The following is a 72,089-nucleotide window of genomic DNA, read 5'->3' on the forward strand; positions in this document are numbered from 1 at the left end:
TCAAAATATGGTTTATACTTTACTTTTCTGGGCAATTGTATTTTTGTGTAATATTTATGAATTTATGGTCTAGTTTACGGCCGTAAACACCTTACGGCCATAAACTCATTTACGGCCCATTTGTTTCCGGCCCATGTTCCCTAGTATAAATAGAGGTGTTAGGGTGAGGAGTAGAGATTGATGAACCCTTGAGAGTTTACGGCCACAGAGAAACAAGAGCTTTTATGTGTGTGTGAATCTTTTGTATCCGGATCTTCATTCATATCAATACATACAAAGATTCATATTATTCTTCTTCTCTTTCTCTTCTATTTGATCTGACTTCATCCGTTTGATTGGGATTCCGCACCATCAAACGGATCTGACTGATACACGGGCAAATTAGGGACTTAGAATTGGTATCAGAGCCAAGTTGTATCAGTCAAAAGGATTTATTGTTTCATCCAAAATTGAAGATTCTGTGTTCTTGGTCCAAGCTTACGGCCGTAAACACTGAGTTCACGGCCGCAAACCAGTCAAATTCTTCAACCGTGAAGTCTAGATTCTTGGGCCGTAAACTCTATTTTGGAGCATTATTTGATCTTATTTTTGAAATATTTTTGCGTTTTTGGATAGATCTCGCAAAATTAAGGGGGGTTTGTTTCTTCGTGTTTTTCATAAAAAAAGGGTTTTTGATCGAGTTTTGGAGCTTCAAAGTCGAAAAATCGTTGTTTTTCATGTAATCGTTGAAGGGTTTTCCGCCGGAAACTGTTCACGGCCGGCGGCGGAGTTCGTGTTTGCGGCTAGGGTTTCAGAGCTTGCGGCTCGTCTTGGCAGATCGGCTTGGTGGATCTCGGCTCAGCAGCCGGCTTGCATTAGCGCTTCAGCAAAATAAAGGACGCGAAGTTGGGGGTGGCGGGGATCGAACCCACGACCTCTAGATCTTCGACACAACCGCTTAGCCAACTCGACCAACTGTGACTTTGTTACTTCCCTCCCAAATATTAAACTTAAACACTTCCAGCCACACCCTAATCTCGAAATTTTAACATTTTTAACCCTTAAAATCAATTTCTTTCATTTTTAAAGTTCTTTTTTAAACCAAAAATTTTAATTTTAATTTTTGAATTTTATTTTTGACTTTTTATTTCAAGTTTTGATTTTGACTTTCAAGTTTGACCTTTAACTTTAAACCTTGACTTTTTCATTTAATTTTTTTAGAATTTCAAATTCAACTTTTCGGTTTAACTTTCAAGTTTGATTTTTTCAAGTTTGACTTTTTCAAGGTTGACTTTTTCAAGGTTGACTTTTTCATGTTTGACTTTTGAGGTTAATTATTTTTAATTTTGACTTTTAAGTTTTATTTTAGCTTCTAGTTGTGCTTTTTAAATGATTTTAAGGTCTACGAGGGAATTTGAAAACATGAAAGAGAGTCGTCAGGATATGTTAAGACAAAATTTCAACATTTTCGATTATATCCCTGGAGAAACCCTCGAAACTCAATTGCAGATATTTACTACACTCACTACTGAGATGAATATAGCCGGGATCTTCTTGTCCAAATCAGAGATAAACAAAAAGCTGCTAAATTCACTTCCGAAATCATGGGATATGAACGTAGCTGTCATCAAGAAGACAAAAAATCTCAATCGTCTTAGTATTGCTGAAGTAATTGAAGAGCTTGACGCTTTAAAGAGTTCTGTAAACCTTCTGGTCAATGAAGTGTCATGTTCTCATTCATGTGAAGTTTCATGTTCTCAATCATGTGAAGATACGATTAAGTTTCTTCGAGAACAAATTGATGTATTTAAAAGAGAAGTTGAGGACCTGAGATATGAAGGATATCAACTCAGGAAAGGACAGAAACCCCTGAAGGCTGAGTTAGAAGCAAAAACCAAGGACTTTAGGAAACTTCAGGAAGACTACAGTAACAAATGTGAAAACTATGATTATGTAGTCAAACAAAATGCTGAGCTAGTGGCTGAAGTTGAATCTTTGAAAGGAAAGTTTGAAACCGCCAAACTTGATGTTAGAAAATATGACTTCTCAAGTGAGGTGGTTGAAAATATGATAGACCAAAGCATGCAGTTTAAAAGGAATCAAAACAAGGGTCTAGGGTATGATAGTGTACCTCCTCCTTATAATCATAACTACACATCCATCCCTATAACAAAGAAAGAAATTAACAGGGAGGCACATCTTCAATATGGAAAACGAGATGGATTTGTGTTAGGAGGTGTTATTAATATTGAAGATACTAATGTTGTTGCTTCTTATGCAGGAAAAGTAACAGAGGATGAGAACAAGGAGAGTTCTCCTAAACAAACAAGTGACCGCTTGAACTCCGAATCTGTTGCTTCTAATCAACCTGCCGTTGGTAAATACAAGCCACCATTTCAAGCTAAACAGAGTGCCTGTTGCAACTGTGCGTATGGGAAAGGCGAGAGACAAGGCAAGGATACGCCACCAGGGGCAGGAAGAAATAACTTCACAGTGAAGAAAAAGACTTGTTTTCACTGTGGAACACCTGGACACATTGCCCGAAACTGTCCAAATCATGATTACGTTCCCTACAACGCACAAGGATGGAAAAACGCACCAAGTGGGAGATACTTCAAAAGAAACCCTTCCATGTCACGTTTAGACAATGGTGACTAGAATGCGCAGAAGGCTAAGAATCAATCCCACAAGGCCAAGAATCTAGATCCCAAGGGCAAGAACGAAATGTCAGCCAAGAAGCCAAATCCAAGAGATGCTCCGATGAAACAAAGACCAGCTAAGTCAAAGTCATCTCAAAGATCGGCTTCAAGTTCCAAAGCAAGTGTCGAGCCACCCATCGGATCGAACAAGAAATGGGTTAAACCCAACTACAAATGGGTTCCAAAGGCTCACTCTCCCAAATCTCCTAATGCTTCTAACATTTTTACATCTTCTATTTGTGACAAGCAGGACATGTCATGGGAGAGAGTATCGTGCAAGGATGAAAAAGGTCGACCTAGTTTCAAAATGGACTGGGTTCCAAAGACCAACTGATCCCGCTCTGTGTCGGAGCAGCTATGGAGGCATATCATCAGACTTCGGTTTGTTGGTAGTGGTTGTTCCAGGCACATAATAGGGGACATCTCTCAAATATACAGCACTCATAACTTTGTTCGAGAGTTTGTGTCCTTTGCGGGAAATGAAAGAAGGGAAGAAAAGAAGGGATCACACGGGGTTAGTGCTTAATGACATGAAGAATTTTCGGATCTGTTATGAGATTATGCTTGCTGTTCTCAGACCTTCTGAATGCATATTCAATCGGTGAATTACGGTTTGCGTTTTCTTCTCTATACTCCTGTGTTTTTCTTAAGCTGATTCGCTTTAAAGACTAATTTTTGTTTTAGGATAGTTTAAATTTGCGCATTAACTTTCGTTTCTCTCCTATGCACAAATTTAGGGGGAGAAATAAAAAAAAAACAAAAATTAAAAAAGTTTCAAAAATCCAAAAACATTAGAAAATCAGAAAATCAAAATATGGTGTTAACGGAATGTGCTTGCAGGAGATGTTTTGGGAAGTGATATTATTAAGTGATAACATGCAACCTGAGTCTGCGTAACGTACCCAGAGTTGAAGGGTCTATGCTCTGGTTTGATGCCTCGGTAGGCACGAAAAATTTTAAATGGACTTGACTAGGGAGATTTGAACTTAGGAAATTTATAGACATGACAAATCTTGACCTAGTTAGATCCATTCAGCCTGACAATACGACGCTCGGATAGGTTGAGCAGGGAGATATATATATATGGGAATCTACTCGTCACATTAAATGAACCCGTACTTGGAAACATGGTTTAACTTTTCCTCGATGTGCGGATTCTATCATTAATTCCAGTTGGATGGGGCGACTGGTAAATTCTGATAAATTAGGTCTGTAGAATATCATTTTCTTTCTTTCCGTCTGTTAGTCATATGTTGTCTCCTTTGCATGATTTCCAATCCGACCTTGTACACAACATATGCAACTCTATTTCTCTGCAGACTATATATATATATATATATATATATATATATATATATATATATATATATATATATATGTGTGTGTGTGTGTGTGTGTGTGTGTGTGTGTGTGTGAAATACTTCTTATCTGTTAGCCATATGTTGTCTCCTTTGCGCGACTTCTAATCCGACCTGGTACACATCATATGCAACCTTCTTCTTCTCAACCCCTCTGAAGTAGTTAGCAATAGAATTCTGAATCTCTTCTCTCTCTGAATGTTTGTCTGCTCACCCGGTGTAAGGAGTACTCTGGAAGTTCTTGATGGCTGGAGCATATCAGGAAGCGGGAAACACGTTCCAGTACACTTACAATTGAACACATACATATTGTCTATAGATCTCGCTGCTCAATTTAGGTGGACAAAAATATCCCTGGTCGTCGTCAGCTGAATGGTCCTTAAGATATAGTATTGAGGAACTTAGGATCAGATATAATATCTAGGAACTTAATTTCACCTTGTCTTGTAACAAATTGTATGTCCTAAATTAGTCACAATTTTTCGTGTTTAAGTGGACAATAATACCGACGATCGACCATACAAAGATGTGAATATGGAAGGTACCGACAAGTTGATAAAGGTTGTCTAAAAACTTTGATCCCAAATTATTCTTAAAGTTAGATATCATTTTTATTTTTGTTAAATTTGTCATAGTTTCTTCTAATTTAAATATTAGGGGAGAATTAATAATTAAAAATAATAAAACAAATCAGAAAATTCAAAAATCAAAGAAAAATTAAAAAAATCCAAAAATAGTGTTATTTCTGTTTTATTTCTTATCAAAAATCCAAAAATATTTTTGTTTCTGTTTTAATTTGTGTGCTAAGTTTTCTTTTAGTTTTGTTTTGTCTTGAAAAGTGATTTCAGGTGTAGATAAGACTCATGGAGTTTGTGTTGAAGATTTATGAGCCAAGGCTTCGTCCGTGAGCATCGAAGAATTCGCATTCGAAGGAGCAAGAAATGAAGATTATTCTTTCAACATTCAATCCTTCAACCCCAGAAGCAAGGGGAAGCTGCAATTGAAGATTATGTGACAGATTGCATTGAAGCCTCCTCAATCAGTCTGCTGCTATCTTTGTACCTGCTGAAGTGATCCAGAAGATTTGTTATCTCTGAAGATTCTCAAGCTGAAAGTATCATCTTTCAAGAATCAGTATGTCAAGCCTCCTCACCCGACGTGCATTCAAAGCCAAACTCTGAAGAAAAGCCCAACTGCTCAAGATGAAGTCATTCATTGAAGATTCATATGTTCATCCTGATGCTATGAAGAAATCGAAGGTTAAAGCTGAAGGCAAGTTCTCATTGAAGATTGACAAGAAGATCCAGCTACTTTTTAGGGGGAGCTTGTTGGGTCATTAAGAAAAGAAAGCTATAAACCAAGGGGGAGATTGTTGGGTCAAAATATGGTTTATACTTTACTTTTCTGGGCAATTGTATTTTTGTGTAATATTTATGAATTTATGGTTTAGTTTACGGCTGAGTTTACAGCCGTAAACACCTTACGGCCGTAAACTCATTTACGGCCCATTTGTTTCCGGCCCATGTTCCCTAGTATAAATAGAGGTGTTAGGGTGAGGAGTAGAGATTGATGAACCCTTGAGAGTTTATGGCTAGAGAGAAACAAGAGCTTTTATGTGTGTGTGAATCTTTTGTATCCGGATCTTCATTCATATCAATACATACAAAGATTCATATTATTCTTCTTTTCCTTCTCTTCTATTTGATCTAACTTCATCCGTTTGATTGGGATTCCGCACCATCAAACGGATCTGACTGATACACAGGCATATTAGGGACTTACACAGAAGACGATCTTGCCTGAACCATTTTAGGTAGTCTGCGTGAGGAGTGGTTGTACCATCAGCAACAATTATTGGGATTGGAGCGAGATGTGTGCCATCAATAAATCGGTATAGATCTAGGTCGTGCAATAAGGCTTCGATTTGAGTTTTCCACCTGAGGTAATTTGTGGATGTCAATTTCAGAGTTGCTGGGAAATTGACGATGGTGATATCTTTCATGGTAGTGTTGACAGTGAGTGAGGATGAGGAATCATTGGTAGGCATGTTTTGTTTTGGGGAAGATGGGCAAGAACTCGTAGGTGTGGTGTGTGTAGAGCCAGTCTCTGATACCATATAAAGATTATAGGGAAAGAAGAAGATGAATAGGAATTCTATCTGTATTGTATATTTGATTGATTACAGAGGATTACAATTAGGGTATATATATTGAAAGAGGCGGCTAACTAATAGATATATCTACGGAAACAATATTTGACAAAGTAATATACATGTGGGCTAAATATATGGATCTAAATACGTGAATAGATATAACCAAGTTATATCTTAATATCTAGAACGGTCACCGTTGGCTTGGTTGTTCGATTTTAGAAAGACTATACGCCGAAATGATCTTGCCTCCTAACTGTCTAGCATGGTTGATCCGTATTTGATAGAACTCTCGGTATTCATCGGTATGAGTGAAAGATATAGGTTTCATTACCAGATCGTCATAGAGGTTAATAGGTTAAAATATTATAGGTTAATACTTGTTCGGCGCATTAGCCACCAGTTGGATCGCCAGTAGAATCGCCCAGATAGATGTCAATGGTCGGTTTAATTGTCCAGATAATTTATCTGCCTATAGTATGTATTACAATACATGTCCATGTATGTTAGGACCAAAGTTGTAAAAATCGTTTGACGGTAGCGCGACGGTCGACTGGTGTTAAGGGATTAATCGGTCTTGGCGGAGATTATCGAAGATTAATCGGCAGCCATAAATTATTAATAAAATATTAAAATTAATTAATTATTAATATATACTAAGGAAAACAAGTACTTCAAAATTAGAAAATAAGAAAAGTTGTAATTTAGAAATTTGAAATACGAAAATATGAACATTTTGGTATAATATTTGAAATTTTAAAAATTTTGGAGTAAAAAAAGGAAATGATTTTTTGAATTTTTTAAAAAAATTTAAAATTTTTTGACTTTTTTTTTTAATTTTTTGACTTTTGTTGACCGATTAATCCCGCCAAGGCCGATTAATCCCGCCAAACCCGATTAATCCTAAATTTCCGTTTAATGCCCTAATCCTCGACGGTTGGAGAACGCCAAACGATTAATCTATGATTAATCGCCGATTTCTGCAACCATGGTTAGGACAAAGAACTAATAGAGTAGAACTAATAGAGTAGAACTAATAGAACAATCTATATGTGCTCATGTGTTAACTGGTAAAGTAGAAAATATAAATATACACGTATAAGTATAAATGTATAATAGAGTAGAACTAATAGAATAATCTATATGTACTCATGTGTTAACTAAGTAGAAAGCATAAATGTACACGTATAAGTATAAATGTACATCTCCCATGCTAAGAGTTCTTTATTGTAATATTTTACTATTTCTATCTATTATTATCAGATTACTCATCTTTTTGTTCTTTACTTTAATATCATCCAAACTTCATGATTTTTATTATTCCACACTTCAGCGAGTTAATGAGTTCCAACAAAATGTTTGTTATTGAAGGTTGGTCTACTTTGTTGGAGCCGGTTTTATGTATCATCAATATTTATCTTATGTCGGTCTTTGAAATTCCTAATAAAGTGATTCGTTTCTTGGAATGTCTTGGATCTTGCTTTTTCTTAAGGGTGAAATTCAAGAGAGAAAGATCCATTGGGTTAAATGGGAAACTAATTTAGCTTATAAAGAAAAATTGAGAATTAGTATTTAGAGTTTGAACGGATTCAACTATGATTTATTACACAAGTGACAGTGTAGGTTCGTTGATGACTCTAATTCATTGTGCGTTAAAATCATTAAGGCTATTCATGGAACTCATGAAAGATTTTGTCCGAGAGAATTAAGGCAAAATCGATTGGTGTTTGGTCTAAAAGTGTCGATTCTTTTACTCAATTACTTGAAAAAATGCATTATTTTGCACTCTTTTCTAAAGAAATCTGTAGGTGATGGGTCAAATACTTTTGTTTTGGGATGATATTTGGATTGGAGACATTCATTTGAATGATCGATTCTAGAGATTTTTTTGCTAGAGATCGGTGGTTTTAACCAAGGTTGGAATTAGAATTGATGAAGGGAAGTGAAGGGGATCTAAAGAAGATCAAATTTCGGTTTCATCTCAACTTGGTGGTTCATTTGTTCCTTCGAATACAAATAAATAGGTTTAGGATCTTGATTTCTCAAAGGATTTCATTGTTACTCTACTAGACAATACACTTACGAGGTCACTTTGGAAGCTAGAATTGATTTTGCTAGATGGAATTCATGTGTTCCTAAATGATTAACATATTAGTTTGAAGAATTCTTTTAAACATGGTGCCTAACATATGTAATGTTGATAATTGAGGTGTTGACTTAGACTCGGTTTTATGTCCTTGTTGTTCGAACCATAATGAAGATGTAGACAACTTATTCCTTATGTGTGAGGTCGCGATTCTTAGTTGGTTTGCACACACCATTCATTGGTTGGGTCTTGTGATGCCAACTTCGTGATGATTTAGAACTTGTTAATGCTTTGATGTTTGGAACGATAAACTTTCACTAAGATTACATTTTTATGGTGTAGAGTTGCATTCTTATAATTGATTTGTATATAGAAATCACAAGCTCAAATTCATTTGGGTTTGGTGGTTTGGTGGTTTACAAAACCCCTTATTGGCTATTACTTTGTAATTGATTTTGGTTTTTTCCTCGATTTTTACTAGTTTTCATAATTTCAGTAGTATCTTACTTTTAATTTATATTTTTCATCCCAAATATTTTTAAACATTAATTTGATTATATTATCAAACAAAACTTCGAATCTCAATTAAATTATAGAAATAAATCTAAGCAAACAACTTATCATGTCATTGTCAAAACCAATTGTTAACAATATATTGAGGTTTTGGAGCCCATAACATCTTAGAAGCTGTAAAAAGGTGGGTAAACAATTACTCAATGATTCTGTTTTTGTCTTTTTAGATACATGATCCGTCTATAATTAGCGATAAACTATTATTTTTAATATAATCGTTGAACGTGAACTTTCCTTAAGAAGGAAACCATAATAACTTAACTAATTAATACATATCTATTTATTTATGTTATGAAAAATTATATGTTATCTATTTTTTTTCTTTCTAGTTATCTTATTCATTTAAGATTATGTTCACTTAATCTTCTTTTTGATTTTGATACTTGTTGGTCTAATGAATAACAGGTATTGATTTTTCATAAAAATATTATTATATAATATATCTAAAAGACATATATCCGTTAACGAATTATTAAATACTCCAATCTCTGTTAATTTTAGCAAGCTATATCATTTGCTATTTCTGTCATCTGTATTTATCTACATTTGTTTGGACGCAGATATGCATAAACATATAAAAATATATTTATTTTTACGACATTAGATATGCATTAAAAATATGTCCCTGTTTACTTTTATACGGTTTTTGTTATTCTATAAAGGAAGAGAAGTTGTATCGCATGCATCGATTGTTGTACATTCCGCATGCAGTTTTGGTATACAGCGTGTTTTAGACCACAATTTGCAACAACTTAAAAATGTCCGACGACTCATTATCTCATTTTCTATTGTCGGCTGCGCCGATTAAAAAAAAAAACTCGAATATTTTAATATTTTATTCGTTTTTTTAGATCCACTTTTTGTATAAATTCCCATATGATTTCAACGAATTCCTCCGTACAATCAGAGATCCCCAATATCGGTTTTCTCTTCCCACGTATTTTTTTTCCACTTGTAAATCCTCCAAAAACCCCCAAATGGGTTACCTGTTATCTCCGACATCACCCGCCGGAAAATGGATGGGCTTTGTCACCGCCGTGTGGGTTCAAGCCATATCCGGTAATAATTACACCTTCTCAAACTATTCCGACGCCCTTAAGTCTCTAATGGCACTCACTCAGCTCCAACTCAATAATCTCTCCGTCGCTAAAGACGTCGGAAAAGCGTTTGGGATCCTCGCTGGTCTCGCCTCCGACCGTATATCACCTTCCGCCCTCCTTCTCATTGGTTCAATTGAAGGTTTCATTGGTTATGGCGTCCAATGGCTCGTCGTTAGCCAGAGAATCCAACCTCTTCCTTACTGGCAGGTAATTATAAATAGTACTTTTTCAGGTCTAGCATTCCGTCGAACAGTTGGTGTGCGTTTGATTTAATTTGTATTCTTTCCAAAACCATACGTACATATCGTTGAACAGTAAAGATATAACAGTATTCAAGTCATGCATTTTGTGGAATTGTTGATTTGCGTTTGATTAAATTTGTGTTTGCAAACAGATGTGCATATTTCTGTGTATGGGAGGAAACAGCACGACATGGATGAACACTGCGATTTTAGTTACTTGCATTCGCAATTTCCGGAAGAACAGAGGTCCAGTTTCCGGAATCCTTAAAGGTTACGTCGGATTAAGCACTGCAATCTTCACTGATATCTGTACAGCTCTCTTCAACAACGATCCAGCACGTTTTCTCCTCATGCTAACCGTCGTTCCCTTCGTCGTCTGTCTCTTCGCCATCGTCTTCCTCCGTGAAATTCCACCGTCCTCCACCGCCGCGGAAGAAAAATCCGAAACTCGTTACTTCGCTATATTCAACGTGCTCGCCGTCTTCATCGCTGTTTACTTACTAATCTTCGACATCACCGGAGACCATGGCCTTTCACTCTCACGAGTATTTTGCATCGTTTTACTCATCCTTTTAGCTTCTCCTTTATCAGTTCCGGTGTACCTCGCGATTCAAAACCTAATCCGTTCAAACCACAAAACCCTAGACGTAGAAGCAACTGCAAACACAACAACCGAACCTTTGCTTGCACAACAAGAAGAACAAACCACCGAGACGGTGGCGGCGGTGGTAGATGACTCAAAGGCATCTTTAGCGGTGGTGGAAAAGATGCCGCCGGTTATCGGAGAAGAACACACGGTGTTTGAGGCGTTGCAAACCGTAGATTTTTGGATTTTGTTTGTATCGTTTCTCTGTGGGGTAGGAACAGGTCTTGCAGTTCAGAACAATATGGGTCAAATGGGCCTGGCTCTCGGGTACGCTGACGTGTCAATATTCGTTTCGTTGACAAGTATTTGGGGATTTTTCGGTCGGATCGGATCCGGGTCGATTTCGGAGTATTTCATCAAGTAAGTTTCTTGATCCACCACCCTTCTCTCACTTCCGTTTTTCAAATCATACAAATTACTTATTATTAAATCTAATTATAATTCTATTATTAAAAATATTAACTTATAAAAATAACTTAAGAGTTGAATTGATTAGTTCTCACATAAATGTACTGAAACTGATAATGCGAAAAAAAAATAATAGAAATTGTAATTCTGTAATTGTCAGATCAAAAGGTTTTTGACATTAAACTTCTTAAGTTTGACAAGTTTTATTGATTTTGTCTATATAATTATTTTTTGTTTGTTAACACCAGAATTTGCCAAAGTTTTTATATTTTTGTCCTTGTAATACTGGTTTTCTAGATTACTATTTATATCTTTTTTTTATATATTATACGTATTTCATACAACAAAAAAACATACTTATATAAGAAAAAAAGTTAGACTAAACATTGTACAAATACGCTTTCTTTTTTAAAATACTTAGGCTAAAAATGCAAAAGCTTTATAAACATGAGTTTTTTTGTAAACTTTGATTTAATCTGCTATTACAGGTAACAATGACACCCAAAAAAATTAAATTAAAAAAAATAATATTAATAAAAAAAAAATAAACCCTTAATTTTAGACATTAGCGAACAGAAAATCTTTAAAGAGTCAAAACCGATAAAACTTACTAAACTTGAGGACTTTAATGTCAAAATCCCTTTAATCAATGAGATAGTTATAAAAAAACCAATTATCCCATAGTAAACATAAACATTATGATATTTTGATATTTTTAAATCACATAGTAAACATAAGCATTATGATAGTTTGATATTTTGAAGTTGAAAACGATTCATCAAAATCATGGGGTCATCGAAAGCATTAAAGTCGAACTCTTGGTCACTTTTTATGAAAATGACGACTTTAATGCGAGAAATATCTTTTTTTTCATAAAGATTATATTCTACTTTTAATAAATTCTACAAGAAGCATGCGAGTAAACTAGTAACTATGCTTATTTTTTATTAAAAAGATTAAAACCGAATTAGCAATAGTAGGTGGAATATAATGTGCGCGCTTTTTGTATTGTTTAACGAAATAATATGATATGATAATCAAAATAAATAGCCATCTTTATATGATGTCATAGTCAAATTAGCAAATCATAACTCGCTTTTTAGCATCTTGTTAAAGATTTAAATGGTATTAAGTAGGGTATATTCTTAAGATTCAACTCTAAAATCTTTAATCATGATGACCTCACAACATTTAGTTTAACTTATTCTTTTTTAATTTATAATTAGTCTCTTTCTTTGCAATTTCCAAGAAATTTCTATAACATAAAGCCTTTAGTGTATTACTATATGTTAAAAATATTGGTGTTCCCTAGATATTTTCATATGCATGTGGTTTTTTCTTTGTTTATGGACCACTATCACTTTATGGGCGTTTGGTCTATTCCATCTTTATAACCATAAAAATGTCACCTATTTAAAATGGATGTCACAAATGTTTGATCATGACATTATTTTGTATAGCGACATAAAGATTACTTGACCCAAAGGTTTTGTTAGCCCTTAGTTAGTCCCAAACGTCACGTATCCGTTTTAATTCTCGTTGAGTGCATGGAAAATTAAATCACGTAAATTTTGTTAAACTTAGGATTTAATGCAAAAAAAAAAAAAAAAAAAAAAAAAAAAAAAAAAAAAACACTTCTTCCCTTTATGTATTAAGTAAGTACATTAATTAAATAATAAAAAACGCGTAAGAGAGGTCATCGTGGAAGTCAATCTTGTTGGGATGCTTTTTTTGGTTATGTCTTTACTTAGAAACTTTTTTGGTTTGCTTTGCAAGGCTTTTATTAGTCATGATGTTGGCCAACTCTTTTAACTCTTTGTCCCTTTCTTTCATATTATGAAAAGCTATATATGTAACGTTAAATATGTCATTTCATCTTTTAGGAACCATATATATTATTGCTACTTATCCTACGTCTTGTCTAATGTGGCACTTGTATGGTTGTGGATATTATTGGGACCACAAAAAACTATCTATGTACAAATAAAAAGTTGACATTACAATGCCTTAATAAAAAAATATTAAAAAAACGAGAGATGATGTTATAAGAAAAATATAAATGAGACTATATTGATATTTCTTGCATTCAGATAATCAGATCTATTTTTTTCGATAAAAATGTTCACATATTTTTTTTTACTAATTATAGAAAAGCCGGAACACCAAGACCTTTATGGAACGCAGCATCTCAAATTCTAATGGCGGTGGGTTATGTTCTTATGGCCATAGCCATGCCCGGCTCACTCTACATCGGTTCGATCGTGGTTGGGATCTGCTACGGGGTGCGGTTAGCCGTCACAGTCCCAACCGCCTCTGAACTGTTCGGTCTCAAATGTTACGGTTTAATTTACAACCTCCTCATTCTCAACCTCCCACTCGGTTCCTTCTTGTTCTCCGGTCTGCTCGCCGGATTCTTGTATGACGCGGAGGCTACCGCCACCACCGGTGGCGGCAACACCTGCATTGGGGCGCATTGCTACCGTCTTGTGTTTATTGTGATGGCTTTCGCGTGTGTGGTTGGGTTCACTTTGGATGTGTGGTTGGCGATTAGAACCAAAGGTTTGTATTCGAGGATTTACATGAGTAGGAAGTCGAAGAAGTCGATGGCGGCAGCTGGTGGCCGGTGATGGTGGTAGGAGGTGGAGGGTTGATGGGAAGTATTAATTCCCGGTGACACTCTTCAGCTTTATAATTAAAAAGTAGATTTGGTATGGGTTTTAAGGTGCATTCCACTTTTTTATGTTTGCAAGTGTAAAACTGGTAGTAGAATTCAATAGTTGGATACCTATGTCTATTCTTTTGAGTATGTATAAAAAAAGGTAATTTCCTTTTTTCAATTAAACAGTTCAATCGAAATGAAACTTTGTATCTATTGAACATCAAAGTGTCATTCCATTATGCATAAGAATTTAGTGGTTGAGGTGCAAATTTCTATATAGGAGGTCCAGGGTTCAAATCCTAGCACACCCGAAATTTTATCAGCGTTCCATTATTGACCTCTTACATTGATCTTGGAGGGAGTTTACTGTGCCACTTAGATGATGTTGTGTCCCTATTTTGTGTTTGAGTGTATTCAGTTAAATGTCAACCAACTAGACATTCAATCTCATTCTATTAAAGGGATAATGACATAAAAAGGTAATATATTTTTTGATTTGTACACATTTGGTCATTGAGTTTTTTCCGTCCACATTTACCCCTTATACTTGTTAAACTGTACACATTCAGTCATAAAACTGATTACTCCAGGTTAGCCGGGAACAATGATTTAATAAGGTAATATATTTCTCATTTTGTACATATTTAGTTCTTAATATTTTTGTATACATCTAGTCCTTCATATTTTTTTTGTTTCAAAATAAGACATTTTTTTCTATTCATTTAGTACTTATGAATGATTTCTTTAGGTTTTTTTCACGCCATCTTATGTGGAACAATCAATGATGAGGCGTTTAGGTTGTTGATGCTTATTTCCATTGTGTTCTCGACTGCTTGGTTGCATAGGTCGTGTGGTTTGACTTAGGTCTCGTATTCTGAACGTCGTAACTTCTTCATACGATATCATATTTTAACGATCTTTATATTCACGTGTTCGTTTTTTAAGTCTACTACAATTTTTGTTAAGATTACTCTCGTTAAAATGTAATATATTTTTAGTTACGATTTTATAAATAAACATTCACACATTCATTCATAAAAAACGTATGCATATAAAGATCGTATGTAAAAATATATTACTTTTTAACGGAAGTAATTATAAGCGAAAGTTGTAGTAGACTAAAATACGAATGCATAGATATAAAAATCATTAAAATCCGAGATCGTATGAAGAACTTATGACGTTTAGAACACATGACCTAAGCAACCAAGTAGTCGAGATCGCGATGCACATAAGCATCAAAAGTCCTAAACACCTCATTAATGATTGTCTCACGTAATATGGCATGAGAAAAATCTAAAAAAATCATTTATAAGTACTGAATGAGTATAAAAACAAATATGACCTATTTTACAACAAAAAAATAAGGACTAAATGTGTACAAAATATTAAGGACTAAATGTGTACAAAGTAACAAATATATTACCTTATTAAATCATTTTACCGGCTAACCTGAAGTAACCGGTCATAAGGACCGAATGTGTACAGTTTAACAAGTTGAAGATGTAAATATAGACGAAAAAAACTCAGTGATCAAATGTATACAAAAATAAAATATATATATATATATATATATATATATATATATATATATATATATATATATATATATATATATATATATTACCCTTTGAAGTCATTATTCCTCTATTAAACTATGAATTATGAATGTTTTTAGTTCCTTTTATTTATTATGTTTTTTTAACATCTTAATGCTTTAAATTTCCAATAAACTCAAGCCAACAAAATGCTAGAAAACAAAACATCACAAACAATTGAAAGGGTTTTGATTCAGTTTGACCAATGTATACTAAGTACTAACTTTACAATTTCAACTCATAAAACATGTATATGAAAAAGTAACTATCAAATTAAAAATACTATCTTTTTAAAGTTATTCAAAAGAAAAAAGATATAATTTTTTTGAAAAGGTTTATTAGAACATCATGTACCATTTGAAAAAAAAAAATTCTCATTCAATCTCATTTTATTAAACTATGAATTATGAATGCTTTTAGTTCCTTTTATTTATTATTTTTTTTAGCATCTTAATGCTTTAAATTTCCAATAAACTTAAGCTAGAAAAATGCTACAAAAAAGAACATTACAAACAATTGAAAGAGTTTTGAATCCAATTAGATCAATGTATATTATGGGAGGAGGGAGTCATTCCCTCCCAACCTACTCAACTCACTTCCGCATCAGTTTTCTTTTCTCTTTTTTATTCATCTTTCTCAATCCACAACATATGAAAATCTTATCTTTTTCAACCCACTCAATTAAAAAAAATACAAATAACTAAGGTACAAGTCTTCAAACACATGGTATAAGAGAAAAGGAGAGAGAGAGAAAGTAGAGAGATGACAAAGCGAGTTAGTGAAATCAATTAAACAACTCACCACTCCCAACCCTTCCAACCCACCGAAGAATGAGTGGTATCTTGGAGTGGGTTGAGTGAGTTAAAAAAGATATGATTTTCTATGTGTTGTGGGTTGTGAAAGATGAAAAAAAAAAAGAGAAAAACTGATGTGGTAATGTGTTGAGTGAGTTGGGAGGGAATGACTCCTCCCTCCCTAAGTACTAACTTTACGATTTCAACTCGTAAAACATCTATAAGAAAAAGTAACCATCGAATTAAAAATACTATCTTTTTAAAGCTATTATAAAGAAAAAAAATATAATTTTTTTTAAATGGTTTAATAGAACATCATGTACCATTTGAAAAACTTTTCCAATTTAATCTCATTTTATTAAACTATGAATTATGAATGCTTTTAGTTCCTTTTATTTATTATTTTTTTTAACATCTTAGTGCTTTAAATTTCCAATAAACTCAAGCTAGCAAAATGCTAGAACACAAAACATCACAAACAATTGAAAGGGTTTTAAATCCAATTGGACCCATGTATACTAAGTAATGACTTTACGATTTCAACTTGTAAAACATCTATATGGAAAAGTAACTATCGAATTAAAAATACTATCTTTTTAAAGTTATTCAAAAGATATATATATATATATATATATATATATATATATATATATATATATATATATATATATATATATATATGCCTAGGTTATTCTATTCAAACTAAGTATTATGTTATTCTATGCATAATTGTGGGTCAATCATTTTGGTAAATTAAGAAAGTGATTATTATGTTATTGTATGCATAAATAGGTAACATTCACTTTCCTAATTTACCAAAAAGTTACTAATTAGGAAACACAAGTTTAATTAATAAAAAGTTTCGAATTTTCAGATATATTTGATTTTCTTAATTTTGAATTTTCATTTTTTTAATTAATTTGATTATAATTCTAAGATAATTCTGTTAGAATGATATTCTATGAGAAGGTCAGATTATCTATTCTGACAAAATAAATGTTTTGAATGAATGAATATTTTGAAGACAAACAATTGTTTTGAACCATCAGTTTAAAAATAATCTTAAAAACTTCTTGGAGAAAACAAAATTCGAATTCGTGATTTCATTCTAAAAGAAAACATCAAAATGTAACAACGAGTAATACATTCTAAAAGAATAATGTGGTCGGTTCTTCAAGCATCAACTTATGTGATTCCAACAGAATTGGAATTTGTGATTCCATTCCAACATAATTGGAATTCGTATATTACCTAACCAATTGCAAATAAAATCATATTCCACAACATAAACATAAATACCATCTTCAAAAAGCACTAGAATCCCAACCTTGAAGTTGGAACACAAGAATACCCCGTTTGACTTAGGAAAAGTCAAAATTGAACCACTTTACATCGATCATGAATTCTGATTGACATCCATTAAACCCGATGTATGTTCTAAATTCAATTCCGATCGTGATTGATCCGAATTTTGAAGATATGATTTTGACTTCCATTGAAGCTTGCAATACACAACCCAAATTTGTATCCTCTGATGCTCGAACAGTGAACGATAATACTGATTTTTGCTTCTGAATGATTTTAGTTGCAACATTCAATCCCAAGTTAGTAATATTCGAAATCGTTGAAGGCTGATACGATCGATTTCTGTTTAAAATCGATTCTGGTGAGTTCGGTGGCGATGGTGGTTGATGGTGTTGGTCGGCGAACAGGCAAGCTCCAGCCACTTATCTTCTTCAATCATCGACATCAGTTAGGTTGAAAAAGTAGGGATGGATCGGTGATAATGAAGCAGTAATGGTTTCAAGGGATTTACAGGAAACCAATCCAATATTTTAGGGATTAATTAAATTTTTATTTAATTAACAAAATTAATTAATAGGTGAGACTATATATCCTTATTTAAGTTTTTGAAATGATTGGCCCACATTTATGCATACAATAACACAATAATTAGTTTAAACAAATGAACCTATATATATATATATATATATATATATATATATATATATATATATATATATATATATATATATATATATATATATATATATATATATATATGAAAATGGTTTATTAAAACATCATGTACCATTTGAAAAACCTTTTCCCATTCAATGTCATTCTATTAAACTATGAATTATGAATGCTTTTAGTTCCTTTTATTTATTATGTTTTTTTAACATCTTAATGCTTTAAATTTCCTATAAACTCAAGTCATCAAAATGCTAGAAAACAAAACATCAAATCCAATTGAAAGGGTTTTGAAATCAATTTAACCAATGTATACTAAGTACTAACTTTACAATTTCAACTCATAAAACATCTATATGGAAAAGTAACTATCGAATTAAAAATACTATTTTTTAAAGCTATTCAAAAGAAAAAAATACAATTTTTTTGAAAAGGTTTATTAGAACATCATGTACCATTTGAAAAACTTTTTCCATTCAATCTCATTCTATTAAACTATGCATTATGAATGCTTTTAGTTCCTTTTATTTATTCTTTTTTAACATCTTAATGCTTTAAATTTCCAATAAAGTTAAGCAAACAAATGCCACAAACAAAACATCACAAACAATTGAAAGGGTTTTGAATCCAGTTGTACCAATGTATACTATGAGAGGAGGCAGTCATTCCCTTCCAACCCACTCAACTCACTTCCGTATCAATTTTTTTCTCCTTTTTATTCATATTTCTCAATCCACAACACATGAAAATCCTATCTTTTTCAACTTACTCAATTAAAAAACTACAAATAACTAAGTTACAAGTCTTAAAACACATGGTATAAGAGAAAATGAGAGAGAGAGAGAGAGAGAGAGCGAGAGAGAAAGAGAGAGAGAGAGAGAGAGAGAGAGAGAGAGAGGATGAAACAGTTTAATGAAACCAATTAAACAACCCATCACTCTCAACCCTTCTAACCCACCGAAGAAGGGGTGGTATCTTGGAGATACCAGCGGTAGCTCTATTGTTAATTAAGACTTGTACCTTAGTTTTTTTGTATTTTTTAATTGAGTGGGTTGAAAAAGATAGGGTTTAGGTGTGTTGTGGGTTGTAAAAGATGAAGAAAAAAAAGAGAGAAAAACTGATGTGGTAATGTGTTGAGTGGGCTTGGAGAGAATGAATCTCCCCTCCCTAAGTACTAACTTTACGATTTCAACTCGTAAAACATCTATAAAAAAAAGTAACTATCGAATTAAAAATACTATCTTTTTAAAGCTATTATAAAGAAAAAAATACAATTTTTTTAAAAAGGTTTATTAGAATATCATGTACCATTTGAAAAACTTTTTCTCATTTAAGCTCATTCTATTAAACTGCGAATTATGAATGCTTTTAGTTCCTTTTATTTATTATTTTTTAACATCTTAATGCTTTAAATTTCCAATAAACTCAAGCTAGCAAAATGCTAGAACACAAAACATCACAAACAATTGAAAGGGTTTTGAATCCAATTGGACCAATGTATACTAAGTACTAACTTTACAATTTCAACACGTAAAACATCTATATGGAAAAGTAACTATCGAATTAAAATACTATCTTTTTAAAGCTATTCAAAAGAAAAATGTATATAATTTTTTTTTGAAAAAGGCTTATTTGAACATCATGTACCATTTGGAAAACTTTTTCCCATTCAATCTCGTTCTGTTAAACTATTAATTATGAATGCTTTTAATTCCTTTTATTTATTATTTTGTTAACATTATGGTGCTTTAAATTTCCAATAAAATCAAGCTAGCAAAATGCTAGAAAACAAAACATCACAAACAATTGAAAGGGTTTTGAATAAGTACTAACTTTACAATTTCAACTCATAAAACATCTATATGGAAACGTAACTATCGAATTAAAAATACCATCTTTTTAAAGCTATTCAAAAGAAGAAAAAAACATACAATTTTTTTGAAAAGGTTTATTAAAACATCAAAACTTTTTCTCATTCAATCTTATTCTATTAAACTATGAATTATGAATGCTTTTAGTTCCTTTTATTTATTATTTTTTTAACATCTTAATGCTTTAAATTTCCAATAAACTTAAGCAAGCAAAATGCTACAAAGCAAAACATCACAAACAATTGTAAGGGTTTTGAATCCAATTGGACCAATATATACTATGGGAGGAGGGAGTCATTTCCTTCCAACCCACTTAACTCACTTCCGCATCAGTTTTTTTCTCTTTTTTATTCATCCTTTTCAATCCACAACACATGAAAATCCTATCTTTTTCAACTCACTCAATTAAAAAAATACAAAAAACTAAGGTACAAGTCATTCCCGTCTTGTGTTTATTGTGATGGCTTTCGCGTGTATGGTTGGGTTCACTTTGGTTGTGTGGTTGGCGATTAAAACTAAAGGTTTGTATTCGAGGATTTAGATGAGTAGGAAGTCGAAGAAGTCTATGGCGGCATCTGGTGGTCGGTGATGGCGGCAAGAGGTGGAAGGTTGATGGAAAGTATTAATTCCCGATGACACTCTTCAGCTTTATAAATAAAAAGTAGATTTGGTATGGTTTTTAAGGTCCATTCCACTTTTTTTATGTTTGCAAGTATAAAACTGGTTAGTAGAATTCATTAGTTGGATACCTATGTCTATTCTTTTGATTATGTATAAAAAAAAGGTAATTTCTTTTTTCCAATTAAACGGTTCAATCGAAATGAAACTTTGTATCTATTGAACATCAAAGTGTCATTCCATTATGCATAAGAATTTAGTAGTGGAGGTGCAAATTTCTATATAGGAGGTCCAAGGTTCAAATCCTAGCATGCCCGAAATTTTATCGGTGCGTTTCATGATTGACCTCCTACATAGATATTCGAGGGAGTTTATTGTGCTCCTTAGATGATGTTGTGTCCTTTTTTTTGTGTTTGAGTGTATTCAGTTAAATGTCAACCAACTAGACATTCAATCTCATTCTATCAAACTAGAGTAAATTATAGAAATGGTTACTGTGGTTTGGTCGAATTCTCAGTTTTGGTCCTTAAGTTTAAAATTTGATAGGTTACATCCCTATGGTTTGTGAAAATTGCACTGCAAACCCTTGGTCCATTTAAATGACCCAATTACCCTTTCTTTTTTTTCTTTTTCTTTTTACAATTTATTTAATATATATATATATATATATATATATATATATATATATATATATATATATATATATATATATATATATATATATATATATATATATATATATATATATATATATATATCACAAATCGTCTTTCGTCTAGGTGCCAAAATGCACGTTCAGTTCTTATTTTTGAAATAACTCGGACCATCCATGTATTATTTTTACTTTCACTTGGGGCGTCCCTGTAGAGATAAAATGACTATTTTGCCCTTAATATATATTGTTAATTTTCTTTTATTTATTTATCATTTTTTAGATTAAAAAAATAAAAAAATAAAAAAATAAATACCCCCACCACCAACCACGCCTCACCCCACCTCTCTCATCTTCCCCTCTCCCTCCCCTTCCTCCTTCCCATTTTGCTTTTACATTCCCTAAAAACCAAAACCGTCGGAATCATCAACAACACCACACCCATCGTTGCCTTCCATCTTTCACATTCCTCTTCACCATCTTCAATAGCCATTTAATCACCATCTTCAACAGCCTTTCAATCGAGGGTAGCGGATCTGCACCATCTACAACAACCATTCAATCTAGGGCACCACCAAAACTGTCGGAATCATTCAATCGAGAGTGGTGATCAGAAAAAGTCATCTGGAAAACTATGAGATCATCTCATCAAACCCTAAATAGATTGTGTAACATTCCATTTAAAGTAGAATAATTAAATAATAAATCTGGAACCCCAAAATGTAATATTATTATTATTTTATATTATTATTGTCCAAATCAAATAATATTTAGCGGGGTGTTGGTTTCGGGAAGCCAGATGACAAGAATTGAAGTTTCGGGGGTTAAAGTGTAATTTTGGGGTTCATTTTGCAAAGGATTTTAGAAGCCAGGGGGTGCTTGGTATCGTTTGGATTTAATATGAAAGGATTTTGGATGGATAGGGTTAAAAGGGTAAATTATGTACCTAAGTTGAAAAGAATTGTCATGGAGGAGCTATATGGTAACTTTTGGGACTTGAATTGTTAGAAATCTTGGATGATAGGGACTGATTTGTAAATTATAGTCGTATAATAAAAAGGAATTGGGAAGGAGGGGCCAAAGGTGTACATTGAAGAAAATTGGAGATGATCGGGTATTAAACCTATCACCATGCATCGCCACTAAACCCTAATCCAAATCGGATTCACCAGCCGCGACTTTTCCTTATACCTCCCTTAACCTCCAGCCACCACACCCATTGCTGCTATGTCCGGCTGCGGCCCCCTTACCTGTCGAAGTCGGAACATCGATCGCCAACCACCGAGAAGCACCGGAGTATCCAGTGCCATTGTTGCTCCAAGCTGCCGATGAAGAGACACCGAGGAAACGTCCCAACCACCGTTGCAATCCCGACGGAGTCACCGCTAGGGCTGGCAGTTAGCTTGTTGTTGCTCACAGTGGCCTCTACTCGTTCCCTCCTTTCGTATCTCCGGTTGCTGCATCTCAACTCTACCTGCCGCCAATGGCCGCTGCTATTTCCTATGTTGCTGTCGTCGCTACCCACCACAAGTGGGTGTTGGGTTTATTTTTTCTAGAAAAAGTCTAAGTGTGTGTTTTAGCTGTGTGGTAATAAGGATGCTCGCTGGACAACAAAAAAAATGGAGACAAACCACCATGGCAGTCGTCCATGGTGACTGTCATCGTTAGCCGCTACTACTCCGCCACATATCACCATGAAAGGAGGTTGTGTTCATGTCTCATAATTCGGGTGTGTGGTGTACTGCTGTTGTATTGTGTTGAGTGTGTGTTGTGTAATCTGTGATCAAAGGTAAGCCACCACCACCACCGTGAGGTGGTGGCTAGCACCTCCGACCACCGCCTGCTTCCACAAAGCGATTTTGTGTGTGTGTGTTATTTATGTATGTGTGTTTATTTGAGTTTTTGGATGTAAAATGTAATGTATTGCCTGTTCTTTTTTGATTGGGGATTGGAGGTCTGAGTCATGACCCGAAGACCTGGTTGGATCAGTTAAGTCTTGTTGAGCCCGAGTGTTGTTGTTAGTTAGTGGATTGGGGGTAGCCCCAAGTGTTTTTGTTGGTTAGTTGATCGGGGGCAGGCCCGAGTGCTGTTATCGGTTAGTGGACCGGGGTTAAGCCTGAGTGTTATCAGTAGATAGCTAAGCAGTGTTATCAGATCCAAGTAGGAGTGTGGTCTAGTTTTGTGTGAGATCGTTGGGTTTCCTTATGATGATGCATTTTCATGCGGGGTTAGCATAGTGGCAGTTGGCCGAGTAGATCTAGGACTAATCAAATCTGCAAATTTCGGTTAGCATAATTGATAGAAATGGTGGTTTAGCCTTGTCTGTTGGGTTTTGTAAGGATTTCTCACTGATGCATCAGTGAGTGAGGTTGGCAGCTATGATGTGAGGTGAAGTTCCTACTTCGGATCCTGATGAGCAATACAAGCCCGGGAGACCTTGGTCGATTTAGGTTTGAAGTCTTGGGTAGCATGAGTGTTGATAAGGTGGTTTAATTTTCCAAAAGGTTGTCCACGATTTTAGGACCTGAAGGTCCTGGACTAAAAAGTGAATTCTTCTCTTTTGGATTAATGATGTTGTGGGGAATTGTTTATCATCAGGTTGTTTCCTTTTTTATAAGGTTTGCAAAGGTGTCAGAGGTAATCGATCGTTAGGAGGTGTTTCAATAGTTGTGCCTCAGATCACTAGAGTCTTTTCTAAAATTAGCTGATGAGTCTAGATTTGGATCTTGAATGTTATTGGTGCGGGTCTTGGCATTCAAGCGATCTTAGACTGTGTTAGAGGATTCTGGTTTGAAGGACCTCAAAGGGTTACTTCTTGAATAAGAGCGAGAAGTGATTTTGAGGACGAAATCGAATTTAAGTGGAGGAGAATTGTAACACCCGGTTTCCAAATTGGATCGATTTAGGGCTTCAAGGAGTCAAACGCATGGTTTTGGGGTAAAACCAAGGCTCATGATGTGACCATCTAAGGGTTACGGGATGAGGAGTGATTAAATGAATATGTTGATTTATGTTGATCTCATGACGTGAGCAATAAGAGCTCATGATGTGAGATGTGCTACAAACCAAACCCATGATCTTTTAGGGTTTCCTCTATATTTAAACCCCATAAACTTCATTTTAGGGTTCCTAAACAGCCTCCTTCGTCGCTAAGCTCAGTAAAACCCTAACCCTAGCCTCTACTTGTGATTCTTGAGTTTTTGGTGGAGTTTTGGTGGTTTGAAGAAGAAGAGATCACCATTGAAGTATAGATTCATCTTGGAAGTTCCATTTGCAACCTCTAGCTACACATATGAACCATTGTGAGTAACCAAGATCCAAACTTTATGTTTCCTTGTTGCTAGATCTAAGGTTGTATGCATGTTTAGCCATAGCTTAAGAGTTAGAGTGTTGGGACTCCATAAAGTTAGCTACTTTATGGGTCCAAGGGTCCCTTGGTTCTTATATGTTATAGATCTGAAGTTTGGATGATGTTTGAGTTCATGCTTGAGATTTGATCTCCTTTTTTTCATGAATGACCTAGTTTGAGCTCAAGTCTTGTATTAGACATACAAGACCTTAAAGCGTTGATTTTTATGATTCTTGAAGTTTTAGGAAGTCTCCTGGAAAAGATGGATTAGTGGCTTAATGGATTAAGAAGTTTTTGGATCAAATTGGCATTCAGACGGATCTCACAACGTAAGGATATGTCTGTCACACATGAGGATTGTAAGACTCGACTATTTTGTCTTGTAGTGGCTCACGACGTAAGCCATAAATGGTCAGATCGTGAGGGGTTGTTGACTGTTGACTTTTGTTGACCGTTAACTTTTTGACCAAGTTTGACTTTGGATCAAACTTGAGGATTTTGGGCTATCGATTGAGATTCTATCTGGTTCTGGTGTTAGTGGATTTGTAGGACCAATTAGTGCTGAAAAGGGATCGTATTGCAGTGTTTCAGAGTTCTTCGATTCAGGTGAGTTTTGCCTCATTTTACCCGTGGGTTGAAGGCACCTATGTCGACCTATTAGTTTTGGTTATCGTTAATAGAGGGATGCCATATGGAATGTATATAGTCATGTGTAACACTTCAATGCATGTATTCCATTATTCCCCTTCAAGTAATTCAATTTTTTCAGAAAATGGTCCTTTCCATACACTGGGTGTACATCTGTGTACGCTTAACGTACGTGTGTGAGGGCATCGGGTGGCTGGCGCTCGTACGCTGGGCGTACGAGCATGAACGCAGGGTGTACATGGCGGATGTCTAAAACCCTAAAGCTTTGTCTTGCACCGTATTTAAGTAACCTTATATCATTTGGACCAAACCCTAATCAGCCTCCATAGCCTCATTTTGTCCCTTAACCCCAAATTTTCTTGTGATCTTGATTCTTGAGCTTAAAGAGTGTTTTGGTGGCCATTTTAGAGAGCATTCAAGAAGGAGAAGGTGGTGATCACGTCTTGGGTGTCATTGAGCTTCTAGATCCTGCATCTAGTTCATCTTGAGGAACTCCTGGCGGTATAAATTCATAACCTTGTCATCTCTTTTGTTAGTTCGAGCTAGGGTTTTTTTTTATGAAGTCCGTTTTTGGCTCTTGGACCCTTCCTTGTGAGTTGAACAACTCTAGAGACTAGGATAGTTATATCTAAGCTTTTTGAGCATGCTTGATGCATAAAGGTGCCATCTTGAAGCTTGTTTTGATGTCATGCATGAGTTTGAGGTCTTAATAGGAAGAATGAAGTATTGGGGACCCTTATGGCATGAAAGGGCATAAAGTTGCCAACTTTATTCCCTAGGAAATCTTAATGGACTCAGATATGAAGTTTAACATTGAAATCCCTAGTATTATGCACTTAATGGTTATGGTGCATAGTCTGCTTGTATGCTGGGCGTAATATTGTGTATGTTGCGCGTACAACCAATGGGCTTAGTGCGCTAAGCGTACTGGAGTGGTAAGTTGGGCATACACACCCTAGATGGGTTTGGGCTTCATGTGGGCTTGTAAGCTTTTGGGCTTGGTTCCATTTTAGGTTAGTGGTCTGATTATTCTGTTTTGGGCCATAGTTGTTTTGGTTGAGCCTTATTGGGCCATGTGGCCCATTAATAACTTTTATCTTGGATCTTAGGCCCATTAGTCAAGGAAGGACTTTTGGGCCACCATGTAAGGACTTAGGTTTAGGTTTTGGACTCTTTGACTAGATTGAGCTATAATCCTAATTTAGGGTTATTTGTACTATTCTTTAGTGTGAGGTTTCGAGCGGTTAGGCGAGCATTTATTGTGTTCAGCAGACTGAGGTGAGTTTTCTTATCATAACCATGGGTCAAAGGCACCAATGTCGGCCCATTATCTAATATGTAATAATTAGTTGATATGTAATTGTATGCTTTGTGGTATGGATTGTTTTATGTGAAGACCAGGGGGGAGCCCATGGCACTTGGTTATCAGACCATGGGGGAGCCCATGATATTCCAGGTAAAGACCATGGGGGGAGCCCGTGACACTTGGTTATCAGACCATGGGGCAGCCCATTTCATTCCAAGTAAAGACCACAAAGGGAGTCCATGGCAATTCATATATGCCTTTCTATTGCATGGTTTTTATGTGACTGTATGTGTTGTGTATTTTGGGAAACTCACTATGCGTTTGCTTACAGATTATTGGGCGTTTCAAGTACTTCTGGATCTAAGGGCAAGGGCCTGACTTGATGACGCAATGTTCACTCCCCAGTATTCCGCACTAGTTTGTGACAACCCACAATTTCCATTCTGAACAAACCATATCAAGCCAATAGAAGTTAGAACAGTTACAGAGAAATTCCAGACTTTGGGTATAAGTTTGAGTATTTCAGGTTTAACACTTAAGGAGATATCAGGAGAGTCGTTGCACTAGGGTTTTGTGCAACACTGTTATTCCAATACTCTATGATATTAGAGTTCATTCCGGGAATAAAATATTTTCTGCCAAAAATCTCAAGACTTTATATAGAAATCTGAGCCATATTCATTCATTAGTTACATTTCCAACTAGAGAAAAGTCATTTTCTCTCTCATGGATCTTCGGGTTTTTATCCCAAATCGTGAGTACCCCTCTCTAGTTGTTTTATATAGCTTAGATTGTGCTTATAACTGTTGGAATAGTGTCTAAGGCTGCAACTATATTAGGCAAGTATTTGACCCGATTGTGCATGGTCCTTTTGGGTTGCCTTCACCATAGCAACTTGATAGGATGATTTATTATGAGAGAATAAATATTATTAATATATTATGAGAATAATATAAGGAATAATAATATTTTAATTTGATTAATATAAGTCATAAATTAATTAGTATTAATTTGGTGACTTAAAGAGATTAATTAAATAAGGTATAAACTGTCAATTGTTTGATAGTTACACTTTAGACTGTAAATCCTTAAGAGATAAGGGATGGACGGATTCTAGGGATTAGGATAGCTCAAAATCGTCCAAGGCTTATCTAAGGTAAGGATTTGGATTGCTTTAAGGAAAGATTATCCAACTAGGGTTTAAAGGTGAAACCCTAAGGAGTCTACAAGTATAAACAGATCCCTTGAGCAAGGGAAATCATCATCACTTAAAAAAGAAGAGAACCCCTGGCCGATTTCTTCCTAACCTCTCTCTCAAATCATCCTCTTTGCTAGTTGGTGTTTGTAAGCCATTAGAGGAGTGACAATTGTGACTCTAGAGCTCCAAGATAACAAGATCAAAACAAGATATTCAAAGGTAAACTTCTAGATCTGATTTTGTATTGTTCTTATACCTAATTAGTCATTAGAAGTCTTGGATCCAAAGCATGTTTAATTAGAGAAACCTAGATCCAAGCATTAGGGTTTTGCATGCGCACATAGGAAAATTCTTATGCTAAAACCCATCAGTGGTATCAGAGCCTAGATTGGTTTCTATTAAATTGTTGCTTGTTTGTTTGAATCTTGTTTGCAAAATTCGAATTTTATGTTTCTGTGTCATGAACTCGACGAGTCCCATGGTGGACTCGACGAGTTGGCCCGACTCGACGAGTCCAGTTGGGAACTCGACGAGTTCGAGCGTCAGGAAGGGTCAGATTCGGGATTTTTTCATATTTATCTTATGGAAACTTGCTTTTATCATATTAGATCAACCTTAATCCGATTTTCTGATATATATGACTATAATCTTGATCTAATTAAAGATATTTATCAACTAATAAAATATTTAATTTCCTTATATGATAATTAATTAATTATTTTAATTAAATTGGTAATTATCTTACAAAAAAATCTTGAATAAATCAAATATGGATAATTATGGAATTAATTGTTAATTAAAATTATTTATTATTTGATCCTCCATGTTTTAAATGTTTAAAACTTGTCCTCAAGTTTTGAAATTTATGTTTTGTGATTAAAAGTTTTAATTTAGACAACTTAAATTTCAAACCCTAGATTTTTTAAAAGTTTAAAATACAACCCTATACTAATATAATATTACAAGATTAATATATATATATATATATATATATATATATATATATATATATGTATAACTAAAATGCTAGTCTTACCGTTAGTAGGCCTCATTCACGAAGCCGATCTATAAGGTGGGTATAAGGTTGCGGCCTATAAAATGGCGCTTAATGGGTGTACACTCACACCCACCGCTTTCTTGATCGATGGAGGGTCGTTAGGCAAACGGGTAGGATAGGGCAACCTCATCCTCTCATTAAAAGTATAATATGAAATACAAAGTAACTACACATTTTTTAAAATTTCTCAATCTTAGTTACTTTCGGAAAAGTGAATTGGTGCAATCCCATGAAATTACACTTTGCACCCTTGCTAAGAAGTTAGTGGAGCGCGTGTGGTTTACCGGCACACTAATTGGTTCTAAGCAAAGGTGGCAAAGGGTGATTCATTTTTTATCATAGTTCGATGGAGCGTGTGTGGTTTACCGGCACATCGAATAGGTGATCGTTACAATGAAGGCACCATGTGAATTTGCATGGTAATTCACACCCGCTTTGTGATCCTCGGTATCCTAGTCACAAACAAGAGGGGCATATCGAGATTTAAACATGCCATTGAATAGTTTCAATGAATCTCATCCGAACCTAGGAATTCTCAATACATTTAGGACTTAAAGTTATGTTTTTATGGTGGAGAATTAGTGAATCGTCATTCACTTACCTTCATATTATTTGCATGTTAGATTACGGCATCCCTTTTCTAATATGTAAATATTGTTGTTGGATCCTAGCCCTAATTTTCTTATTGGGTTATAATTAGGGATTCATATTCTAATCTATCTTTGTCCTTTCTATTTGTAGATGTCGAACGCAAACAACGCTGCTGCTAGTTCTTTCACATTGATGAGCCTTTGTCAAAAGGTCACTTTCGATGGGACGAACTTTTGCGAATGGATAAGATACATTCACACCATTGCTCTCTATGAGGATAAGGAGTATGTCCTCGATGAGAAGCTCGAGAAAATCAACCCTGAAATCGCTACTCCGGATGAAATGACCGCTTTTGAAACTCATGAGCGCGATGCAACGAAGGTACATTGCATCATGATAGCCACCATTAACTCCTAATTCCAAAAGTCCTATGAGGACATGTACCCGTACGAGATGCATCAAGACTTATTGGAGAGATACCACCAAAACGCGAGACAAGAGCGTTATGAGATTTTCACTAACATGATTCCCGCTAAGATGGGTCATGGAGAGTCTCTTACCATGCACCTGCAAAAGATGCAAAGGTATGTCGACCGCCTTCGCAAGTTGAATGTTGACTTTAGGGAAGACTTGGTGATCGACATGGTGCTTCACTTTTTGCCTCCGAGCTATAATCAATTTAGGATGACCTACCACATGAACAAAGAGGAGGTCACCCTAAGCAAACTCCAAGGTCTCTTGAGGGTCGCTGAGAGCAACTTCAAGGACAAGTCTGTTGCACCAACTCCCAATCCGCCCGCTACTCCTGTCTTGGCTATTGGACAAGGAAAAAAAGAGGAAGGCTTCGTCTAAGAACTATCGTAAGGTTAAATCCCGAGATGGTGCCTCTTCTAATGGGACCAAAGTTGATCCTGCTAAACCCTGCCCTAACCCGAAGGAGGCAGAGTGCCACCACTGCCACAAGATAGGACATTGGAAGAGAAGCTGCCCAGAGTACCTGCAAGCCATCAAGGAAGGAAAGATCAAGCCGTCTTTCGTAGGTATATACACAATCAAATCCAACGATTCATCTCATGCTATTTCTTGGGTTCTTGATACCGGTTGTGGTTACCACATTTGTTCTAATGTGCAGGGACTAAGAAGAAATAGGGATGTGGAGGCTGGAAGAATAAATCTAATCATGGGGAACAGAAGATCATCGCCTGTGACCAAGATTGGAGTGTATTCTTTAGTGCTTAGGAATGGTTTAAGTTTAGATTTGAACAATTGTTGCTATTCGCCAGAAATGGCTAGAAACATCATTTCATTTCATGGTTTGTTTAGACAAAGTTTTAGATTTTCTTTTAATAATGAGAATGGTTCTATTTTAGCTTATCTAAATGGTGTTTTTTATTTTGAAGCTATACCATGTAATGGAATATATGAAACTGTTATGATTGTTGATAACTTAGGAAATGATGTTTTGAACATGGATTCTTCCAATAGTATGGATAGAGCATCCTTGTGGCATTGTCTTCTTGGACATGTCAACAAGAAACGCATAGCCCAGCTCCAAAAGGATGGAGTGTTGGAGTCATTCGACCTTAGGGAAGACGACACATGTGAATCTTGTTTACTTGGAAAGATGACTAAGTCACCCTTCACGAGTACGTGTGAAAGGGGTGAGGGTCTATTGGACCTAATACATACCGATGTATGTGGACCGTTTAGATCAATCACGAAGGATGGGAACCGCTTCTACGTGACTTTTACCGATGACTATAGTAGATATGGGTATATCTATTTGATCAAGCAAAAGTCAGAAAATTTTGAAAAGTTCAAAGAGTTCAAGAATGAAGTGGAGAATCAATTGGGCAGGAAAATCAAGATGCTTTGATCCGATCGAGGAGGAGAGTACCTAAGTCTTGAATTCCACGATTATCTCAAGGAGTGTGGAATAGTTTCACAATTGACGCCACCTAGGACACCACAATTGAATGGTGTGGCAGAAAGGCGTAATCGAACCTTATTGGATATGGTTCGCTCTATGATGAGTCGTGCTTCACTACCTATCTCTTTTTGAGGGTATGCCTTAGAGACTGCCGCCCATATCCTTAACCGAGTCCCTACTAAGAAGGTTTCCAAAACACCTCACGAGATGTGGACAGGGAAAGCTCCCTCGTTGGCACATATCAAGATTTGGGGTTGTGAGGCTTTCGTAAGACGAGATAATCATGACAAGCTCGAACCTCGTAGTGAGCGATGTATTTTCATCGGCTACCCGCAGAAATCCTTTGGATATCTCTTCTATAGACCGAAGGACAATGTTGTCTTTGTTGCAAGGAGAGGGGTTTTCCGAGAGCGAGAACTCATAGGCCAAGGAGACAGTGGGAGGCAAATCAAACTTGAAGAGATTCAAGAGTCGATAGATGAAGGAACCTCTACCGCTGGCACTCAACCCGAGGAGGAAACTCCGGTTGAACCGATTGACGAGTCCTTACCTCTTAGATGTTCCGATAGAGTTAGAGTTCAACCCCAGTTTTATGGTTTTCATATTACTACCGAAGGGGATACGTATATTAGTGATGGTACACTAATAAATCTTGATGAACCTAATAGCTATAAGGAATCCATGGCAGGCCCGGAGTCTGTGAAATGGAAAGAGGCAATGGATAGCGAGATCCAATCCATGTATGATAACCAAGTTTGGAATTTGGTTGATTATGTGCCCGGACGTAAGACCGTTGGGTGCAAATGGATCTTCAAGAAGAAGACCGACGTGGATGGAAACGTACACACATATAAAGCGCGATTGGTCGCGAAGGGCTTTACTCAAACTCCCGGAGTTGACTATGATGAGACCTTCTCACCAGTTGCGAAGATAAAATCTATTAGAGTGATGCTAGCGATTGCCGCATTTCATGATTATGAGATTTGGCAAATGGATGTCAAGACCGCTTTCCTTAATGGGAAGTTGGCTGAGGATGTTTACATGGCTCAACCAGAGGGGTTTGTGGATCCGAAGCATCCGAATAGAGTGTGTAAGCTTGAGAAGTCCATTTATGGACTTAAGCAAGCATCTCGCAGATGGAATCTTTGCTTCAATGAGAAAGTCAAAGAGTTTGGATTTGTACGAAGCGAAGATGAATCATGTGTATATGTCAAAGCCAGTGGGAGTATAGTAAGTTTCCTCATTCTATATGTCGATGACATATTACTCATAGGAAACGACATCCCGACTCTACAGGAAGTTAAGTCCTGGCTTGGGAAGTGCTTCGCTATGAAGGACCTCGGAGAGGCTTCCTATATTTTGGGAATAAGGATAGTAAGGGAGAGAAGTAAGAGACTAATAGGACTTAGTCAAAACAATTACTTAGAGAAGGTACTAAAACGTTTTAGTATGGAAAACTCGAAGAAGGGAGAATTACCGATACAAAGTAATGCCAAGTTGAGTAAGACTCAAAGTCCGAGTACCGAAGCAGAAATAGCAGAAATGAGCCGAGTACCATACGCTTCCGCAGTTAGCTCAATCATGTACGCTATGACTTGTACTCGCCCTGATGTAGCCTTTGATTTGAGCATGGTTAGCAGATATCAAGGGAATCCTGGCAGAACTCATTGGGTTGCAGTTAAGAATATCCTTAAGTACCTTCGGAGGACGAAAGAATGGTTCTTAGTCCTCGGAGGGAGTGATGACTTGAAGGTGCGAGGGTATAGTGACGCCAGTTTTCAGACCAACAGGGACAACTACCGTTTGCAGTCGGGCTGGGTCTTTACCCTGAATGGAGGAGCAGTGACTTGGAAAAGTTCCAAGCAGGAAACTGTAGCTGATTCAACGTGCGAATCAGAATACATTGCAGCGAGCGAAGGGTCGAAGGAGGCAATATGGATGAAGAACTTCATCGGTGATCTTGGAGTTGTACCTGCCATAAAGGAGCCCATGGAGATTTTCTGTGATAATGAAGGAGCGGTTGCCTTGACCAAGGAACCGAGGGATCATGGTAGATCTAGACATATCGACAGAAAATATCACTTTATTAGACATCGTGTAGAAGAAGGACAACTCGTAGTGAAGAGGATATCATCAGAAGATAACCCAGCAGATCCGCTTACGAAGGGACTAAGTAGGGTTAAGCACTTGCAGCATGCTAGGAGTATTGGGCTGAAGGATGATATTAGCATAGATTAGATAGTGTTAGAAACGTGTAATAGATAAATGTAATTAACATTTGATGATTAAATAAAGGAGTTTTATTTATGAGTAATGTTACTGTCTTATGTTAATTGTTTAACTATTGTTTCACTTTGCATGTTTTGACTTCCAGAATAATTGAATTTATTAAGAATAATCGAATTATTCAAATTGTCCACAATCGTTCATATGTTGGAAGTAGATATGAATGAAGATTGTCATGAATTGGTGCGTAGATTGTCTAAATGGTATTAGACATAGCAAAGGGTTGCTGCGACGTTCATGAGTGCTTATGAACTGGTTTTGGGCATTGGAACAAACCCGTGCTTGCTGGAATCACCTTATGGAATATGATATAAAAGGGTGATCGCAAGACGATAATATCATATAGTCTTAAAACCTAGATATATGGTTTGTTATTTGTTAATTGATTGTATATTGATAATGCGAAAACGCATCAGTAACTCGGTGTTATAAAACGCATTGTTGTGTATAGTTGATTAATGAATAAGTAAATGCATATAAGTCGAAGTTTATCTGTAACTTTTATCCTAAGAGGGAAAAAGCGATATCTCGGCCGCTCGATGATTTGATTTGACTTATGTGTCGAGCCCGGTCAGAAATGAATTGATGTGTTCGATTAAGTTCTATGTCAAATAAATCGGAGATCGAGAAACCTAAATGCTTGACTAATCATTCCATAGAATTGTCAGCATGATATCTAACAGAGGACTGTACGATCCATTATCTAAAGGACAAGATTGATTAGATCAGAGTTTGACAGCGTCTTTGAGAGCTACGATTGCGAATCGGATTGTACTTGTGCATATAGTTACTAGACTTATCCAAGTGGGAGACTGTTGGAATAGTGTCTAAGGCTGCAACTATATTAGGCAAGTATTTGACCCGATTGTGCATGGTTCTTTTAGGTTGCCTTCACCATAGCAACTTGATAGGATGATTTATTATGAGAGAATAAATATTATTAATATATTATGAGAATAATATAAGGAATAATAATATTGTTATTTGATTAATATAAGTCATAAATTAATTAGTATTAATTTGGTGACTTAAAGAGATTAATTAAATAAGAGGGTATAAACTGCCAATTGTTTGATAGTTACACTTTAGACTATAAATCCTTAAGGGATAAGGGATGGACGGATTCTAAGGCTTAGGATAGCTCAAAATCGTCCAAGGCTTATCTAAGGTAAGGATTTGGATTGCTTTAAGGAAAGATTATCCAACTAGGGTTTAAAGGTGAAACCCTAAGGAGTCTACAAGTATAAATAGATCCCTTGAGCAAGGGAAATCATCATCACTTAAAAAAGAAGAGAACCCCTGGCCGATTTCTTCCTAACCTCTCTCTCAAATCATCCTCTTTGCTAGTTGGTGTTTGTAAGCCATTAGAGGAGTGACAATTGTGACTCTAGAGCTCCAAGACAACAAGATCAAAACAAGAGATTCAAAGGTAAACTTCTAGATCTGATTTTGTATTGTTCTTATACCTAATTAGTCATTAGAAGTCTTGGATCCAAAGCATGTTTAATTAGAGAAACCTAGATCCAAGCATTAGGGTTTTGCATGCGCACATAGGAAAGTTTTTATGGCTAAAACCCATCAATAACATCAAAATCGGATCAAAATCCCAAGATTTGGGAGTTTACCGCCCAAGAACACTTGGAGAGTAAACTCCTTTATAAGGGCCAAAGTGTGCCCAATGTCCCTCAAAGCCTTGGAAATGGACCTAGAAGCTACCATTACATGTTTAGACCACAAAATCATAACAAAACAACAAGATTTGAGAGTTTACCGCCCAAGAACACCTTGGGGAGTAAACTCCTTTTTAAGGGCCAAATGGTGCCTAGTCCTTCCTTAAGCCATGACACTAGTTTGGACTTGTACACTAATGAGTTTAGGGATAGAAAACAACCTCAAAACACCAAGGAAATGGTGTTCACGGCCAAGGAAGTTCTTGGGCCGTGAACTCATATTAGGGTGCCAAAATGCCCTAAAGACCTTCATTAAGCCAAGAGACAAACATAGCACCTTACCTTGATGTGTCTAGGACCCAAAACAATAAAATATCAACACCCATAAGTGTTTACGGCCGCAAACACATGACCAAATGGTCCATGGGCCGTGAACTCAAGTTAAGGGTGTTTTGATGCCACAAACACTTCCAAAGGCTTAGGCTTGAAACTAGAATACTTCCTTATGACCTTTAGGACCCTCATAAATATAAATGGCCATGAGTTTACGGTAGTAAACTCATTTGGGCCGTGAACTCCTTAGAACTTCAAAGAAAGCGGGTTTTCTTCATCCTAGGTTAGAGCTAATGTCCCTAAATCATTCCCTAGCCTTCAAACTTGCATTCCCACATGAGTAGCCATGAGTTTACGGCCGTAAACTCCCTTGGGCCGTGAACTCATGGTAGTAAACTCATGTGAGTGCCTTTATACCTTCCTATGTTGAATCACATGTGATTCCAACACTTGATCAAGGTGTTACCTAGTCCCGGAAGGTGTTTCCTTTCATATAGATGTTATAAACACTATATTCATGTCAATATGTGTCCTTATATGTCATTTAGGACTTATTGTGTCTCGGGACTTCATTCGTGGAACTTCTCATCCATACACGCGTACCCGCTAGAACCACTCACAACAGATGAGTTCATACCCCTTAATCAATGTTTTAAATGATTTTAAATGCTTTAATGGGGGGGGGGGGGAATACAAGTAGAAAACAACATGTTATTAAATCATTCATATGTATTTTATAACTGTGTTTTCATTCAGCAGATTTCACATACTTCAAAATGTGATACATGAAATGGTTTTCTATCTTAAAATACCTTGATAACAAAAGTATTAGTTTTGAAATGTTTATTAAAATGACATCAAGTCACTCTTAATTATTGTTCAAAACTCTTATATATCTTACAAAACCACCATTTTTACCTTCTTGAACAAAACTATACTTATACACTTATGTTCATATAAATGTTTTGAGACTATAGTTTTCATCCTTCATCCAGTTTCCCACACTCTTGTGTAGCAAGGGTGTATAAACTTACTTGAACAACCAATTACCTTTCAGTTAACTATCATAGGGATAGTTAGAAGATACAAAACATTATTCCTATTATAAGGAATCACACAAGAGTCAGTTCATTCATGAGTCTATACCAGTACATTACATGATACATGAGTACACTTACATATGCTTACATGATACATGAGCACATTTACCTAGGCTTACATGATACATGAGTACGTTTACATAGATACATTTACCTGAATACGCTTACATGAATACCATACATGAGTTACAAGGAAGATTTATTAGTACCTTATGTGTAAATTTTCCTGCCTATCCCAGTTCAACGGGATATCTAGGCGGGACTAACCATTCCGAATCCCAGCTGATTAGCACCGGTGGTCGATGAACATCTATGGATGCCTAAGGTTAATACTTATACTAGGAACATCGATTACGGGACTAACCCTTCCTTCCACATGCTGTTGCTACAGAGGATAATTGGACAATCTTCGGATGTTCATTAGGTTATACATTTCGCTTACCGCGATGTAGTGTTAGTCCTGGTACCAAGGGATAACACTTATAGCATATCTTTTTCCTATTTTACTTTAGTTTTTGACACATTCACATAAACGAAGAGTTAGACTAATTACTGTTTGTAATAGTCAAAAAGGAGGAAAAACTATCATTTTTATAACAAAACATTCAGGTCTTGGTAGAAGACTATCATATTCTTTTGTAGTGTTAGTCCTAGTACCAAAGGATAACACTTATATCTTATCATTTTCCTATTTTACTTTATTTTGTGATACATTCACATAAACGATGAGTTAGACTAAGTACTGTTTGTAATAGTCAAAAAGGAGGAAAAACTATCATTTTTACTTACAGAAACATTCGGGTCTTGGTAGAAGACTACATTTCATACTTATATCAACTGTTCCATTTAAAGATTTACATGACATTCATAACAGCATTCCAAAACTAGATAATAACACTTAAATACTTATGAATTCACCAGCTTTAGGCTGATACTCGCTTTCAAAATAACTTGTATTCTCAGGTCATCAGTTAGACAGGTACGATGGCCAGGTTTTGAGAAGACGGAGCACAGCCAAGACTCAGCTTATTTTGATTATTCATTTTATTGTTGTACATTATGAAAGAACACACATGTATTAAAACTTTACTTTTAATACAATGGATGATGTTGTTGCTTGTTTACTACTTTACACTGTTATGATACTTCACATGACGTCCTCCACCCCGGAACGTTTCCGCCGTTCTTGGTTTTGGGGTGTGACATAGTTGTTTTGAATAGTCTGATCTTTTGAACAATGTACTATGCAATGGAATTTGTGGAAAATAATTATGGATATTATTTCTAGTTATTAAATGAAAAAAATTACCTAAGTATTTGAGTTATTACATCATGTAGGATAGACTGAGGACTCTTAATCTAGGCTTTCTTGCATGTTTCTTGTTTGGTTGTGGCTCTAGAGTAGGATTTCCTGTCCGGGTTTCTATCTCACCTCTAAGTATAGACGGTTATCTATTACTTGGATTGTTGGTATTTAGTATGTTGATATGATGTAGTGATCTGTTAGATCTGTATCCTGGTATATAGGATGTTGTTATGTTGTAATGATCTGTTAGATATGTATCCTGGTATATAGGATGTCGTTATGTGGTAGTGCTCTGTAGATCTGTATGTCTAAATGTACTTGTTGGTTATCTTCTAGTAGAGTGCCTTAGGGATTATATGTAGTCATGTAGGATGGCCTAAGAACTCTTGATCTAGGCTTTCTTGCCTGTTGCTTTTTTGGTTGTGGTTCTAGAGTAGGATCATCTATTCAGGTGACTATCTCACCTCTGGTTACTTATGGTTACGTATATCATGGAGGTTAGCTGGTAGCGGGACAGTGAGCGGTGTGAGGACTAGTAGGCGGTAGTAAGTTGTATGATTGTTGTTTGCCTGTATTATGTGACTACTTGATCATGATTGTTTATATGTCGAGATATGGTGGTAGTGGGTTGAGGCGGTCCAACTTTGTGTTGTAGGCCAAGAAACCCGGTGTGGGCTGGCTGTAAGCCGTAGGCATGGAGGCTCGGGAGGAGCGGTTGGGTTGCGATAGTAGGCCAACAAACCCTGGGTATTTCAGCCTGATGGCTGATTGGACCCGTTGCATGTTGGCATTCCAGTCCGATGTCTGATTAGGCATGGACATTCCAATCCGGTGATTGTCGGTCGTTATGCATGCTTGTATGATTTATCGTATGGGGTATTTTGGGGGAAACTCACTAAGCTTTGTGCATACCCAGTTGTTTATGATTTCAGGTTTTATTGGTGATCGTGGGAAGACGAAGGAGGGATTGTACACACTCATCAACAACATTGAGGATTTCGTGTTTCTTATAATACTCTGATTTTTAATAAATGTATTTTGGAGTAAACGAGTTTTCTTAATAATGAATTATAATTGGAAAGCTTTATTTTAATAAAATGAAAATTTTTTGTTGTGAAAATCGGGACGTTACAGTTAGGGTCTTTATACTAAACCCAATCTTTGCCTACTCAGATTCCTTGAAGTGCTATTTGAATTCTAGATAAAACCCACCATTTACCATTTATAGTCTTTCCAACTCAATCCATCTATTAGATATGTATTTAACACCATTTTCATTAATAGTCAGAATGCTTTACCTAATCTAGATTTGATACAGAACAATCATGGAACATGAATCGTGGGTGGTGTTGGGGAGAAAACCACATGTGATATTTGATAGAAAATCATGTTAATAGGGAGACGGAGGATCTGCACAGATCAATGGTGGAGATTGGGATTTTCTAATGAATATGAGAATATAGTGAGGGTAAAGAAGCCTTGATCATTTAGGTTTCTTTTGAAGGTTGTCGATGACGAGGGTAATGAGCCATCGGTGAAGGATGGAAAATTTTGTCAATGAGAGGGCACCATCATCATGGTAATCGACCACTAGATGACCATCATGTCACCCCCTTTGTTGGTGACGACACGCCATCTCTACTCACCACTTTCCTTGTCTCGTTTTCTCACCATATTTATGTCACTCTTTATGATCTCTGACGAGAGGTCCGATTGTCGACGAGGGGGTCCATTGTCATCTCTTTCTATTCAATATTTGTTTCTCTTAATTATAAAGTGAAAACGCTTCTCTGGGGTGTGTGTGTGTGTGGGGGGGGGGGGGGGGTATTTTGAATACAAGGGTTAGGGTTAGATTAGTTTTTGTAATAACCTCAAATCACAATGAGGGGGAGAATAAGGTGGGTAGGGGTTTATTTGTTTTCTTATTTTTAATAATTAAATTTAGTTTAAAAACAAGATAAAATATATTAAATGGACAAAAAATCATTTAATGTCACTCAGACACAATTCATGCGGGTGATCATTCATTCGTACAAGTTTAAGAACCATAGGAATCATTCATAGTAAAAATAAAACAGAGACTAAAGTTGTAACTATAAGTAAATTAACTAATTAAGGAATCATTTCTGTAATTTTGCAAAAATATGTTATTTATTATACAGTGTTTGGTTGTTGGATAATTCAAAATTTAGCTATTAACGAACTAACTTTTGCTATCAAATTATAACATCTAGAAGGGATCCCAAGTTCCCAACTACGTTTTTACTAATAAAATAGTAGTATTTATGTTAATTAATGATTATGGATGAGCTTCGTCTCTAATGGCATTCGCTCAGCTCCAACTAAATAACCTCTCTGTCGCTAAAGATGTCGGAAAAGCGTCTGGGATCCTCGCATGTCTCTCCTCCGATCGTATATCACCTTCCGCCCTCCTCCTCGTCGGTTCAATTGAAGGTTTCATCGGTTATGGTGTCCAATGGCTCGTCGTTAGCCAGAAAATCTAACCTCTTCCTTACTGGAAGGTAATGCTTTTCAGTTCATGCATTTCATCGAACTGTTTTTGTTCGTTTGATTTAATCTGTATTTTTTTTAAAACTGAACCTGCATGTTGTCGAACAGTAATAGAGATTCATGCATTCGTCGAATAGTAATAGACATCGTTGTTTACTTACTAATCTTCGACATCACCGGAGACCATGGCCTCGCACTCTCACGAGCATTTTGCATCCTTTTACTCATCCTATTAGCTTCTTCATCATCAGTTCCGGTGTACCTCGTGATTCAAAATAATCCGATCAACCCATAAAACCCTAGACGTAGAGGCAACAACAGAACCTTTGATTATACAAAAACAATAAGAACAGAGCACCGAGACAGTGACAGTGGATGAGGAGTTAAGGGAATCGTCCAAGGTGGTGGAAAGGACGCCGCCGGTGATCGGAGAAGAACACACGGTGTTTGCAAACCGTCGATTTTGGATTTTATAGCGTATCGTTTCTGTGTGGGGTAGGAACGGGGCTTGCAGTCCATAACAATATGGGTCAAATGGATCTGACTCTCGGTATGCTGACGTGTCAATATTTGTATTTGGGGCTTTTCGGTCGGATCGGATCCGGGTCGGTGTGGGGGTATTTCATCACGTAAGTCTATTGATCCACCTTTCTTGTCTATTTTTAAAATTTTATAGGTATATTATATATAAAATAACAAAAATTATTATTTTTACAATATAGTAATATATATTTTGTATTCATAATTTTTTTAAGATATCGCAAACTGCTTTTAAAAATATCATGAGCTCTTAGGTTTTAAACCTAAGATTTAAAATTCAAATATTCATTTATGTATGTATAAGTATTAGCGTTTTGGATTTTCGACTACGTTTAAAGATATTTTGCTCGAATATGATTTATCACAATAAATATAATTATATGATGTAACTGATAAGAAATTAAATACCATATAATTAGTCAAAATAATATTATATAATAGTCAAAATAGTTTATTTATTTTATAATACAATGGTCAAGTTAGCAAATCATAACTTGGCTTTCCGCTTTTTAAAGATCTAAATGGTATCAAGTAGGGCAGGTTTTTTTAGATCGACCTCCAAAAGCCAAACCCATAATTTTTTAATCATCATGACTTCACAACTATCAATTTGCGAGTAGAGAACTTTAATTTATTTTTGTATTTACCAATTGCTTTTCCAAAAGAACCTATTTTTAATTAAATTAGTTTAAGCAGCATGTTTCTAAGAGTAACATTCAAGAATCTTATATTATAATATGTTCTTAATTCAATAAAAACTCAACTATCATCAACTTATTTGACAATTATTTTTATTTAGGTTATGTTTAACTTCCTATCTGAAATGTTAATTTTTAGTTGAAAAGTCAAATTTTAACTTACAAACTAACTTATGAGTAATTTATCTCAAAATAAGTTAAAAAAAAAACTAGTTTATAAACAACAATAAGTTTTGTGGTTTTATCAAATGTTTAACTATAATAAACTTGTTTATTTTCTGTCAAACATGATCTTGGATTATGTTTAACGGACTAGCTGAAAAACTAAATAATAAATGAAAAAATAACTATTAATTGATAAATTAGCCGATAAAAATTGAAGTTTGATAAAACTAAATAAAATATGTAAAATAGTACAAAATATGCATGGTATATTTGGAGAATATACATCGATAAAACTAAATAAAATATGTAAAATAATATAAAATATGGATGGTATATTTGGAGAATATACCTTGGTGGCTCATCAGTAAACACTTATGGCACCAGATATGGGAGATCTCAATTGCCAAATACAAACTTTTTCTAAACCTCACAGTATCAAAAGAGCCCCAATAAATGGTAAGGAACCCATTAATCTTATATTTGAAGAATTAAAAAAATATAATTTCATTTTCTAAAATAATACTTACCAGGTATGAGACCCATATATTATACGGGTTAATTTAAAAAAAAATTAAACATTAAAATGTAAGCAATAAATATTTTTTATGTAAAATTTTAAAAAAAGAAAAAAAGAAACATATTCATTTCAATTTAATTTCATATATATTATATTTAATACTTTACATATATAAATATATGACTTTGATTTTAAAAATTAAAACAAACTAGAAATTAACAAGTAGATAATATTTACTTCAAAAATACCATTTATGAAAGATTGACAAGTGAAAAAATAAAATAAAATAAAAAAATAAAATAAAAAACTTTAGAGGAGATTTATTGCAATTTCCATGATGTTTCTATAAAGAAGTCTTGCGTATATTTTAAATTATTATTGGGCATGCAAGTAGGCTTCATTAGATATTTTTTTATATGTATGTGGATTCACTTTATTTATGACCACCACCACTCAAAAAGGGGGGTTTGGTCGACCCCTGTTTATAAATTATAACCATAAAATATTAAAAACATCACCTAATATATTAAAAGGGCTAGCACAAAGGTTTGAATTTGATCATGACATTGTTTTGTCTATTTATATATTAAGATTACTTGACCCAAAGTTCCTGTTAGCCCTTTGTTTGTCCCAAACGGTGCGCCTCGTTTTTAATTGTCGTTCACTGCTATTAGTTTCTTTTTTCGTGTTGTATTTATATGCAAAAATAACTAAAATTTGCTTGAACCCTACCAAAAGCGTATATGAAATTGATTGACTAGTTTCGTTAGAAACTATAGGATAATGTTATTAAATAATAACGTACTTTTTCATGTATCCTATCTAAATCAAGTTCTTAACTGTTATTTTTTATTGTTTGACTTAATATGCTTAATGAATACACGACTTAAAGATTACATGCTTTAGGTGATTTCCAAACTCAAAACCTAGTTGGACAAAAAGGGTTGGAATGCTTTTGCTTTGCCATTAAGGAAGATAGATTTCAAATTTTCAAGGTCAATAATGGTGGGTTTTTAATCAAGTGGGAATGGCTTTTTGGTATGTTTTTCTTCATGAAATCGTTTAGATATGACTTGCAAGGGTCATTTTGTATCGTCAATTGTGTTGGGATGCTTTTTTGGTGTTATGTCTCTTTTCTTAGAACTTGTTTGATTTGCTTTTAAGGCTTATAGGAGTCATGTTTGACATTCTTTTGACCCTCTATTTATTAGTTTCGATATTTATTTATGTCTCTTTTTATATGACATTCGTTTAGTTACGGATTCATATGAAAAATAAAGAAGTAATATGTTGTTTCGTATAAAATTAATATGAACAATATTTAATCTCGTAAAAGCTATATGAACAATAAAATTACGGATGCATATATATAAAATTAATAAAGAAGTATAAAATTCGTTGTATATTGTTTCGTATAAAATTAATAAAGAAGTAATATGTTGTTTCGTTTTATATGTTGTTTCGTATAAAATTCGTTTAGTTACGGATTCATATAAAATTAATACACTTAATATGACAAATATTCAATCTCGTAAATGATATATATATATATATATATATATATATATATATATATATATATATATATATATATATATATATATATATAACTTAATAAAAAAAGGCAGAAAAATAAAATTTATCTCATTTATTCCTATTTTTTTATGGATTTGTCTTTCATTTATTTTCTTCTTCCATTTCTGCAACTGTGTCGGTAATTTCCTTGAATATTTTCTAAAAATCATTGATTCATTTACTATATAACTAGGTGTGAGACCCATGTATTACATGGGTTTATTTAAATAAATTAAATATAAAATTTTAACAATTTGAAAAGTTTGAATTTATAAGAAAAATGAGAAATCTTTTGAATTATTAAAATTAAAGAGGCTTTAATGTATTAGATACATTACATATATAAATCATTTATAATAAATACCTTACATATATATTACCTTACATATTAAATGTGGAATTTTAATTTAATAAAATGAAAAATACAACAAAATGACAAGTGGAAAATAGAAAATTTAAAATTTTTATAAAATGTCATGTATCCAAATGAAGGAGAAAATGACATGTGGCAAAAAAACCTTCATTTATTATAGTAGATTTACTTTTTTTTTCCCTATCACAACATTATGGAAGATATCCAACTATAACAATATCATCAAATTTACAAAACAATCTTCACCATAAATGTTTTCAAGATACATTGTTCTAATAGGAAAAAAAAAATCTAAAATACAATTTTATAACCGGATACAGTTTTCAAAGTACAATGACTTCAATTCAAAAACAAAAGAGTGAAAGTATAATCCCATAATATTGCAATGTTACGAATAAAACAAAAGTAGTAGGATGTTGTAATAAAAAAATAAATGAAATTACGTTTTCTATTTCTTGCATATTGTCCCTTATTATTATTATTTTTTGCGCTTACATTATTATTATTATTATTATTATTATTATTATTATTATTATTATTATTATTATTATTTTGTGCTTACAGATTTATTAATAATTACCAGAAGGTTGGAACACCAAGACCTCTATGGAATGCAGCATCCCAGATTCTAATGGTGGTAGGCTATGCTCTTATAGCTATAGCCATGATCAGGTCACTCTGCATCGTCTCGATCTTGGTCGGGATATGCTACAGGGTGCGGTTAGCCTTTACGGTCCCAACTGCTTCCGAACTATTTGGCCTGAAATGTTATGCTCTCATTTACAACATCCTCATCCTAAACCTCTCACTCAGTTCCTTCTTGTTCTCTGATCTACTCGCCGGATTCTTGAATGACACAGAGGCCACTGCCACCGCCAGCGGTGGCAACACCTGCATTGGCCCACACTGTTATCGCCTTGTTAATAGTGATGGCGTTTGTGTGTGTGATTGGGTTTACGTTGGATGTGTGGTTGACGGTTAGAACGAAGGATTTGTGTTCGAGAATTTAGCGAATCGAAAAATAAAGTTGGTGGTGGTGTCTGGCAGCCGAAGGTGGAGGGTTGATGGGAAGGTTTCCCGGTGACACTATTTAGCTTTTTAAATAACGGTAGACTTGCTTATAGATTTTAGGGATAATGACTTATAAGGGTAACATATTTTTTGATTTGTACATATTTAGTCACTGAAGTTTTTTTTTTTGTCCATATTTTCTCACTGAATTTGTTGAACCATTTAAAAAACATCATTATGACCTATAATCGTAGGTTTGTCGGTCTCCGGCGTATCTCATAGCTCTAGAAAAGTTCTGGTCGTCTTCTCCGGCGAGGTTCCGGTCATCTTCTTCGGCCAACGTTTTTTCAGATCTGAAACACACATCAAACTCATATTTTGATTTTCAGATTAAGAAAACACACACATCAAATCTGGGTTTTTGAAATCCATTAGAACATCACATCCGACACAAATCATGTTATCTTCATCAAAAATCATGATGAACTCAGAAATTGTGATGAACACAAAAATCAGGTCCATAAAACAAACACAAACAATTTGTGAGTGTGAGTTTTTGAGTTTGAGTTTTTGGGTTTGTGTTCGTTTTCTTCATCTTTTTCTAACTTTGTTCTCTAAACACATGTATATGCATAAACACACCTCATATGCAAACATGAACAAGAAATCAGTCATACTCACATACAGATGGGTTCTTGAAATCGAACACCCATATGAAATGGGTTCTTGAAAATTGAGTTCTAGAAAATCAGACATAAATTGAGTTTGTTCTTCCGATTTTTGCAAATCGAACACCCATTTCTGCAAATCGGAGACCCATATGAACTGGGTACTTGAAAATCTTCATCAGATCTGGAAAATCCGACTTCTTCATCAGTGTGTGTTCATGTGTGTATTTTTGCTCTTCATCAGATCTGAAAATAAACCTTAAGATAAATAACTCAAATAATTTATGGGTTCTTGCCATGAGTGCCATTCGACCCCTGGAGCACCACCCATCTCCTATTACTGTTGTTGTTCATCACAAATCTGGAGGAGTTGCTTCGAGTTTCCGGCGAACCATAGCAGATATGGAGGTTCTTGGTTACAAAATCGAGTTTATGTGTGGATGTGTGTTTGGATTCAAGTTCTAGGAAAATATTGTTCTTGTTGAAATTTTTTGCCGGAGAAGATGACCGGAATCTTCCCGGAGTTTCAAAGGCCGTCGGAAACCGGATTAACCCACACCAACCGGTCACAAGGGTAAGATATAGATAAAAATAAAAAAGTTCAATGGGCAAATATAGACAAAAAAAAGTTAGTGACTAAATATATATAAATGAAAAAATATGTTACCCTTTTAAATCATTATCCCTAGATTTTAAGGTGCATATTATTTATAGTACGTATGGCTATTCTTTTGATTTGTATATCTAAAAAGCCAATAAGCCATGTTCCTTTAGAGTGCCTTTAATTCAACAACTTTTTTTACACTGTTATTGTTAAAAAATGAAAACAAGACCCTCAAATCCGTAGGCCATTGAATTCAATGTACCACAAAGATGACACATACAATATAAATGATCTCCGACCTCTACGTCTCATTTGAAAATCAGACAAAGAATATAATACAACCCCACCTACCCCTATCCAGATTAGCATATTTATAGAAGACCACGTCATCAAATACTAACAAAATAGTGCAATTTTTCTTCGACTCTATCCAATCCAATCCTTCATCCTAAGATATTAACTTTGATTGGAGCATATTTATTCATGTTTTTTTTTACTATTGTTAATCACAAACATATTATCAAGAAAAAGATGATTGGATTAAACAGAAAATTTCATGTGTGGATAGCCCCAATGCCAACCATTGTCATGACTCATGATCGTTAAAAGAGCACATCATCAAATACTAATAAATAATGCAATTCTTCCTCCTCTCTTCATGATAGAATGTCTCATAAATATTAAAACAATTAGTCAACAAACATATTTCATTTAGTAAATATTAGTGTTAACGCCACAATTATTATGTTATATTAGACTTAGATCAAAGTGACAAATAATATTTAGAATTATTTATCAAATAGATGTTATATTAGACTTAGACCAAACTGACAAATAATATTGAGAATTATTTATCAAATAGTTACGCATAATAAATTCAATTATTATTATTAAGAGTACATTATTGAAACCGTCCCTATGGTTTTGTTAAAATTACACGTTTGGTCCCTATTATTAATTACTGAGTTTCGTCCATAAATCGATTACCCAGTTCCTCCCTTCTTCTTCATCTTATTCTCGGTCTCTTCTCTCACGCCAAAGCCAATACAAATTCAGATAAACTTTATGGAGTTGCAAACATAAAAACATATATCCTGCTCACTTTAGACCTTGATCATCTAAACAACGACGCTTGGTGCGAATTGATTCAAACGCTTGCATTTTTCACAACACCTCTCATCATCTAGATGGTGCGAACAACAAACCAAATGATCCAAAATAGTGCAAAACATATGTCATTGCAAAAATATGGCTACATGTAAACCCTAACGCAACCTCTCGTTCAAACGATGTTGAAGAAAAACCCTACCGCAAGTCATGTTTGAGAGACTCTTGAAGACTTTTTCCACACCAACAAAGATGCTAGGTCCATGCAACTCGACAATGAACTTAACAACATCATTATTAACAACTCGACAATAACAAAATATTGCATCTAGATAAATACCCTAGTTGATCTCCTTAACAATATTGACGCCCAATAACCTTCATCCCAGGCTTTTTTGGCTGGACAGTAGTACCCTTTTTCACACTGGCCATGGTTCCAACTTCCAACTAGATACGGTTTACTAGTTTTTTAAAGCTTTGTGAGAAAAAAAAAATAGATATTCAATTATGTTAATTTTTGTTTTTTATAGTGGAACTGAACCACTAATGAACAGCTTTTGGATTTAATTGTTATTTTTTTCCGATGATTTTGTATTCAATTATAAATAGTATGTGTGTTTTTGTTGATAGTTGATAAACTTGTTGATAAATTAATAGCATTTAATAAAACTAGGTGATAAAATAGATCATAATTTTGAAATGACAATAAAATAGTTTTGAATATTTAATTAAAAGCGAGTCGATACAAGAAGCATAAATGTCTATGAAATACAAATTTATACACATTATTATATCAAGATCCATGAAAGTTTTTCTTGGTGAGTCTTTTAGTTTTATCTTATAACTTTTTTTATATTACGTTTTTGATGACATTTGCCCAACTTATTTTTATAACTTTTTTTAATATATTTTTTCACAACCTAATTTTTTTTATATATATTTATGAAAATGAATATACAAAAAAATAAGTTTTTGCATGTTTTTTACAACCTTAAATAAATTAAAATAAATATGTAAAAAACATTGATTTGTAAAAGCTATAAATCTTTTTTTTTCTTTTTTTTCTTTTTGTAAAAGTTGAATATATAAGAGAACAGTTTGTAAAAATATAAAAAAAATTGCAAAAATAGTTGTAACAAAAGTTAAAACATAATTATACAAAAGCTAATTTTATAACATGTAAAAATAAAACAAAAAAATTAAAAAAAAAAGTTTGAACATATAAAGATATATTTGGAAAACTTGTGAAAAAAAATCTTTATATATATATCAATAATTTTTTCAAATAATTTTTTGATAAAAGCTAAATTGGAAATTATTTTAATGGTGTCAACAAATAAATAATTATAATAAACTCAAAAAATAACATAGATTATACATACCAAAACCTATCGATGGACATATTAAAAGTAAATGCAAATCTCTAAAATCTCGTTTGACAGATATTATTATTGTAGCAACATTGTTTGTTTAATCATCTAACATAGTTTTCTTATAAAATCAACAAAAATTTATCTCGGGAAAATATCCCTTGCTTCCATCAAATAACTATTTTATAATGTAGGACACAAACATAAGTGTCTGGGTGGTGTAGTCGGTTATCACGCTAGTCTCACACACTAGAGGTCCCCGGTTCGAACCCGGGCTTAGACATATAATAATTTTTTTGTTCAATTTTAAACATTTTTACACTTTATTTATTACTATTATTTTATTTTACTTTTAATTTAATACCTAAATCGAATTATGTCTTGACATGCATTCTATGCTTTTTATAGCAAAATAGTTATGAACAAATACATAAATACATATACTTAAAAAGGGTGGTTTACGAAATTTCTCAAAACCATAATTTCTTGTACGTTTTGCGTATGGTGATTGTATAAAGGGCATAAAATCATTTAATTAAGATGTATCACGGTAATAGGATCAAGAGCTTAGTTCTGTACACGTTCCACCTTTTCTCAATGTAGCATCCAAGAAAATGGCTACAAATTATAACTTGTTGGTAACCATGGAGGGAATCCATGGTCGGCCCTAAGCAAGTATGCAACCATACAAATTACAAAACGTACCGTATAAGATGCCTATTTAAAAAAAAAATGTGACATTCCTATTTTTATTGTTATATTAAAACTTTTTTTATTTATGCTTATTTAATACAGAGTTTATTCATTAATGCAAAATCTTGTCCCGAAAAAATATTTCCATTGATTTACTAAGGCTGGAATGCCATAGCTGATAAAAGAAACATAAGCATAAACGGAGACTCATAATGTCTCAATATACTAACGATCTACATCTCATTGAATCTCTCAGCAGATACATACATCATCATCCAAGTATTTTTCTTTAATTACATGCGATTCAAATAAACTAAATGAGTGAGGTTGGAGAATCTGGTTGTAACATCCCAAAAATCATAGTAAAAAATTTTATTTTTAAAATTAACCATTTTAATAATCCATAAATCATTCAAAACATTGTTCCAAAATCCATAATTGTTAATCAGAGTATCTCAAAATCATTTATCAATAAAATATTCAAGGATGATGTGCACGATCACGCCTTCTCCTTGTTCCGATCATCTGATATACCTGTAACCATGAAATCAAACTATAAGTCAAAGCTTAGTGAGTTCCCCCAAAGTACCCCACACAACCAAACAGATAACAACATGCATACATAAGCCTTCAGCCTGACTCGACCGCCTCACAGGGCGTACAAACTATCTAAACCGCTCTTTAGACCTTTGGTCTGACTGGACCGCCTCGCAAGGCCTAGAGCCTATCCAGACCACCCCAGGTATCTTGGCCTTCAGCACAAAGCAGGATTGCCTCAACCCAATCGCACTATGTCGACATATGCAACAGATTAACATAAATATATAACCAGCAAGTACATGTAATCATACAGATCTACCAATCTAACAGTTCACTACAATATAACAACATCCTATATACCAGGATACATAACACAACCTAGTGGGTCGACATTGGTGCCTTTGACCCACAAGTACAATGAGGAAAACTCGCCTCAAAGTCTAGAAGATAGTTGAACAGATCACTTGCTTCGAATACCAGCTCTACAAGTCACCTAAACATCAAATAGGAACCAAACCTCAATCTACTATTCAAATTACCCCAAATGACCTAACGTCAAAACTGGTCAAAGTCAACGGTTAACGGTCAAAAGTCAACATCAGACTGAGTACGCACGGCATACTCTAGATCTACACCTTGCGTAAAGTATTACTTGGCTTTTACGGGACAACACAAAGCTACACGTTGTGTACCCAAATGTATGCCATGCGAACTCATGCTAAAACCAAACTTCCCAGTAAGTGCTTAATATAGAAAGCTAACCATCTAATTCTCAGATCTCGTTCCTAATAGCTCTATAATGGATAAAGTTTCCAAATTTATCCCTTAGGATGGTCCAAACAGCCAAGATCTAGTCTTTAAGTCTCAAAGGGACCAAAAATACATCTTTCTCAACTTAATCCATTAAGTCTAAGTCTCCAACCTTCAGATCTAAATCAACATGATGTCTAGATGGATAAAGTTTCCAATTTTATCCATAATAAGGTCACAAACTTTCAAGATCTAAATTTTATGTACTAAAATGACCAAAAAGTGGCAAATATGACAAATGATTGGATCTATGAAACCAATGAGAAGGTTAATAGCTTTTTACTTATTATGGTCCAAGAATGATGTAATCTTGTTGGATCTATACTTGAAATCTTCTTCTATACACTTTTCCACTCCCTTGCTCTTCAAGATTCAACCTTCCAATGGAGAAATAAGCTCATAAATGATGCCACATCTTAAAAAACAGGTGAGAGAAGGCTAAGGTTTCTCAAAGAATATTCTTAGGTGATAGAAGCTGGTAATGAAAGGGTTTCCAAAAAGTTAGAGCCCTTAAATAAGGCTCAAAACTGAAGTTTAGGGTTTTGATATGCCTAGATTATGCCCTTCGTAACATAAATTACGCCCTACATAATTCATTAAACCCTCATTACGCCCTGCATACGCCATGCGAAATCAAAACTCCCTATTTTCCACTTCAACTTCAAACAACCATAACTTTTTCGTTTCAACTTTTTTTTGGTGTTCTTTATATGCACGAAAAGGTATTGAAGAGCCCCACAATCCTATCTAATTACGTTTGACTTAAAACAAACAGAAATAAAATAATTGTTTCATGAAAGAAGTCTGAAACATCATTTTTCCCATTTTACCCTTTGGCTCCGAAACACAAACAAAGGGGTTGGATCTCATAATCAATATTATCAACATTGAATAGGGTCTAAACCCTATTCTATTGAAGCCCAAGGCCTTTACTTGATCCATTTATTGTCCATAATCCCAAAATAAAAAATTTCTTGAAACAGGATGTTACAACTCTCCCCCACTTAAACTGGATTTCATCCTCGAAATTCATGTTGGTTAGGATCTCTGAAACAACGCCAACATATTCCATAAACCCCTTATAACCATTTTGAAATCAACGCATCTTATAAAGAAAACTCGAGAAACCACTCGGAAACCCACAACTTCCAACAAACAACACAGTAACTTAAAAATACTCAAATGCAACAACTATCTTTCTCTCCCTAACCGCATGACCTTACTTCCAGAGAAAACCACTCAACCGGGAACTCTCAGAACTACAACCACAAACCAACTTCATCACTATACTCCCCGAAACTGGGAACCCATCAATCTAAACTTTAGAAATCTTACCCTAAGGCTGACGATCATCCAATCGTCAAACCTACCCCTAGTTCCCTAACTAGGAACACCACCAAACCATGCAGAAAGAATACTCAAACATCCTAATTGTGAATTTCACTCAATCCCAAATCCGGAAATTATGCCCAAAACCTTAAATATACTCTTAACTTCCTAAAAAGGCATCATCAACCATCTGCCCCCCCCCCCCCCCCAACGAGTATAAGGATGGTCAGTACCAGAATTCTCACGTTAAATCCAAATCCCTCGTCAGCTCAAGAGTACATCCATCTGACAAAACACCCAAGATATTTACAAGGAACTCCATGACTCGTGATTTTAGAACCGATACCTGAAATTGGTAACCAAGCTCCTAACAGGCGGCACATAAGCAAACAGGGATCATAATGAAAACATTCATCAAGAGACTTCTGATGTACATTTAACACTCCCAACAAACTTTTACTATCCACATTATCCAAAATGGTTGGTCACTGAGTCACCTGACTCCCAGTCAATTAACTAAATGCCAAATATGCCAATAAGACTAACGATCTGAGACCTAAGAGTCTCAATCAAATGACTATCGCGTCCCATCCATATGAATCATACAACCAATGGTTCACGATACATTGTGATACCTTCTAACCACTAAAACGATAAGCTCACGATACTATTCTGATCTTGTCGTCATTCCATCACTGGCCTGAAGACTCACGACCAACACCATGGGGGCCTAAAGACACACAACCATCAACCCACCGACTTACGTGAACCTAATCAACAACCCTCTCAATACTAACCAAACACCATAAGAGCCATACCCTTCTATAGAGCACCATTCCTTTCACATAATAGGCTACGACCAATGCAAAATCAAACGAAAACATGGTCACACACAACCAAAGAATAAGATAAGTTGTTGTACTCTTATTCCTATTCAAAGTCTATAACCCAAAACCAACCCTAGATCTATTGCATTCCTTTTTCCTCACAACCTTACCCAAAGGGTGAAGTACCAGTAGATCTAATCAAATAATGAACCTCAATCGTTAACACAAACATCCTCATAATTGACTAAAACAAGGTCCTACCCCCGTGACTGAAACTAAATGGATTTCACCAATATGTAACTAATGAGATAAAACTTCCAAACTTATCCAGAAATGCTGCTAAAACCCTAGTCGGATCAGTCCAAATACCAAACCTATACGATATGCCAAAACTGGATTATGCTTCGATCCAAAGCCACACCTGAAAAATTAAACAATACTGCCAAACATCCGAACTTCCAATAACCAAGGACGTTTTCCAAACTCGAGCCTGCTATAGAAAATAATTCCACAACCAACAATTGGGGGTAAACGTACCCAGAAGACAAAATATGCAACGTACATAATTTAACAATAGGTTGACACATCCATTGAACTTCCACTGATACAACCTGAAACTTTCGAAGAACCTCAACTACTAACGATGAATGAAAAGACCAACAATCGAGAATGCATTGACGACTAATCTAATGATCCAATACACTACTGAACAAAGCCCATGTGGAACTACACATACCAAAATCTTAATTTGATTGACAGATCATCAACTGCTCACCTTGATTGATAGATCATCAACCGATCATCATATGGATTATTGGATTAAAGTCCCAAGGAATGAATTAGGGTTTACAAGTTTAAACCCTAGGAATCCCACACTATAAAAGTAACCCATTGGCTCCAAATTCACTACCCCCAAGGGTTCTAAGAGAACCCTAGCCGATTTTGGTGGTTCTAGCCTCTCTCTCAAAGTCCTCCATTTGTTCATGGTGTTTGTGACTTGTTTGAGGCATCACACTTGAGGTGCTAATCTCTTGAAAGGCCAACAACTACAAGCTACAAATAAGAGGTATTCTTCTAACTAGTTTTATGATTCATGTACCAAATTCGTATGCTAGATAGGTTTCATGCTTTGGATAATTTTTTGTTGCATGTATAACTAAAGAAAACTTAGATCCAAAGCATTAGGGTTGTATATGCACCATAGGAGTGTTATAGTACTTAAAATCCAACACTTTATATACACGAAAAGCTATTGAAGATACCCACAATCCTATATAATTACTTTTGACTTCAAAGATATGTGACTAAAATCCTTATTTCATGAAAGAAGTTTGAAACATCACTTTTCCCATTTTACCTTTTGTCTCCAAAACACAAACCAAGGGCTTGGATCTCATAATAAATATTATCAACATCTAATAGGGTCTAAACCCTTTTCCCTTGAAGCCCTAGGCCTTTACTTGATTCATTTTTTTGTCCATAATCCTGAAATAAGAAAGTTATCGAAAGAGAATGTTACGTTGGCGAGTATATAGGGTTTTCAACCCACGATAGTATAGTTAATGTGTTTATTTATTAAATAATTAACCCATTTAACCATCCTCGTTTTATCATTGCATTGTATATTTTCATCGCTAAAGGCTTCCCCTAATATTCGTCGCATATCATCGCAGTTTATATTTCCATTGCTAAGGACTTTTCCTAATGTTCATTGCCTAATCATCGCATTGAATATATTGTTCTTACATCACATGAAATCGTAATTCATTGGTAGATCACATCTCATGAATACATGGTTCTTACTGATGGAAAACATAGGTTACAAAACAATGCTCTAAGCGGAAAAACATATAACAATTAAATGATTCGGGCACATGCAACCTAAGAAGGATCTATGTCTTTCACATAAAGGCAACATACTATGAACTATCAAATTACAAAATTTTCTTAATGAAATCTAAATTCATAAGGATGAATACATACCTTGTTGTTATTATAGTAAATAACAAGAATTCCTTTCTTCAAAGCTTTTGGATGCAAACACCACAAGTGTCGTGCCTCTGATGGTTCTCACCCAGGCTAGCAACAAGGAAGACTATAAAGGGAGGAGAGGGGAAAGTAGAATTTCGGCTATCCGTTGTAAAGACGGGTTGCCGAAAATCTAAGGGTTAGGGGTCCTTATATAGTGTAACCTGGAAACCCAGATAACCCTAAAACCAATATAATAATATTATTGAATTGGTAATTATCCAGTTTCCTTATTATTCTCCAAGGATAATTCTAGAACCATAAGACTCCTCCTAAAAGTTTCCAAGGCTCTTGGAAGGCTCTAGAATGCCTCTAGTGCAACTATTGAACAATTACACTTTAGCCACTATACTTTTAATTAATCTAATTAATCCCAAAATTAGTTTTGAATAATTTCTGATTAATTCTTAATTAAATATTACTATTTGTGACAACCCGAAATTTCTATTATGTACAAACATATCAAGTCAATAGAAGTCATAATAGTTGCTGTCAATTTTCAGACTTTTTAGGGTAAGTTTGAGTATTTCAGGATTTCACACTTTAGTGATAATAAGAGAGAGGATGCACTAGGGTTATTGTGCAAAGCAGTTATTCCAAAACTCTAAGAAATTAGAGTTTACTGCTTGAATAAAATATTTTCTGACAAAAACCCTAAATCTGAGAGTATATATAGAAGATCTAGTCATTATTTCCACTTTTTCCAAAACTTCTCAAGATCCAAAACCATTCTCTCTCAAGTATCATCCAAAAAGATTTTCAAGATCTTCAATCTAGTAAGTGTTTCTAGCTTCCTTAAGTGATTATATTCTTAGATCTAGTTTTTTAAAACACTTCTAACCGTGAAATCATTCCAAAAAGGTTGATTCTTCCTTTTCACCAAGAACACCAAGAACACACACTAGTGTTCTTGGACTTTTAGCTCATTTCAAGCTTCCACAAAGTAAGTACTTCTATCCTAGAGTTTTAAAGCTTACTATACATCTTTACATCAAGGAAATCACCCAAGAACACCAAGAACTAAGTGTTCACGGTTCAAGAAGTTCTTGAACCGTAAACACCAAGTTAAGGTGCCTTAGGGTGCCTTAGTCCATCACAAGCCTTTGTAACAAGTCTAGATACTTCCTTGGTGTGTTTGTCACATAAAAAGCACAAGAAAACACTCATTTTTATGTGTTTACGGTTTGGGGATCTCCCAAAACCGTAAACACCCCAAAGAGTGTATAAATGTCCCATATTTATTCCTTATGTTTAGAATCTAACCTAGACTATTACCTAGATGAGCTAAGGACTTGAAAAGCCCCAAATACCATAAGCCTTATGGGTTTACTGTAGTAAACCCAAAGGAAAATGGTTTAGGGACCGTAAACTCCAATTAGGAGTGAAATGGTGCCCTAGTACCTTCCATGGTCACATACAACAAGTAGAAAAGCTTCTAGGGACTCTTAAGGCTTCAAACATCAAATGGTCAAAAAGAGAGTGAGTTTACGACCGCAATGATGGGTTTTCAGCATTCTAACACTTCCTAAGTGTACATGCAACCCTAATAACCTTGAATCTATGTTTTCTCTATATACATGCAAATTTCTTTTTCAAGGTTATTTCCTAACTAGCATGGCATGGGGAATATATGACACATAAAACTAGTAGAAATACATACCTTGTTGTTGCTTGGATTCCTTCAAGACTTTGTGAGCCTAACACCCTAAATGTTGTGCCTCAAATGCTTCACACAACACCACAAAACTTGGAATAACTTGAGAGAATACTTCTAGCACTCAAAATCGGTTATGCCCTCTCTAGTAACACTCCTATGTCCGATTTACTAGCCAAAGGGTCCCTTTTATAGTGGTGTCACAATTAGGGTTTTCACATGAATACTCTTAATTGTCATGACTCTTCATTTCTCATGAACCATGGGTTTGTAATTCCCATGGACTATCCATGGAGCTCCAAATGGTTACATCCATAACCCATAAACCATGGATCATTAATCCACCATAAAAGAATTGATGATTGTCATAATCAACCCTTATATATTTAATTAGTCTCACTTTGATCACCAAATTAATACTAGACTAATACTTGATCAAATACTAATTAAATAATACTATTATTAATATATTAGAACTTATAATACATTAATAATCATAAGTGCCTTATTCTCTCATTTAGTCTATCCAAGTGTTGCAATGCCATGCAACCCAAATGGACCATGCCGAGTCGGGTCAAGTTCATACCAAATAAAGTTATGGACTTAGACACTGTATCCAACAGTCTCTTACTTGGATAAGTCTAATAACTATAATTGCAAATATGACTTCAAAACCCGACTAGCAATCGTAGCTCTTTCAAAGTCTCTCGGAACTGAGATGATGATGATACGCCATTTAAGATAAGTGATCATATAATCCTCTGCTCTCATGATATCAGCCGGACAAACACATGGAACACAGTCTTACTTATTGTCCAGCATTTGTTTCTCGATCTCCGATTTGTTTCGACGTAGAACTAAATTGAACACATCAATTAGGTTCTGACCGGGCCCGGTACATGGTTCAAAACCAAATCATCGAGGGGCCAGATATTGCTTCTATTTCTAGAAGCAACAGATAAAATTTGACTGATATGCTTGTACTAACTACTTGCTGAATTACCCACAAATGCACGTTTTATAACATCGAGTTACCAATGCGTTTTTGTATAATCAATGAATAACCAACTCATAGTCAACAACTCATATCTCTAGGTTTGAAAATTTATATGATATTACCGTCTCACAATCACTCGAGATAAATTCCATGAAGTGATGCAAGTGAGCGTGGGTTGAATCCAATACTCAGCCCTTATGAGTACTCATGAATGTTGTAGCAACCATTGCATTGTCTAAAACACTTTAGAAAAATCATACTAGCCAAATTCATGACAGTCTTAAATCAATACTTACTTCCAAAGTTTGACTGACTGTGTATGGTTTGAATAATAACATGATTATTCTAGAAGTAAAAACATGCAAAATTGAAACATAGTAAACAATCAACACAAGATAGTAACACCTTACTCATAAATAAATAACAACTTTTATTTATCATCAAATGTCAATTACATTTTACAAGTTTCAGGAATCTAATTATTGAAACTAATATCATCCTTCAGCCCAATGCGCCTTGCATGTTGTAAATGCTTAACCCTGGTCAGTCCTTTTGTGAAGGGATCTGCCGGGTTCTCATCTGATGACACCCTCTTTGCCACGATGAGTCCTTCTTCTATTCTATGTCTGATGAAATGGTATTTTCTGTCAATGTGCCTAGATCTCTCGTGATCTCTTGGTTCTTTAGCCAAAGCAACCGCACTTTCACTGTCACAGAAAATTTCCATTGGCTCCTTTATAGCTGGTACAACTCCAAGGTCTCCGATGAAGTTCTTTAGCCATATCGCCTCTTTTGTTGCCTTGCTTGCTGCTATGTACTCTGATTCACAAGTTGAATCAGCTACTGTCTCCTGCTTGGAACTTTTCCAAGTAATTGCTCCTCCATTTAGGATAAATACCCAGCCTGACTAAGAGCGGAAATTATCCCTATCAGTTTGAAAGCTAGCATCACTATATCCTTCCACTCTCAAGTCATCACTGCCTCCGAGGGTAAGGACCCAGTCCTTAGTCCTCCGCAAATACTTGAGAATGTTCTTTACCGCTGTCCAGTGTGCCTTGCCAAGGTTCCCTTGATATCTACTGACAATGCTTAAAGCAAAGGCCACATCAGGGCGAGTACAAGTCATAACATACATGATCGAGCCCACAGCGGAAGCATATGGTATCTAACTCAGTTCAGCTATCTCAGCCTCTGTGCTCGGACTCTGAGTCTTACTTAGCTTGGCATTACTCTGGATTGGTAATTCTCCTTTCTTGGAATCTCTCATACTGAACCTCTTCAGTACCTTATCCACATAAGTACTTTGACTAAGTCCAATTAGTCTCTTACTCCTATCTCTCAATATCCTTATCCCTAGGATATAGGCAGCTTCCCCAAGGTTCTTCATAGCAAAACACTTCCCAAGCCAGGCCTTAACCTCCTGCAAAGTTGGGATGTCGTTTCCTATGAGAAGTATGTCATCCACATACAACACCAAGAAGCTAACTATGCTCCCACTAGCCCTGACATACACACAAGACTCATCCTCACTCCTAGAAAAGCCAAACTCTTTTACTTTCTCATCAAAGCAAAGATTCCACCTGCGAGATGCTTATTTCAATCCATAAATGGATTTTTCAAGCTTACACACTCTATTAGGGTATTTTGGATCGACAAAACCCTCTGGCTAAGCCATGTAAACATCCTCAACCAACTTCCCATTAAGGAAAGCGGTTTTGACATCCATTTGCCATATTTCATAATCATGAAATGCAGCTATGGCTAACAACACTCTTATAGACTTAATCTTAGCTACTGGTGAGAAGGTCTCATCATAGTCAACTCCTGGAGTTTGAGTAAAGCCTATAAGTGTGTACTTTCCCATCCATATCGGTCTTCTTCTTGAAGATCCATTTGCACCCAACTATCTTACGACCTGGTACATTGTCAACCAAGTTCCAAACTTGATTAACATACATGGACTGAATCTCACTGTCCATAGCCTCCTTCCATTTCGCAGACTCAGGGCCTGCCATGGCTTCCTTATGATTATTAGGTTCATCCAAATCTATCAGTGTACTATCACTGATAAATGTATCACCTTCAGTGGTGATGTGATAACCATAATAAAAACCAGGTGTGTTCCTCACCCTAGTGGAACGTCTTGGAGGTACAGACTCATCTATCGGCTCAACAAGAGTTTCTTCCTCAGGTTGGCTGACAGCATTAGAGGTTTCTTCACCACTTGACTCTTGAAGCTCTTCAAGGTCAATTTGCCTCCCACTATCCCCTTGGCTTATGAATTCTCTCTCACGAAAGACTCCTCTTCTTGCTACAAAGACCACATTGTCACTGGGTCTGTAGAAGAGGTAACCAAAGGATCTCTGTGGGTAGCTGATGAAAATACACCTCTCGCTTCGGGGTTCAAGCTTGTCATGAGTCTCACGCCTCACAAAAGCTTCACAACCCCAAATCTTGATGTGGTCCAAATTGGGCACTTTCCCAGTCCACATCTCGTGAGGTGTTTTGGCAACCTTTTTAGTAGGGAATAGATTAAGAATATGGGCGGCAGTCTCTAAGGCATACCCCCAAAAAGAGATTGGTAACGAAGCTCGACTCATCATGGAACGAACCATATCCAACAAGGTTCGATTGCGCCTCTCAGCCACACCATTCAACTGTGGTGTCCTGGGAGGTGTCAACTGTGAGACAATCCCGCATTCCTTAAGATAGTCAAGGAACTCAATGCTAAGATACTCTCCTCCCCGATCGGATCGGAGCATCTTGATGTTCCTGCCCAATTGATTCTCAACTTCCTGCTTAAACTCTTTGAATTTTTCAAAGGTTTCTGACTTATGCTTGATTAAGTAAATATATTCATATCTACTATAATCATCGGTAAAAGTCACATAATAACGATTTGCATCCCTTGTAGCAACTCTGAAGGGCCCACACACATCCGTGTGTACAAGGTCCAACAAACCTTCACCCCTATCACAAGTACCTGTGAAGGGTGACTTTGTCATTTTTCCAAGTAAACAAGACTTGCAACTATCATCTGACTTGAGGTCAAATGATTCCAAAACTCCAGCCTTTTGGAGTTGGCCTATGCGCTTCTTGCTAACATGTCCAAGACGACAATGCCACAAGGATGCTTTATCCAAGCTATCAGAAGAATCAATATACAACACATTATTTCCTAGATTGTCTACAACATTCACGGCTTCATATACACCATCACAAGGTATTGCTTTAAAGTAAAATACATCATTGTAATAAACATTAATAGCACCATATTTATTATCAAATGAAAATGTAAAACCTTGTTTGTACAAGCCATGAAAAGAAATAATATTTCTCGCCATTTCGGGCGAGTAACAACACTTATTCAAATCCAACATTAACCAATTATTAAGCAATAAAGAATAAACTCCTATCTTGGTTACAGGTGATGCTTTCCTGTTGCCCATGACTAAGTTTATCTTCCCGTGCTCCACTTGCTCACTTCTTCTTAGTGCCTGCAAATCAGTACAAATGTGAATGCTACACCCTGTATCAAGCACCCAAGAATTAGCATTAGATGAGTTGTTAGACAATATTGTGTAAATACATGCATGGGTGGGTTTAACCTTCCCATCCTTTATGTCTTGCAAATATTTGGCGCAGCTTCGCTTGAAGTGTCCCTTATCCTGGAAATAGAAGCACTGTGCTTCCTTTGGGTTTGAAGAAGGAGTAATGGGACCTTTCTTTGTCCCACTTGAAGAGGAACCATCAAGAGTCTTACCCTTGGTATCCTTCGAAGGGCTTTTCCTCTTCTTACCCTTCCCTTGCCCAATTGCAAGAACAAGGGCTGTTAAAGGAGTAGAAGTAGCAACTGCTTTACCCTTAAGGCCATTTTCAGCTGTCCTTAAGAGTCCTTGAAGTTTGCCAAGTGTGACTTCCTCCTTGTTCATATGATAAGTCATGCGAAACTGATTAAAACTTGAAGGTAAGAAATGGAGAATGATATCAATCGCCAATTCCTCAGGGAAGTCAACATTGAGCTTTAGCAACCGGTCAACGAACCTCTGCATCTTTTACAAGTGACCGGTGATGGGTTCACCATCCTTCATCCTTGCGGTTATCATGGAGGAAATGATTTCATACCTCTCTTGACGCGCGCTCTGATGGTATCTTTCCATCAGATCCAGATGCATCTCATAGGGGTAGAAATCTTCATAAGATTTTTGGAGTTCCGGAGTCATTGTGGCCATCATGATGTAGGACACCTTGGTGGCATCCTTCTCATGTGCAATGAACTCTGCAAACTCTTCAGGAGTAGCAGTGGCTTCATTAACAACCTTAAGCTCCCTGTCAAGGACATATTCTTTGTCCTCATAGCGGGTAATCATCCTGATGTTTCTGATCCACTCATTGAAGTTGGATCCATCAAAGATGACCTTACCACACAAGTTCATTAGGGAAAAGGAGCCTGTAGGGTTTGAGCCAGCAGCGTTATTGGAAGACATCTGGAATAAAAGGAAGATAAGTTTCATTAGATTAAGAATCCTTAATAATTCACCCAAATGAAATATTAAGGCTAGGATCCAACAAACTATTTATAGGTGGAAGAGGGATGCCGTAATCCACACTATAAAATATTTGAAGGTTGGTAAATGACGATTTACCAATTTCCACCATAAGAACGAAATATTTTATTATTAGGTTTTATTGGTTTTTGAAACTCCTAGATCTTTTGAGATACATTGAACTTTTCAATGGCATGTTTGAATCTCGAATGTGCCCTCTCAAGTTTGTGACTGGGATGCCGATGATCACAAACAAGGTGTGAATAATCATACAAATTGACTTGGTACCCTCAACAATATTACCTAATCGATGTGCCGGTTAACCACACACGCTCCACCAATCTATAATAAAGTCAAGTTACCCTTTGCCACTCTTACTAGTCCATGTTAGTGTGCCGGTTAACCACACACGCTCTACTAACGACTTGGTAAGGTACAAAGTGTAATTTTATGGGCTAGCACCAATTTCACATTTTCGTAAAGTAACTAAGATTGGGAATTTATAATGTATAGTTACTTTATAATTCATTATACTTTTAATGAGAATTTAAAGTCGTATCCTACCCGTTCGGCTAACGACCCTCCACCGATCAAGGAAGCGGTGGGTGAGAGTGGACACCCATTAAGTCACCATTTTATAGGCAACAACCTTATACCCCCCTTATAGACCGACTTCGTGAATGAGGCCTACTAACGGTAAAAATGACATATTCTTATACATATCTATATAAAATTATAATAATAGTATAAGTATTGATTTTTAAACTTTTTAAAAATCTAAGGTTTAATTTGGAATTAAAGTGTAAGACTTTTCAAATTCCAAAACTTGAGGGCAAGAATTGAAACTATTCCAAGTCTCTTCAATTTGTAACTTATGAGTTTTAATGGTTCATAAAAATGAAGACTCTTCATTTTATGAAACCTCTTTAGTTCTTTAATAACAATTTAAAGAAGTGACTTTTGGTTATCCATAACTTGAGGACAAGTTATGGACACCATCAATACAATTAAGATCAAGAATTAAACACACATGGTGGTTACACATAATTCCTATGATCTTCTAAAAACTCATAAGAACACAAATTCATGTCAAGCAATTTCAAGAAATCATATAAACATATATAATACTTTGAAATTGTTAAAAGTCATGTAAAATGGATTAACATAATCATTATCATTTTGAAAAACAGATTTTACAAGTCCAAAACAGATTGGGATAATGATTCTAATCCATTTCCAGCAACAAAACTCGAAAAATCTGCCCAGCTCGATCCTACTCGCCGAGTGCATTATCCTAATCGGCGAGTAGGATGAATTTGTTCTTGGACTCGGCGAGTCCTCCCCATGGACTCGGCGAGTACAGACGTCAGAATGCAGAATTTTTGATTTTCAAGCAGTTTTGCATCAAGTATACAGAAAACAAGCCTAGGCTCTGATACCACTGATGGGTTTTGAGCATTCTAACACTTCCTAAGTGTACATGCAACCCTAATAACCTTGAATCTATGTTTTCTCTATATACATGCAAATTTCTTTTTCAAGGTTATTTCCTAACTAGCATGGCATGGGGAGTATATGAAACATAAAACTAGTAGAAATACATACCTTGTTGTTGCTTGGATTCCTTCAGGACTTTGTGAGCCTAGCACCCCAAATGTTGTGCCTCAAATGCTTCACACAACACCACAAAAATTGGAATAACTTGAGAGAATACTTCTAGCACTCAAAATCGGTTATGCCCTCTCTAGTAACACTCCTAGGTCTGATTTTACTAGCCAAAGGGTCCCTTTTATAGTGGTGTCACAATTAGGGTTTTCACATGAATACTCTTAATTGTCATGACTCTTCATTTCTCATGACCCATGGGTTTGTAACTCCCATGGACTATCCATGGAGCTCCAAATGGTTACATCCATAACCCATAAACCATGGATCATTAATCCACCATAAAAGAATTGATGATTGTCATAATCAACCCTTATATATTTAATTAGTCTCACTTTGATCACCAAATTAATACTAGACTAATACTTGATCAAATACTAATTAAATAATACTATTATTAATATATTAGAACTTATAATACATTAATAATCATAAGTGCCTTATTCTCTCATTTAGTCTATCCAAGTGTTGCAATGCCATGCAACCCAAATGGACCATGCCGGGTCGGTTCAAGTTCATACTAAATAAAGTTATGGACTTAGACACTATATCCAACACGTAAAACCAAGGGTTTACAACCGTAAACCCTTTTGCTAGTGACCACAAAACCGTAAACTCCCTAAAGGAGTTTTACTTGAACCCAAAACACACTAGCCTTTCCCTACAACACTTAGATGCAATCCTTGGGACTTATAACACTTATATAAGGTGTTTAACATGTCCTAGAGTGTCTAGAATTTATTTATTAGTTGTTTAAAGTCTAATTGGATACATATATGTGATATTATATGTTAACTAGGATCATAGAGTGTGTTCAAGATTCCAATTGACACCTAGCAATCCTACATCTTCAGTTCATCCGTACCACTCACTACAGGTGAGTTCATACCCCTAATCAATGGTTTAAATGTTTTTAAATGCTTTTATGGTTGGGGGGGGGGGGGGAATACAAGTTGAATACTTATAGTTATTATATCAATCACATGTGATTAATAACTACAAAACCAATGATTTTCTTACTGTTCAAACTGTTTTACAAATTCTTATACTTATCAAATATGTTTACTTAAGCTCTTTTATACTTATTATCAAATGCATGTCTATGTATGTATAGTTATATAAGAAATGTTTAAAAGGCTTAGGAAGGCCATCCCGCTCTATTTCCTTTTCCCCGTTGGGATGTGGTCTGGTGAGGTACCGGGTGTCCGTCCGAAGGTCGTTTAAATATTAGTTATATATCATGTGTACATATATAGTCATAAAGGTTCTTCTAGTAAATTCAATACCCTTGGGTAGCAAGGGTATACTTCCCTGTTCATACGTACAATTTATATTACTAGTAAACTACAATAGGTGTAGTTTAGGGTTTTACTAATAATAATACAAGAACAATGAATCATACAAAGAGTCAGTTCATACATGAGTCATAATACATAGTGATGAGAAACAAACATAATACATAGTGACGAGAAACAAACATACAGTCTAGACAGAGGAAGAACACACAATACAACTAGCACATACATTACATATACATTACATTCAGTTATGTGAGCCATTAAACGGGTCATGGCACTACCTGTCATGACCATTTTTGTATCCAGAATCTCCTTAATTGGGGAGTGTATGAGTTTGCGTATAGAACTATACTGGATTGACTATCCCACACCTTGCTGCTCGCTATAGTGGGACTTGCAAGTCTACGGGTGCCAAATGTCATTTCTTACGGTGTCTTACATCGTCGTTTTACTATTGAGTCGGTAGCATGGTACAGGCTGATCACATGATACTTTAAATAACAATTGGTTTAAGGTAGTTAGTACAACAGTAGTTACTTAATACAACACTACCGTACTATAATATTTATCCCATTACATTCACTTCGTGAACATTCACACGATGCACGGTAATGTAAAAACTATATTTTTGGTTAATGATAGTCGGATTTCGGAAAATACACACTCTTACAAGAGACACACACAGTTACTAGATGCCTTGGTAGAAGGCTACTCTTAGTAGGAAACATAGGGTTTTCTAGGATAGTTCAAACAAATACAATATTACAAAACTTATACATTACATCTTACAAACATCTTACAAATGCTTTCATACAAACTCAGACACTAATATACTTATGATCTCACCAGCTTTAAAGCTGATACTCGCTTTCAAAATAACTTGTATTCTCAGGTCACCAATAGACAGGTACAGGTGCCAGGCTTTTGAGAAGATGGAGTTCGTTCAAGACTCATCTTTTATTTTGATATGTATATTTTGGTGTCTATATAACTTGACAGAACACACTTGTATGAAATTATATTATTAATGCAATGGATGATGTTGTTGCTTGTTTACTACTTTGCATTGTTGTGATATTATACATGACGTCCTCCACCCAAACGAACGTTTCCGCCGTTCAGGTTTTGGGGTGTGACAGATTGGTATCAGAGCATTGTTTATAGTGAATTGAGTATATCAACCCATAAAAGATATACTAACTATAAATACATTGGGATTTAAAATACTCTGACTAAGAGTTTATACTTTAAATATTTAAAATATTTAATTAAGTATACAACCTGCATTCATACTAAAATCAATGTCACTAAGACAGTACAAAAGTATTACGATTGTTGGGCAACACAAGTAGACTTAGAGACATATGGTCAACCCTGGGAAGATGTAGCCTGATCAACTACATTATCCGAGGAGTGACTAGCATGTGCCTAAGGATGGTTGTGAGGTTGCAACAAGTCTAAAAACTTACCAACACTACCACAATAAGAACAGCAGAACATAACATTAAACTTAAAATACTATAGGAGTATTTTGTGTTACTATAATTACTTATCTAAGAACTAAAGGTCTTTATTAAGTATGTCAATAGTTGCTGAGTGGATACGCTAGGGTTAAGTGTGGCTAGGATGTCATAGACTTAGAATCTGTGATCTTTGCTTCACTTCTTGTTCCTTGTTTGGTTGTGGGCTTAGAGTTAGGGTCACTTATTCGAAGGTCTATCCTGTCTTGGTTACATATGACTTGTAGGCACTACGCAAATGTTGAAGTAACTGATAAAGATCATCTTATAATTATCTAGTTAGTTGTTTATTAATTATTTCCTTATCCCTATTCTCGCATAGATTAAATGGATGGATTCCATATCCCCGGAGACCCGTACTTTCCCAACCACGGCAATGCAGGATGGCTAGAAGATGATCACCCAATTCCTTTGGATGATCATGAAGATGAAGGCTTTTCTGATGGTTCCGACTCAGAGCCAGAAGTCAACAACCTACCTCAAGTAGGTCAAGCTCCGAATAACAACCCCCGACCCGCATTTCAAGGACCCACACCTCTGTGGGCAACAAACTTGAATACCTGGAGCCATGAACAGGGTCAACCCATTCCCTACAATGGAGACAGAAGTTTCTACAACCTCACTAATGGAGGTTCTGCTGATAGAGTCCTACCAATCATGGTTCGTAGGATTTCTCGGAACACGATATTGGGTCAATCATCTATCAATCGAGTCTTGGATATTGACGCCAACACTGGTGTTAACACTGTCCGCATTCGCCAACTAGAGTCTGCTCATGAAAGGGCTCTGGTTCACAATGCAGCTCTTCAGAGGGAACTCACTGAAACGCGAGCTGAAGTCAGAGAACTTCGAGCTCAGCAAGCAAGAGATGACAGGCGCATGAGGGACATAAAACGTCTTCTGTCGGTTTCTGTAAAGCTCCGGCGAAGCCAATCAACCAAGTCCCCGATGCTGGAGTGGGCCAAGCTTGCTACGGATGTGGCGAAGTAGGCCACTTCAAGAGAAACTGCCCGAAGGCAGGGTTTGCCGGTGGAGCGACAAGAGTTCTGGCCATAGGCCATGAGGAAGCGGTTGCCGACCCCACAGTGGTCACTGGTACGTTCCTCCTAGATAACGCTTATGCATGCATTCTATTTGATAGTGGAGCGGAGAGGAGTTTCGTGAACCAAAAATTTGCTCATTTACTTAAGCAAAAATCACGAGCACTTAATGAACCGTTCACTGTAGAAATGGCTAATGGAAAGACAGAGAGCACTAGCAGTATATTCATAGGGTGTACCCTAACTTTAGATAGCTACTCATTTTCAATCGACCTCATGCCGGTCTCAATTAAAAGTTTCGACGTCATTATCGGCATGGATTGGTTGAGTTCTCATCGTGTCGATATCATGTGTTACGAAAAGGCTGTTCACCTAAATCTACAGTCTGGCGAAACCTTAATAGTTTATAGTGACAAACCCGACACGAACCTTCGTATCATCTCGAGCATCCAAGCTCAGAAATTCTTACGAAAGGAATGTACAGCATTCCTTGCTCATGTAGTTGATGTGAGCCAAGAAACGAAGGACATTCAGAACATTCCAGTAGTACGCGACTTTCCCGACATCTTTCCAGAAGAACTCCCAGGATTACCTCCGCAACGTCAAGTCGAGTTCCGAATCGACTTAGTTCTAGGGGCTACCCCAGTAGTTAAATCGCCCTATTGTCTAGCACCTGCAAAGATGCAAGAACTGTCCGGTCAACTTAACGAACTGCTCAGCAAGGGCTTTATAAGACCAAGCTTCTCACCCTGGGGAGCTCCAGTCTTGTTCGTCAAGAAGAAAGACGGATCGTTTCGTATGTGCATCGACTATAGGGAGCTCAACAAGCTGACGGTCAAAAATCGTTATCCGTTGCCTCGTATCGACGATTTATTCGACCAACTTCAAGGGACGAACTTCTTCTCAAAAATCGACTTGAGATCCGGATATCACCAACTACGAGTGCTAGGGGAGGATGTTCCAAAGACAGCCTTCCGAACTCGTTATGGGCACTACGAATTTGTAGTGATGCCGTTCGGATTGACAAACAGGCCCCCAGTATGCATGGACTTAATGAATAGGGTGTGTCATCCTTACTTGGATCAGTTCGTCACCGTCTTCATCGATGACATACTTATCTACTCTCGTAGTAAGGAGGAGCATAGTCAACATCTGCAACATGTCCTCGAAACATTACGTTCGGAGAAGCTCTACGCGAAGTTCTTGAAATGAGAATTTTGGATTCGACGAGTCGAATTCTTAGGGCATGTGGTTAGCGAAGAGGGTATACACGTGGACCCTTCCAAAATCAAGGCCATTGAGAACTGGTCAGCACCGAAGACGCGTATTGAAATCCGTCAATTTCTAGGCCTCGCTGGCTATTATCGTAGGTTCATTCAGAACTTCTCCCGCATAGCGAAACCTATTGCAACACTGACCTAGAAGGGCGTGGCCTTTGACTGGGAAGAGAAATAGGAAAGAGCATTTCAAACGCTCAAACGAGCCTTGTGCACCGCATCAATACTATCCCTTCCCGAAGGAATAGAAGACTTCGTCGTCTATTGCAATGCGTTGAATCAAGGACTCGGATGTGTTCTGATGCAGCGAGGTAAGGTCATTGCCTATGCCTCGAGACAGCTAAAGACACATGAGGTCAACTACACGACCCACGATCTTGATGAAGGGCTTAGTTTTGTGGTTTGGTCTAGGTTTTGCAGTTTAATGATAGGGATGTGTTGGTAATTAGCCTTAACTATAGTTTACGGTTGTAAAAGAGTTTACGGCCGTAAACACCTTATGGCCGTAAACTCTTCATGGTCTTGAGGTGTATATATAGTGGGTTTGTCAGACAATTTTGGTTGTTGATGCCTTTTGTGTTCACGGTTTCCACCGAGTTGTATCAGACGTTTATAGCTATAAAACGTATGCAAGCTTGGTTTGTTATTTCTCTGTGTTTTCTATTTGCTTTGTGTGATTGTGTTTGATTTTGATCTCTGGTAAGATCCATTTTTGGACCTTACAATTGGTATCAGAGCTGGACCGGTATCAAAGACATTCTACAGTCGTTTCTTGGTGCTAGTTCGTATTTCTCTGCAAAAGGTTTTATTGTTTTATCAGAAATATGAAGTATTTGGAGTTTCCCGTCCAAGCTTACGGCCATAAGCTCCTTTATACAGCCGCAAACCCATCAAGTTCGTCAACCGTAAATTGAAGCTCTTTGGCCGTGAATCGATTTTTGGATCGTATACGTTAATTTGAAGACCATATTCGTAAATCGCAAAGAACCCTGGACCGTGAACTAAATTTATCTCTTGAATTTTTGTTAATAATTGAACCGAAAACATCAATCAAAAAGTTGGAGTTTACGGCCGCAAGCTCCTTACGATAGTAAATCATTTTTTGCAGTAAATCGTGTTTTCAGCAGTAAATTCTATTCCGCAAACTCCTAGTTTACGGCCGTAAGCTCCTTACGGCAGTAAATTATTTTTTGCAGTAAATCGTGTTTTCAGCAGTAAATTCTATTTTATTCTACTTTTTGAATCTTAATTAATTTTAATTAACTCAAAATGGAATTTCAAAATCAAAACCATTTTCAAGAGCTTGATGCTGTCATGGGTACCACCATGCGAATTCCTAGGCTCATGTCTGCTGATGGGTTTCCCGAGTGGAAGTATAGAATAGAAAAGTACATAAAAATGAAAGATTTCAAGTTGTGGAAATGTGTCATCAAGACTCCAGTCAGAGTAGCCACTATAGTTGCGGGGCAAGTGGTTGATAAGAAAATAGAGAATTATACTGATGAAGACTTTGAAAGTGTGGAGGAGCAGGGAAAGGCGTTGGCCATTTTGACTATGGCCTTGTCACCAGATATTGCTCAGGGGTTCAGAGAGTATACCTCGGCTAAAGCCTTGTGGGAGGCCCTCATTGAGGTGTATGAAGGGAATGAAGATATGCGAGAGAGTCGCCAGGATATGCTGCGACAACGTTTTAATATGTTTAATTATATTCCCTGACAGACCCTTGAATCACAGCTACAGCGGTTCACACCTCTTAATACATAAATGACTGTGGCTGGAATTTTCTACACAAAGTCTGAAGTGAACAAGAAGCTACTGAATGCTCTCCCAAAATCTTGGGACATGAATGTAGCTGTCATTAAGAAAACTAAGGATCTCAGCCGCCTCTCTCTCGCTGAAGTGATGGCTGTCATCAAGTCATGTGATATTGATGACAAGCAGAGGGAAATTAACCATGTGAACTCGTATTCAGCTGCGAATCTTGGCATTTCCTCTAACAATGCTCTTTCATCCTTTTCTGTTTCTCATCCCTTTACAGGTTCATCTTTTAATCTGCCTCCTTCGCAAGCTCAGACTCAAACTCCATCGACTTCCTCTGCTTCAGCCATGCCCCTCTCGCAGAATAAATCATCTGTGGCTGCTCAAGCTGCTTCATCCTCAACTGCAGCATCTTCTTCAAGAGGAAAGGAGGGCGATTAGAATTTTGCTCTTGCTTCGGGACTAGTCAATTGCTACAATGCGTTTGTGGCTGGGGATCTTCCACCTCAATTGTCGTTTTCCGATCTTGATCAGATTCACCCTGAAGACGTTGAGGAGATGGACATTACTTGGCAAATTGCCATGGCAGTCTTTAGGGCGAAGCAATTTGCCAAGAAGACTGGAAAGAATAACTGGGGGATGAATGCTGAAAAGAAGGTTGGGTTCAACAAAGGAAAGCTACGATGCTTCAACTGCCACGAGCCAGGGCATTTTGCTCGTGATTGTCCACAGCTAGACAAAAGACTCAATAATGATAGGACAGTGGTTATAGTTGGAAACAATCGTA

At 35.8% G+C, this 72,089-nt stretch overlaps 1 protein-coding gene, 1 non-coding gene and 1 pseudogene across 2 annotated transcripts; all 3 read left to right on the forward strand.

Annotated features, from left to right (window-relative positions):
- The first annotated feature begins 9,727 nt into the window (after nt 1-9,727).
- Nucleotides 9,728-14,124, forward strand: LOC111915278 (protein NUCLEAR FUSION DEFECTIVE 4). Its single transcript, XM_023910949.3, has 3 exons — nt 9,728-10,151; nt 10,339-11,192; nt 13,390-14,124. The coding sequence occupies exons 1-3, from the start codon at nt 9,822-9,824 to the stop codon at nt 13,865-13,867; spliced, it is 1,662 nt and encodes a 553-aa protein (XP_023766717.1). The 5' UTR covers nt 9,728-9,821; the 3' UTR covers nt 13,868-14,124.
- Nucleotides 14,125-40,547: 26,423 nt separating this feature from the next.
- LOC111915268 (protein NUCLEAR FUSION DEFECTIVE 4-like) lies at nt 40,548-46,005 on the forward strand (annotated as a pseudogene).
- Nucleotides 46,006-49,528: 3,523 nt separating this feature from the next.
- On the forward strand, nt 49,529-49,602 carry TRNAV-CAC (transfer RNA valine (anticodon CAC)). The gene has a single exon. It is a non-coding gene; the product is annotated as a tRNA-Val (tRNA).
- The last annotated feature ends 22,487 nt before the right edge of the window (nt 49,603-72,089 follow it).

Source organism: Lactuca sativa, chromosome 8, assembly GCF_002870075.4.
Source record: "Lactuca sativa cultivar Salinas chromosome 8, Lsat_Salinas_v11, whole genome shotgun sequence".
Taxonomy (NCBI): Eukaryota; Viridiplantae; Streptophyta; class Magnoliopsida; order Asterales; family Asteraceae; genus Lactuca; species Lactuca sativa.

What these genes read in the sequence shown, in the direction of transcription:
- LOC111915278 (XM_023910949.3), top strand. Translation starts at nt 9,822, where the DNA reads ATGGGTTACCTGTTATCTCCGACATCACCCGCCGGAAAATGGATGGGC. An exon ending in AACCTCTTCCTTACTGGCAG is followed by an intron (nt 10,152 to 10,338) that starts GTAATTATAAAT and finishes GTTTGCAAACAG; the next exon opens with ATGTGCATATTTCTGTGTAT. An exon ending in ATTTCGGAGTATTTCATCAA is followed by an intron (nt 11,193 to 13,389) that starts GTAAGTTTCTTG and finishes TACTAATTATAG; the next exon opens with AAAAGCCGGAACACCAAGAC.